At 45.5% G+C, this 72,089-nt stretch overlaps 1 protein-coding gene across 1 annotated transcript; it reads left to right on the top strand.

Annotated features, from left to right (window-relative positions):
- The first annotated feature begins 1,045 nt into the window (after nt 1-1,045).
- CTNNBIP1 (catenin beta interacting protein 1) lies at nt 1,046-27,113 on the top strand. The gene is made up of 4 exons (XM_056543547.1): nt 1,046-1,098; nt 4,480-4,592; nt 4,722-4,812; nt 25,683-27,113. Exons 2-4 carry the CDS (start codon nt 4,497-4,499, stop codon nt 25,739-25,741), a joined length of 246 nt encoding a protein of 81 aa, XP_056399522.1. The 5' UTR covers nt 1,046-1,098; nt 4,480-4,496; the 3' UTR covers nt 25,742-27,113.
- The last annotated feature ends 44,976 nt before the right edge of the window (nt 27,114-72,089 follow it).

Consider the following 72,089-nt stretch of genomic DNA (forward strand, 5'->3'; position numbering starts at 1 on the left):
ACGCCGGACGGAGGTCCCCTCTCCTTCCTCCGTGCGGCTCCCGGCGTCTCCTGCTCTGGTCTGTGATCGAGCAGACCAGAGCAGAAGATCGCCGATAACACTGATCTGTTCTATGTCCTATACATAGAACAGATAAGTATTAGCAATCATGGTATTGCTATGAATAGTCCCCTATGGGGACTATTCAAGTGTAAAAAAAAAAATGTAAAAAAATGTCAAAGTAAAAGTAAAAAAAAGTGAAAAATCCCCTCCCCCAATAAAAAGTAAAACGTCCGTTTTTTCCAATTTTACCCCCAAAAAGCGTAAAAACATTTTTTTATAGACATATTTGGTATCGCCGCGTGCGTAAATGTCCGAACTATTAAAATAAAATGTTAATGATCCCGTACGGTGAACGGCGTGAACGAAAAAAGTCCAAAATTCCTACTTTTTTAATACATTTTATTTAAAAAAAATTATAAAAAATGTATTAAAAGTTTTTCATATGCAAATGTGGTATCAAAAAAAAGTACAGATCATGGCGCAAAAAATGAGCCCCCATACCACCACTTATACGGAAAAATAAAAAAGTTAGAGGTCATCAAAATAAAGGGATTATAAACGTACTAATTTGGTTAAAAAGTTTGTGATTTTTTTTTAAGCGCAACAATAATATAAAAGTATATAATAATGGGTATCATTTTAATCGTATTGACCCTCAGAATAAAGAACACACGTCATTTTTACCATAAATTGTACGGCGTGAAAACAAAACCTTCCAAAATTAGCAAAATTGCGTTTTTCGTTTTAATTTCCCCACAAAAATAGTGTTTTTTGGTTGCGCCATACATTTTATGATATAATGAGTGATGTCATTACAAAGGACAACTGGTCGCGCAAAAAACAAGCCCTCATACTAGTCTGTGGATGAAAATATAAAAGAGTTATGATTTTTAGAAGGCGAGGAGGAAAAAATGAAAACGTAAAAATTAAATTGTCTGAGTCCTTAAGGCCAAAATAGGCTGAGTCCTTAAGGGGTTAACCCAATTTTTCTTGTTATTTGCAGGGTCCCCTCCATTCCATCCTACTGGCTGCACCTAGAAGATCCTACAGCAAGAGGTAAATGTGCACATCTACATCATACAAAGCAACTGACATTTAAAAAAAAAAATCAACTGGTGCCAGAAAGTTAAACAGATTTGTAAATTACTTCTATTTAAAAATTATAATCCTTCCAGTACTTATTAGCTTCTGTATGCTCCACAGGAAGTTCCTTTCTTTTTGAATTTATTTTCTGTCTGACCACAATACTCTCTGCTGAAACCTCATAGCAAACTTCTCCTGCTCTGGACAGTTCCTGACATGGACAGAGGTGTCAGCAGAGAGCACTGCGGTCAGGCAGGAAAGAAACTTCCTCTGGAGCATACAGCAGCTGATAAGTACTGAAAGGATTAAGATTTTTTTAATAGAAGTCATTTAATAATCTGTTTAACTTTCCCATTGAAGGTCAATAGGCAGCAAAATCAGCTGCAGAAAATAGGCAGCAAAATACGGCTTGTGTGACCCAACCCTCAGGGTGTATTCACACATACAGTATTTGGGCATATTTGAAGCTGCAGATGTTATGCTGAGGATTTCAATGTAATCAAATGACTGAACACAGCATCAAATCTGCAGCTACAAATCCTGTGCATCAAATATGGGCTGTATAATGTAAGTCTGAACAGAACCCTGTTTTTACACACACACACACACACACAGTATTCAAAATCTGATTTTAACCCTTTAACGACGCAGGACGTATATTTATGTCCTGCGCCGGCTCCCGCGATATGAAGCCCATCAAATCGCGTCGGTCCCGGCTCTCATCAACGGACGGGACCCGCGGCTAATACCACACATCGCCGATCGCGGCGATGTGTGGTATTAACCCTTTAGAAGCGGCGGTCAAAGCTGACCGCCGCTTCTAAAGCGAAAGTGAAAGTATCCCGGCTAGTCAGTCGGGCTGTTCGGGACCGCTGCGGTGAAATCGCGGCGTCCCGAACAGCTTGCAGGACACCGGGAGGGCCCTTACATGCCTCCTCAGTGTCCGATCGGCGAATGACTGCTCCGTGTCTGAGATTCAGGCAGGAGCAGTCAAGCGCCGATAACACTGATCACAGGCGTGTTAATACTCACCAGTGATCAGCATAGAAGATCAGTGTGTGCAATGTTATAGGTCCCTATGGGATAGCAATGATCAGTATAAGAGATCAGTGTGTGCAGTGTTATAGGTCCCTATGGAACCTATAACACTGCAAAAAAAGTGTTAATAAAGGTCATTTAACCCCTTCCCTAATAAAAGTTTGAATCACCCCCCTTTTCCCATAAAAAAAATAAAACCGTGTAAATAAAAATAAACATATGTGGTATCGCCGCGTGCGTAAATGTACGAACTCTAAAAATATATAATTAATTAAACCGCACGGTCAATGGCGTACGCGCAAAAAAATTCCAAAGTCCAAAAAAGCGTATTTTGGTCACTTTTTATACCATTAAAAAATGAATAAAAGTGATCAAAAAGTCCGATCAAAACAAAAATCATACCGATAAAAACTTCACATCACGGCTCAAAAAATTAGCCCTCATACCGCCCTGTATGGAAAAATTAAAAAGTTATAGGGGTCAGAAGATGACATTTTTAAACGTATACATTTTCCTGCATGTAGTTATGATTTTTTCCAGAATTGCGACAAAATCAAACCTATATAAGTAGGGGATAATTTTAACCGTATGGACCTACAGAATAATAAGGTGTCAATTTTACCAAAATATGCACTGCATAGAAACGGAAGCCCCCAAAAGTTACAAAATGGCGTTTTTTCTTCGATTTTATCGCACAATGATTTTTTTTCCGTTTCGTCGTGAATTTTTGGGTAAAATGACTAATGTCACTGCAAAGTAGAATTGGTGACGCAAAAAATAAGCCATAATATGGATTTTTTGGTGGAAAATTGAAAGGGTTATGATTTTTAAAAGGTAAGGAGGAAAAAACTAAAGTGGAAAAACCCTGAGTCCTTAAGGGGTTAAAAGGTAATTCTTATGTCATTTTTGACTGCTTTGTAAAATCCCCAACTGCGAATTTTACAACTGCAGATCCAATGTGCATGGGTGAATACACTCTTATTGTGCGTGATACAGAAAAGAAAAGTAATGTTCATTAAAGGCGTAATCCGGCCCCAAGACATCTTATCCCTTATCCAAAGGATAGGGGATAAGAGGTCTGTTCGCGGGGGTCCTGCCGCTGGGGACCCCCACAATCTTTCATTCCGCACCCACCTTTGTGAGCTCTCCGCAGCGCTGGAGGCTCAGAGTGTGAAGTGTTACGACCACGGGACAGTCACGCCCCCTCCCATAGACTTGCATTGAGGGGGCGGAGCGTGACTTCACACGGGGACGGAGGCATGAGACTGAGGGCCTCCGGCGCTTCCGGAAGTACTTACAGGTGGGTGCTGCATGCTAGATTGCGGGGGTCCCCAGCGGCGGTGCCCCTGTGATCAGACATCTTATCCCATATCCTTTGGATAGAAGATAAGATGTCTTGGGGCCGGAGTACCCCTTTAAAGTTTATTTAGCATTCTGAAGCCAATGTCTACTATTACAGTGGTTAGAGCACAACACTGCAGTGCAGTAGTGTTGCAGTGTATTGTTCAGGTCCGGTAGGGGGACTAAAAATATAAATATAAAAAAAATACCAAGCAATCAAAGTAAAAAAAAAAAAGTCCTGACTATCTCAAAATTGTTTGTGGAGTTTCCATTTAAAAAAACAACTCTGCCGCCCCCCCACAAAAAAAATGTAAAAAATTGTTTCAGTGGGAAGGACTTACAGGGGTACTCAGCTGCTCAGCGTTTGCAACAGTTCCGAACACTGGAGCCGGGAGCTCATTACGTCATAGCCACACCCACTCATGACCTCACACCCCGACCCCTCAATGCAAGTCTATGGGAGGGGGAGTGACGCCCCCTCCCATAGACTTGCATCGAGGGGGTGTGATGGGGAGGGGGCTATGACGTCACGAGCTCCCGGCGGCGGTCCCAGCGTTCGGAACTGTTTGTTCCAAACGCTGAGCAGCATTTACCCCTTTCAGGATATCTTCAGAGCAGAACCTGAAGATGTTAGGTCAGTGTTTGCCATCCAGGGTGCCTCAAGCTTTTGCAAAACTAAAACTCCCAGCATGCCCTGGCAGACTTTGGCTGTCGGGCATGCTGGGAGTTGTAGTTTTGCAACAGCTGGAGCCACACTGGTTGGGAAACACTATTCTTGTCTTTGCAGACCCATTTAGTGTGTGTGAGTATTAGACATAAGAACACTGCCACCTAGAGGTGATAGCAGGCTCTGTAACCGAAGAAATTCACAATTCTCCTTCTCTTGTCGTCACCATAGTTGGGACAATTACTCATAAATGTAATTTTGTTTGTCCTATCGTAATAGGTCACAGCTTTTATTTCTGGTTCTTTCAGGTAGCAGGGCAGGGGGTATGAACCGTGAGGGGGCCCCCGGGAAGAGTCCGGAAGAGATGTATGTTCAGCAGAAGGTGCGGGTCTTACTCATGCTGCGGAAGATGGGCTCTAATGTAAGTATTGTTTCCTACAATGGCAGTATCACTGTTGGCTATAGATAGTGTATTTACTTACAGATCTGTATTCAGATAAATGAGTTGTGTTTTGTTGATTTTATTTTAACCCTTAATTTCTTCACCTAGTTGACGCCCAGTGAAGAGGCATTCCTGCGGACATACGCCGGAGTGGTCAATAGCCAGCTTAGTCAGCTGCCTCAACATTCGATTGATCAAGGTACGTGCATTACAATATTTTGTGGTAGGAAGAGTTCTAGACTTGCATTATTTATTTTATGGAGTCTTATTCCATAGTAGTGTTTCCCAACCAGGGTGACTCCAGCTGTTGCAAAACTACAACTCCCAGCATGCCCGGACAGCCTTTGGCTGTCCGGGCATGCTGGGAGTTGTAGTTTTGCAACAGCTGGAGGCATCCTGGTTGGAAAGCACCGCTCCAGAAGATACCATTCAGGCCCCTCCATTCGTCTTTTTATTTTTGCAATCGTCAGGTATATGTAGGTATAAAAAAAAATTATTTTGCAGTATGGAAATGCAATACATTAGTCATCCAGTGGAGGTAAATAGGGAGATACTATGGATTATAGGGATGTAAGAAAAAATCGATTCTCGCTATAATCGCGATTTTTCATTTGCCGATACAGAATCGATTCAAAATATTTTTGAATCGATTCTTTTAGGGATGTGGAATTTTTATCTGCGGACGCCTGGAACAGCATGTCATGTCCCGGGCATCAGGAGATAAAAGTTCCACATTTGTGGAGCCGGGCAGGCCGGATCTGACACGGCTATGGAGCGGGCTCCGACTCGTGCCCACTCCGTACTATGCGACCCCCGGCTGATTTCAGTAGCCGGGGGCCGCCGCTAATAGCCAGCATGCGGCAATCGCCGCGGCTGGCTATTAAAGGAGTATCCGGTGCGCACTTTTCTCATTTTATCCTATCCAGGCTGCAAAATAAAACGCACTTTATCTTACCTGCCAACGAGCCCCCGGAGCTCCGGTACACTCCGGTACAGGTGTTCGGTCCCCGGGCTGTATTCTTCTTACTTCCTGTTAGTCCGGCACGTCACATGGAGCTTCAGCCTATCACCAGCCGCAGCGATGTCCCGCCTCCGCTGGTGATAGGCTGAAGCTCCATGTGACGTGCCGGACTAACAGGAAGTAAGAAGAATACAGCCCGGGGACCCAACACCTGTACCGGAGCTCCGCGGGCTCGTTGGCAGGTAAGATAAAGTGCGTTTTATTTTATTTTGCAGCCCGGACGGGATAACATGAGAAAAGTGTGCACCGGAGTACTAGATCGCCGCTGTCAAAGCTGACAGCGGCGTCTATTGGGATCTGTGAATGCTCCCAGGTGGGCAATGTATCGGGATATATCGCGATGTATCGTCACCTAGACGGTATCGCGATTCGAATCGAATCGCCAAATTCTTGGCGATTCACACCCCTAATGGATTATACCTCCATCGTAGGCTCCAAATGTAATGGGAACCGAGCCTAAAATTCTGCACGAAGATTCCGCAGCAGCAGAGTCCCATTGTATTCAGTGGGATTCTGCTGCGCTGTACACTTGGCGGAATTTCAGTGCCCGCAAAAAAATAAAAAATAAATTAACCTGTCCATTCTTTCTGCGGACTTCTTGCCAACTATGAGACAGCGCATTCAAGTGCGGTCCTAGTGCCGGCATATTGCGCCCGCGCCCACAGGCTGTGGAAGATTTTCCGTGCGGAAGTTGAGTTGTTCTTTTCTGTTTGACCACAGTGCTCTCTGCTGACACCTCTGTCTGTCTCAGGAACTGTCCAGAGCAGGAAAGGTTTGCTATGGGGGGGATTTGCTCCTACCCTGGACAGTTCCTGAGACAGACAGATTTGAACCATTCGATTTGAAAACATTTGTTATCCACCAGAGTACCCCTGGCTCCAGAAAGTTAAACAGATTTGTAAATTACCTATTAAAAAAAATCTTATTCCTTCCAGTACTTATCAGCTGCTGAGTTATTTTCTGTCTGACCACAGTGCTCTCTGACCACAGGTTTGCTATAGGGATTTGCTCCTACTCTGGACAGTTCCTGATACAGACAAACAAGGTGTCAGCAGAGAGCACTGTGGTCAGACAGAAAAGAACTCAGCAGCTGGTAAGTACTGGAAGGAATAAGATTTTTTTAATAGAAGTAATTTACAAATCTGTTTTCTTTCTGGAGCCAGTTGATATGAAAACATTGTTTTTCACTGGAATACCCCTTTAAGGGGGTAACCCTGTGTCTAAACTCCCAGATCTCCATGCGATCCATCTTCTGTAGGATCTGCTGGAGAACCAAATCTGATCCATGGAGGGAACTTCTCACAATTACAGGGTCTTCTGGTGATACCACAGGACACATCACTGATCTATGGAGTCTGGGCCTTGACTGTGCAGAACATGAGGTCACATGACACTTTAGGCAAGGGGTAACTGTCCAGGCTGACTGCTGTAGGTTCTAATAGATCATCAATAATTCAATAATCGACTCCGTGGAGTGATCTCCGCCATGCTTCCAGCACCGTTGTATGATGATCAGGAGTTAAAGGGGTTATCCAGGAAAAAAGGTTTTTATAGATCAACTGCCTCCAGAAAGTTAAACATATTCGTAAATTACTTCTATTAAAAAATCTTAATCCTTTCAGTACTTATGAGCTTCTGAAGTTAAGGTTGTTCTTCTCTGTCTAAGGCTAAGTTTCCACTTGGTTTTTTACTGGCAGTTTTTGGAAAGCGGTCACTGCATTTTTTGAGCCAAAGTCAGAAGTGGATCCATAAGGGAGGAGAAGTATAAGTTCTTCCTTTATATTTCCCACTCCTTTTGAATACACTTCTGTCTTTGGCTCAAAAACGGTAGTGGCAGTATTCCAAAAACTGCCAGAAAAGTGGAAACATAGCCTTAGTGCTCTCTGATGACACATGTCTCGAGAACCGCCCAGTTTAGAAGAGGTTTGCTATGGGGATTTGCGTCTAAACTGGGCATTTCCCGAGACACGTGTCATCAGAGAGGACTTAGACAGAAAAAAACAACCTTAACTTCAGAAGCTCATAAGTACTGAAAGGATTAAGATTTTTTAATAGAAGTAATTTACAAATCTGTTTAACTTTCTGGAGCCAGTTGATATATAAAAAAATTTTTTTTCCTGGATAACCCCTTTTAATCTAGAATTTTTTTTCCCCCTGCACTTGATCTTTACCCGGATCCAGTCTCATTTGAAAATCTTTTCAGTTCTTCAGATGCAAGAGATCAATTCTCCAGTCTCTTTGCAGTGAGGATCCCCCGTTGTGAAAATATCTGTATGAAACGGGTCATTTTATAGAGTCTTTTCATCCACTGTCTGGTTAAACTACATAAAAAGAAAACGTACATCAAATGGCTTTCCTTGAACTCTACCTTGTGTGCACTTCTACATAAGTAAAATTAGACACTGATTTAGGCTGCGTTCACACGGCCGTCTAAACCTGTCCCGTTCTTCTCCCTTCAAAAGTAAAAACGGACTTAAAAAAACAGTAACGGATGTAATCAGTTTGGATCAGTTATTGTTCAGTTAATAAACAAAAAAAATAATTTTTTTTGTTCTGAGCATGCTCAGAAGTAAACGGATTGAAAAAAACGGATGCAAACGGATGACGTTAAAGGCTAATCTGTTTTCCATAGACTTCAATGTTAAATTTACTGTATCAGTTATTTTCTTCTGTGTTTTTTTTTTTTTTTGACTGAAGAAAAAAATTCTGTATGTGCCGTTTTTTTTTTCTGCCGTCAAAAAAACGGAAATGAGTGCCGACGGATGAAAACGGATTGGTAAAGAAAATTTCCATTGACATGAATGGGATTTAAAAAAAAAAAAAAACGTTTATAATCCGTTTACAGCCTGCAAGAACGGAACCGAAACGGGGATTAAAAAAACGAGGACAGACGGCTGTGTGAACGCACCCTTAAATGGGCATAGAGTATTGTGGTTTGTGTTCTTGTTAGTGGCGCCGTCTGTCATTCTTATGGACATTTGCCATAAAGTGATGTCCGATATCCCGTAGAGGCTTCATTTTTAAAGCGTTAATGGGTTTCTATATTCTAGTATTCTAGACCTTAAAGGGGTACTCCGGTGGAAAACTTTTTTTTTTTTTTTTTTTAAATCAACTGGTGCCAGAAAGTTAAACAGATTTGTAAATTCTATAAAAAAATTGGTCTCCTTGCCTGATGGCTGGCGATGCAGGGGCCAAAGGATTGCGATGTCACAGTCACGCCCCGTCCCCTCAATGCAAGGTCATCATGCCCCTCCCATAGACTTGCATTGAGGGGACGGGGTGGGACGTCATGTGGGCCATGGCTGATGTCACGATCCTCCGGCCCCTGCATCGCCATTCATCAGGCACAGAGCTGATGACACCAGATGACAGGGGGTGCTGCAGGAGAGATTGTGGGGGTCCCCAGCGGCAGGACCCCCCAGACATCTTTTCCCCTATCCAAAGGATAAGATGTCTTGGGGCAGAGTACCCCTTTAAGTCTCCAAACTGTGGACATCCATATGTTGCAAAACTACAACTCCCAGCATGCCCGGACAGCTGGGAGTTGTAGTTTTGCAACACATGGATGTCCATAGTTTGGAGACCAATGTTCTAGAAAGAATATGGAGCGCCCCACCCTCCCTCTACTGTAATGAGCATCATCCAGTTCGTGAGCAGACGAAGGGAGAGAATTGCAGTCGTAATTTTGTCCATCTGTCCATTCAGTATGACCTTAGACGACCCCCGCCACCAATCCTCTTGGGGACACGGCATAAGACTTGTGGCAAATGACCCCAGTCGGTCACTGGCTGACCAGTGGAATTTCAAATTCAAAATCCAGGTGGAATTTGGTTTCTCATTGCTTTTATTGTTATTTTATTATTAATAATTTATTTATGATTTATTAATTGTATTTATTATTTATTAAATAATTTTATTTTATTATTTATTTTATTATTATTTATTTATTTTAATTATTATTATTTATTTTAATTATTATTTTATTTTTTAATTTTTTCCCCGCACAAGATGTGTTGCTATCGGGGATATATTCAAAACCTGTCCAGAGAAAAATTTGACCAGTTGCCCATAGCAACCAATCAGATCGCTTCTTTTATTTTTGAAAATGCCTGTGAAAAATGAAAGAAGCGATCTGATTGGTTGCTATGGGCAACTCAGCAACTTTTCCTCTGGGCAGGTTTTACTAAATCTCCCCCGTAGTCCTGTTATGAAGTGTATATAACATATATGTAGGATAATATCAGCATATGAGGCGATGTATCCTATGAATGGCACATAAATTAAGCCAGTGTTTCCTAACCTGCGTTCATTCAGATGTTGCAAAACTACATCTCCCAGCATGCCCGGACAGCCTTTATCTCTACAAAGTATCTTCAAAAAGTAGCATTATTTAAATGTGCACTCTCATTAAAACTAATTTTTGCTATTGCACTCCTTATGGTAAATAAAAAAAATCTTTCTAATGTTTTGTTTAAAAAAAAAAAAAATGAAGTTTTCTATGTTTTTGTGTTATAAAAAAGCTGCCACTAGGTGTCTCCCTACTTGTCCAGAACACCTTTTTCCTCATCTTTTGTGCAGACTTTGACTTTAAAGTCCAAAATCAATAAATGCAGTCTGGAGTGCTGTGAGATGGTGTTGTGCAGCCTTAGCCAATCATAGCTCTTCTCACACTGAACTGCTTTTCTGGGCTATGTGTAGCAGAGTGAGGGAGGAAATTCTCCCCTGTATGGCTTCAGATCATGTAAGTCTGTGAATATGACTAAAACTGAGCAGAAAATACAGAGCGATATTACGATAGAAAACTAAAATAATAAAAATTAAAGGCAGGGGGTGGTTTATCATGATGGGGGCAGTGACCTGGGAGGATTATAACATTTAACAAGATCATGACAGGTACTCTTGAAATCTGCAGAATGTCTGTTCATGTTGAAGATTTATTGCAGATTTTCCAGAATCTACAATAAATCTGCATCTGTTGTGGTATTTGAATCTGAATTGCTGTGGATCTACAGAAAAAGCCGCAGCTGAAGATTTCAAATGAATTGGTTTATTTATAAACATTAATACGTGTGTGTATATGTATGTATGTGTGTATATATATATATATATATATATATATATATATATATATATGTATTAGGGATCGACCGATTAGCGGTATGGCCGATATTACCGGCCGATAATCACGATTTTGGGCATTATCGGTATCGGCAATTACCTTGCCGATAATGCCCCGCCCGCACCGCGACCGCCCATCCCCCCCGCCGCACCGCGACCGCGTCGCACCCCCCACCGTAGTGCTGGGCGGTATACCGGTATGGATTTTTGCCCATACCGCTATACCGGTCTGGCACCTCCCCCACCCTCCGAGTCAATAAAAAAAATTAAACTTACCCGTAATGGGGGTGGTCCGGGCCATCCATCCTTCGTGTGGTGTCCGGCGGCATTCCGGGTGGAGGGTGAACCGGTCCGGGATGTCCTCCTTCTCCGGGGTCCTCTTCTCCGCTCCGGGAAGGCTCCGGCCTAGTACACTGCATAGACGCCGCTACACCGTGACGTCAGGTGCGTCGCTGCGCACGGGCGTCACTGCGCAGCGGCGTCTAGGCCGGAGCCTGCCCGGAGTGGAGAAGAGGACCCCGGAGAAGGACAGCCCGGACCGGTTCACCCTCCACCCGGAATGCCGCCGGACACTACAGGAAGGATGGATGGATGGCCCGGACCACCCTGAAAGGTAGGGGGAGAGAAGCGGCGGCGGCGGCCTATGGCACAGCAAAAGCCACTGCAGTGCATTGATTTAAAGCGCCCGCTTTAAATCAATGATCTGCAGCGGTGTCGCGAGGGGATAAATAGCCGATAACTTATACCGGAATATCGGTATAAGTTATCGGCTATCGGCCCTAACCTCCACAGATTATCGGTATCGGCCCAAAAAAAACTATCGGTCGATCCCTAATATGTGTGTGTGTGTATATATATATATAAATATGTGTATATATATATATATGTGTGTGTGTATATATATATATATATATGTGTATGTATATATGTGTGTGTGTATGTGTGTATATATATGTATGTATATATATATATATATATATATATATATATATATATATATATATATATATATATATATATATATGTGTGTGTTATATGACTCTTGCACAAACGTATCATAGATCACTTTGACACTTTCTTTGGGTCTCTAGCACTTTCTTTGGGTCTCTAACAACTGCACTTGGCCCATCCATAAAACGGACACAAACTTGCCTCTGTATTAAAGGGGTACTCCGGTGGAAAACTTTTGAACTGGTGCCAGAAAGTTAAACAGATTTGTAAATTACTTCTATTAAAAAAAAAATCTTTATCCTTCCAGTACTACTTAGCAGCTGTATGCTATAGAGGAAATTCTTTGCTTTTTGAATTTATTTATTTTTGTCTTGTCCACAGTGCTCTCTGCTGACACCTCTGTCCGTGTCAGGAACTGTCCAGAGCAGCATAGGTTTCCTATGGGGATTTTCTCCTCCTCTAGACAGTTCCTGATACGGGCATCAGGTGTCAGCAGAGAGCACTGTGGACAAGACAAAAAAGAAATTCAAAAAGAAAAGAATTTCCTCTGTAGCATACAGCTGCTGATAAGTACTGGAAGGGTAATGATTTTTTAATAGAAGTAATTTACAAATCTGTTTTACTTTCTGGCACCAGCTCATTTAAAAAATAAATAAATTCCATTGGAATACCCCTTTTAATCTTATGTAAAGTGCCTAATGCTGCAGTTATTTCTATATATATATATGTTGTGCCTCCCCATTCTGACCACTAGGTGTCACTACAACACCCTCCAGCCATCAGGCAGAAGATCACTCATCGTCTTTGTCATCTCGCTTTAGGGATGTTTCTTGTGTTTTCTGCTGACACCACTATGCAAGTTCCTGCAGGAAGATGAATTTTAATGTTTTATAGAGCGAAACTATAGACTGCCGACATACGTGACAGCCTCTGCAGCCTCATGATAGATCTCCTCGCCTGCTCTGCTGTGATCAGGTGACCGAGCGTCTCCGCAGAACGTGTGCAGTCGATGCTGATGTCTTATTGACTCTTGCGCTGAGCGCTTCCTATCCGAGGGGAGCAGATTGTGTTAATTATTTTTGGTTGTTATCATAGCCTTGAATTTAATATAAGACTGAGAGGGGCCGGACTGTACACAGTGAGATTAGCGGATGTCTGGGATTTGCATGACTGCGCCTGTGAAATCTGCTGTGAAGAGTTTAATTAAGACGCCACAATTATCCAGGAAAGGCTGATTCCTTCCGACACGTTGTAATTACCTGCAAATAGTGCCGTCCATGTAGTGTCCTGATGTAGTCACTTGTCATGTATGATAAAAAATAACCCTGGTCAATGTGCTTGTATAATCTCCATAGTCCAGTGGTCTCTAACTGTGGCCCTCCAGAGGTTTCAAAACTTCAACTCCCAGCATGCCCGGACAGCCGTTGGCTGTCCGGGCATGCTGGGAGTTGAAGTTTTGAAACCTCTGGAGGGCCACAGTTAGAGACCACTGCCATAGTGGCTTCAACATGTTCATGAATGGATAGATTATATGCACCATTTGTGTGTGTGTGTTTTCTACCAGACAGGCGTGTATATAAATGGATTACTGTGCTGACACAGTACAGTTTGGCGCAGTCCTGTCCCAGCTGCGGCAATAGTCTGATTTACAGCCTGTATTTCTATTGCTCGCTTCTTCCCAGCCAATGGTCAGGTAGGTTGTGTTCTTCACACATTATAGGGTATATAGTTTGTGCTGCATTTTCTCACAGAAATTGCCACTTGCACATAGAAAAACTAAGACTAGACAAGAATAGAGAGAGTGAGGGCAGCCTCGAGAAAACACCAACTTGGCTTTACAACCAGGATGTCTAAAAGGCGAATGCCAACAACATAGTGCAACCTGAAACTTCCTAAGTGCAAGACAAAAATGTGCAAGACAAAAATGTGCAAGACAAAAATGTGCAAGACAAAAATGTGCAAGACAAAAATGTGCAAGACAAAAACGAAAAATAAAATTGATAGATGTTCATGCACTATAATGTGGTTGTCTGGGCAGCAGAAAAGGCTCCCCGCAGCTTTACTTCTGCCCTATCCATTTCTCTGAACTATATTCGTAAGGTATCGTTTTGAGACAAGAAGAGGGTGGTAGTGGAGCGCTGGGGTGCAGAAGAGAGAGGACCATTTCTTATCCCCATATGACCCTATTAGATGCACATTTAGGAACAAACTCACTAAAGATATGGAAGGAGATTTATCATTCTATTTAAAGGGGTACTCCACCCCTAGACATCTTATCCCCTATCCAAAGGATAGGGGATAAGATGTCAGATCGCCGGGGTCCCGCTGCTGGGGCCCCTGGGGATCGCTGCTGCAGCACCCCGCTATCATTACTGCACAGAGCGAGATCGCTCTGCACGTAATGACGGGCAATACAGGGGCCGGATCATCGTTGCGTCACGGCTCCGCCCCTCGTGACCTCACAGCCCGCCCCCGTCAATACAAGTCTGTGGGAGAGGGGCGTTGCGGTCGTCACGCCCCCTGCCATAGACTTGCATTAAGGGGACGAGCCGTGATGTCATGAGGGGCGGAGCCATGACGTCACGCTGCTCCAGCCCCTGTATCGCCCGTCATTACACACAGAGCGAACTCGCTCTGTGCAGTAATGATGGCGGGGTGCCGCAACGGCGATCCCCTGGGTCCCCAGCAGTGGGACCGCGGCGATCTGACATCTTATCCCCCTATCCTTTGGATAGGGGATAAGATGCCAGGGGTGGAGTACTCCTTTAAACGTTTGGTTTTTATATGACCATTTTATTTTAACTTACTTTTGCTTACATGCGACCTATTTATCAAATAGTCGCACGACCTTGATAAATAAATCGCACGTAAGCAGAACCCGGGAAACCGGCTTACAAAAGCATTTTTTAAAGCAGAAAATATTTCCCTTATGTTAAAGGGGTATTCCAGGAAAAAACTTCTTATTTTTTTTTTTTTTTTTTTATATACCAACTGGCTCCAGAAAGCTAAACAGATTTTTAAATTACTTCTATTAAAAAAATCTTAACCCTTCCAATAATTATCAGCTACTGAAGTTGAGTTGTTCTTATCTGTCTGGAAACAGTGTTCTCTGCTGACATCTTTGTCTCGGAAACTGCACACAGTAGAAGAGGTTTGCTATGGGGATTTGCTTCTACTCTGGACAGTTCCCGAGACAGGTGTCATCAGAGAGCACTTAGACAGAAAAGAACAACTCAACTTCAGCAGTTCATAAGTACTGAAAGGATTAAGATGTTTTAATAGGAGTAATTTACAAATCTGTTTAACTTTCTAGAGCCAGTTGACTTATATATATATATATATATATATATATATATTAAAAAGTTTTTTTTCCTGGATTACCCCTTTAAAGAAGTCGCCCACCAGCCTGTCCTCTGTTACTAAGCAGCAGTATAAATGTTTAGACTGCAGCTTAGTCATATTGTCATTTCTGCTCTGTGTGACACATTACTAAGACCTATGTTCAGCAGGGAGTCAAAGTCCAGTTAACGGGGATTGTCTATTTGCATAATAGATAAGGAATATCTGATTGGAGGGGGGGGGGGGGAGCAGATCGTTGGGGCCCCATCGACCACAAGAACATAAGTCACATGTCCCCCTATTATAATAAAGCCGCTGTCAGGGATGTGCACTGCCACCCCTTATAACTCTTTCATGGACCTGATAAAAAGTAGTATGGTGCTTGGCTCTTTCCCATAGGGTACGTTCACACTACGGAATTCCACGAGCGGAACTCCCCGGTGTGAACTTAACATTAGTGTGAATGGGTCTCTGCGAGACCCGTTCACACTGCGGAATGTCAGCGGCGGATAATTCCGCCGTGGAAATGGTTCCGCGCAAAGAAAGAACATGTTCATTCTTTGCACGGATTCCGCATAGCTGTCAATGGTGACTGCTCAGTGTCCCGCGGCCCTAGCGCCGAAGCATCATCGGCGGCCGCCTCCAGGCAGAATCTCCGCTCGCGGAATTCAGCGAGCAGAGATTCCGCAGTGTGAACGCACCCTTAGGCCTATAGAATTGTAAGTGACTTGCATTGGATTATCTGGTGCCAGTCACGTGCAACCTACAACATAGATCTAACATTCACAATCCTTATAACAAAAGTCCCCATGTAGCCATCTCCTAATCAACTGGCTCCAGAAAGTTAAACAGATTTGTAAATTACTTCTATTAAAAAATCTTAATCCTTCCAGTACTTATTAGCTTCTGAATACTACAAAGGAAATTATTTTCTTTTTGAATTTCCTTTTCTTTCTGTCCACAATGCTCTCTGCTGACACCTCTGTCCATTTTAGGAACTGTCCGGAGCAGGATAGGTTTGCTATGGGGGTTTGCTTCTACTCTGGACAGTTCCTGAAATGGACAGAGGTGTCAGCTGAGAGCACTGTGGTCCAGCAGAAAGGAAATTCAAAAAGAAAACTTCCTGTGGAATATTCAGCAGCTGATAGGTACTGGAAGGATTAATCTTTTTTTTAATAGAAGTAATTTACAAATCTGTTTAACTTTCTGGCACCAGTTGATATAAAAAATACAAAGTTTTACAGTGGAGTACCCCTTTGGGCTTTGGAGTAACTGTATAAGTATCTCTCTCCCCCTACAGGACAGGAGGTATAATGTCACAGAATTGTAATTGGTTTTATCTGGTTTCCAATGTACAGTGTTTATAGAGCTCTGTGGGAGCCGCCTCCCTGGTTGGGATATATGTCCACTAAGGCAAAAGTAGCCTACACGGTACTGTCCTCCATCACAAGATATTCTGCTTACAGTCATCTCTTTGGCTGCTCTGGAACCACATGTCCCAGCATGCATCTGCCAGCCTGAGGATAAGACGTCACATAGTCACAGTATGCCCAAGGATGACCTATAAGTATATAATAGGATTAGATTGCTCGAAGGGATTTTTATGTCAGGCTTTACCCCTTATTCATAATCCTCCTTGATCTGATCACTGCCTCACGTCTATGTATTGGGCCTTGTCTACCACATCCAAACTCAAGGGGGCGCCAGTAGACATACGGTTATCAATTACATATTGCTGGCGTGTGCTATAGATCTATCTTTTTCCGTCTATTTTATTTCAGACCTGATATATTAACAAAGGTGATGGCATACAAAAATGATAAATAGTGGAAAAATAATGTTTTAAATTATATATATATGTGTGTGTGTGTGTGTATATGTATGTGTATATAGAGGCTTCTGTGTACTGCGTTATGCTGAAATAAAGTTCTGAGTTTTTACCTGCATACTACAGTTCTGTGCCGGACTATCTTCTTTGCTGCTAATTGTGTGAGCCGGAGGCGGTACCGGCGTGTCCGCAGCACGGACTTAGGAGCAGCTGCGGGTGTGGTGAGCGGCAATCCATTGTTGTACATATATATTTATATATATATATATATATATATATATATATATATATATATATATATATATATATAATATTTTTTTTTTTTTTTATATCAATACAACATACTAAAACCTGTATTAAAAACTTGGGAAAACACTGATCAGCTGATGTAGATATCATTTACCTACACAGATATCAGTCCTTTTTAATATTTGTATGTACTGAGATCATCGGGCCTAAGTGTCTGGCAGCCACTTTTCTCTTGCCTCCATAGAAGAGCCATGCTTATTCAGTCAAAACAAAATGCTTGGTTATTGTAGAGTTTGGGAAAACGTCAGCTTTGTGTCTATTACCAGCTTAAGTAGACACTACATGTTCAACAAAGTGGAGAAATCCATAATTCAAGCAAATGTAAGAAACTTTCACTCTGAAGGAACAAATGGATCCGCTCACTGAGAGATCAGATTACAGCTGCCCATAGAAGCCTTAAAAGAGGGGAAGGGGAGAGGTTAAAGGGGTACTCCGGTGGAAAACTTTATTATTTATTTTTTTAAGTCAACTGGTGCCAGAAAGCTAAACAGATTTGTAAATTACTTCTATTAAAAAATCTTAATCCTTCTAATACTTATTAGCTGCTGAATACTACAGAGGAAATTCTTTTCTTTTTGAAACACCGAGCTCTCTGGTGACATCATGAGCACAGTGCTCTCTGCTGACATCTCTGTCCATTTTAAGAACTGTCAGGAGTAGGAGAAAATCCCCATAAAAAACCTTTCCTACTCTGGACCGTGCTTAAAATAGACAGAGATGTCAGCAGAGAGCACTGTGGTCGTGATGTCAGCAGAGATCTCTGTGTTCCAAAAAGAAAATAATTTCTTCTGTAGTATTCAGCAGCTAATAAGTACTGGAAGGATTAAGATTTTTTTAATACCGGTAGAAGGAATTTACAGATCTGTTTAACTTTCTGGCACCAGTTGATTTAAAAAATTTTTTTTCCCACCGGAGTACCCCTTTAAGGCACTGAAAACAGAGAAAAGTTGATAAAAGCTCTAGTAAGAGTTTATATCTCACCACAGGGCATATACTGCCCTATCGTGTCTTCCATTCTGCTGCTGCTCCTGAGAGTATATTATGGAGATACAGGGCAGAAGGTTCACCTGTTGTGTGTGTGCAGTGTATGTAGACATCATAGCAGCTAGTCTACACCCACTAGCCCAGGAGCAACTGAAACGAAGTTCTAGAGCTGGTTGTCAGAGATGCTGGGAGTTGTGGTTTTGCAACTTCTAGAGGACAGTGCAGTAAATGCAGGTTGCTTCTGATTTGAGGCTTTACCCTATAGAGAGCCGAGCAGATGTGATGTCACGGTCCCACCCCGCTTGTGACGTCACGACCACGCCCCCTCAATGCAAGTCTATGGGAGGGGGCGTGGTATCATCACGCCTCCTCCCATTGACTTGCATTGAGGAGGCGTGGCCGTGACATCATGAGCCTCCGACACCCTATGAATAGGGGGATAGGCTTGATTCCAGCTCTACTGGCTCAGATTAGACATATATCCATATCCTTAAGTCTTATTTGTACCAAAACTGTCATTTGTAGAACTCTCTTCTTTTAGACAAAAACAAACCTGCTTCATGCATAGTAGTTTCCAGTGCAAAACAAGAAAATAAAAAACATTGGACCAGAAAAAACGTATATTTTTTTTCCTTGATCAAAAAGAACCCCATATCATTAGTTTGAAATCTTTTCTAGGTTCTGATCAGCTCAGATGTTATAAACAGTCACATTGGATAAAAATGTGTAAAATTTAAAATAAGCTAATTTTTTTTCCCCCTCCACCACCGAACGAGCAGATGACGGCACTGATGTAGGTGTCTGCTGTGTAGGAGGACCTATCACTCACATAGCCCTTCTCCAGTATCGGCATGGTCTCTGTATATACGGCACCTACACAGCTTTCTGTATTTTAGTAGTAATATATATCATGCATGTGTTTAATCCCACACGACTACTTTTACTACTACTGTCAAGCGCAGGATGGCTGCTGTTTAGGCCTTAAAATGTGTGTGTGACTGCTGCTGTATACTGCCAAGTGTCGACATAAACAAATATACAGTTGATAGAAGATCAAGGGAAAATCGGCACTCACCAGAACTTCATTTATTTGTGCTTTATTGCAGATAAAATACTCACATAAATAGGAAGGGAGACATACAGTGGGGGGATTCAGGGCGACAAAGCTCCGTTTCGTACAAGAAATGTACTTCCTCTGGTCGGAGGAAGTAAATTTCTTGTACAAAACGGAGCTTTGTCGCCCTGAATCCCCCCCACTGTATGTCTCCCTTCCTATTTATGTAAGTATTTTATCTGCAATAAAGCACAAAGAAATGAAGTTCTGGTGAGTGCCGATTTTTCCTTGATCTTCTATCAACTGTTTATATGGAAATATTTTGCTAACATCCAGTAGCACCCTGTTTTCACCGATCCAATATACCCGCAGTGCCGCTCGCACCTCTTCATATTCAGTATAAAGAAATATACACCGGACAAAATGTTGGTATAAAACTCTTTCTCTGCAAGAAAACTCAGAGTTCTCAGAGAGAGAGAGTTCTGTTTATTATACGGAAGCGCATTAGTTTTTACATTTGACAAAAAAGGGAGGTTAGTTATCACGTCAAAATCATCATGTTCTATTTTGATTGGTTATTGGAGCTTTGTGTCTGTGTATATTAGCATATTTAAGCATCTATTTCTTTCTTGGCCAAAGTTCACTTATGTGGCTCTCCCGCTCTCATACTGGAAAATCCCAGATCTTTGTCCTTCTATACAATCTGTATCATCTTCAAACATTTTGTCTTCTGACATCATCCCATGCCGTCATCCCATGGTCTCCATCTTAGTTGCAAGCAAATAGCAAGCTGATATATGGGTTATAAGGAAAATGGTTTTTCTACAGCATAGTAGCATATATGTCTATTTCATATATTTATATCTCAGTAATCAAAATAAGGGTCATCCCTGTCACTACCACTGCTACAACGCATGGGCTGTCGGTATTATAAAGTAGGGGCGGACAGGTTAGACTGCATTCACACGGGCAGCTTTGAAAGCCAAAGCAGAATTGTAACATAAAGCAAAAAAGAAAGGAATTCTTTCCCTTGGCAATCCCCAAATAGTGGCTTTCCACCTCTTGCAGAACTACAAGCCCCAGAATGCCCAGACGGCCATAGGCTATCCAGCAGTACTGGGAGTTGTAGTTTTGCAACAGCTGGAAAGCTTGAAGATCAATAATCTACTAAGGTTTTTAAGAAAAGGCAAATAACTGCAAATTACGACTTCCTTGTATCTCGCCACGGGCGTGTTGTATGAGAATTGCGCTGCAAATTACACTTCGTGTTACGGATTTAAAAACAAAAAAGAAATGATTTTCTGATTTATTTTTTATTTTTTTTCTACATTATTATGGGGGGCAGACATCTTGCCTGAGCTGTTTTTTAACAGCATTTAGTGACATGCTTTACAACAGGACCAGTGTTGAGGTCACTTTACAGGGGAGGGGGGAGGCTGAGTTCCTATTGTCTTTTATCTTCTGGTATCATCTTTTGCCGTAATCCTGTACTGATCACTTTCCAGCTGCCTCCTCCTTATCATTACAGGCAGGACAAGAAGTCAAAGCTTAGTTTTAAGCCTAGTGGCCAGAATAAAAACAAGATGTTATATTTTTTATTTTATAACATAGATCGGTGTTTCACAGTCAGTGTTTGGCTGTCCGGGCATGCTGGAAGTTGCAGTTTTGCAACAGCTGGAGGCACACTGGTCGGAAAACAATTTTATAGATAGTAAAATGGAAAATTTAAAAAAACAAATCGCCTGTAAATTCTTTAAAAATATGTTAAACTTGGTTTAAACATTAGGTCACTTTTTGATGATACAGAACCTTATAATTAGAAAATTACCTATTTCTTAAATCAAAAACAAATCTTTGAGTACGGTCACACATGGCGCATCTGCAGCGTATTTGATGCTGTGGAGGAGCTACTGCCCGTCCCTAGAATGTGCATCCAACTGTTCTGCCTCGGTGTCCTGCTAGCAGCAGCAATCCACCGCTATGAGCAGACACACAGGAAGCTGCAAGTAGTGCAGCTCCCCAGAAATTGCAGCCGCTCCCTCAGCTGCCACGATGCCTGGAGTACACTTACACTGCACATGTGTGCATGCGATTCGCAGCTTCCTCTGTGTCTGCTCGTAGCCACAAATTTCTGCTGCGAGCAGGACGCACAGGCACAGCAGGAGGCGCACTTGGACCGGCAGTAACGTTTTCTATACGCTGCAGATGCGCTATGTTTGACTCTACCCTTATACTGTTTGTTTTGTTTTTTTTCTTACAATATTGTTGCCTATGTCCATGGGGCTTGGTGATAAACAGATCACTAAATGATGTTAAAGGGGTACTCCGGTGGAAAACTTCAAATTTTTTTTTTTTTTAAATCAACTGGTGCCAGAAAGTTAAACAGATTTGTAAATTACTTCTATTAAAAAAAAAAATCTTAATCCTTCCAGTACTTATTAGCTGCTGAAAACTACAGTGGAAATTCTTTTCTTTTTGGAACACAGAGCTCTCTGCTGACATCACGAGCACAGTGCTCTCTGCTGACATCTCCTGTTCATTTTAGGAACTGTCCAGAGCAGGATATGTTTGCTATGGTGATTTTCTCCTATTCTGGACAGTTCCTAAAATGGACAGAGATGTCAGCAGAGAGCTCTGTGTTCCAAAAAGAAAAGAATTTCCTCTGTAGTATTCAGCAGCTAATAAGTACTGGAAGGATTAAGATTTTTTTTTTTAATAGAAGTAATTTCCAAATCTGTTTTAACTTTCTGAAATCAGTTGATTTAAAAAAAAAAAAAAAATAGTTTTCCACCGGAGTACCCTTTTAACAGTCAAACCAAGAATCTTTTATTGAAAAGAATAATGATAGCAGTACAAAAGGCAAAAGTTACATAGTAAAATGCCTCTTCAGGCATAAAATCACATAACAGATAAAACAGAGAACATCGGAGTACCCTTTTAAAAGGGATACTCCGGGTAATTGAACTTATCAGTCTGATTGCGAGTGACAGCCCGCTCAGCCAATTTCCAGCTATTACTGCTTCCCATCACTTGTGCTGGACTCTGAGGGTGAGGGCCGAGCGCACTGAAGGCGAGTAAGTAGCTGTGGCCTGTACAGGAGATCACTGGGGGTCCCAGCGGTCGGACCCACAATCCTGTGGATAGGTGATAATTGTCTGATGAAGTGTTTCCCAACCAGGGTGCCTCCAGCTGTTGCAAAACTACAACTACCAGCATGCCTGGACAGCCGTTGGCTGTCCAGGCATGCTGGGAGTTGTAGTTTTGCAACAGCTGGAGGCACCCTGGTTGGGAAACACTGGTCTGACGAGTACCCCTTTAAAACAGCTCAGCAAGATGGCAGCCCACATTTAATGTACAAAAATCAGGGGGGGGAAATGAATAAATTACAATTTTAAAATAGAAACCGATTAGAGGGGCGGAAAAACTGCTCTGATCTGGAAAAAATCTGCATAGTTAGGGACTATTCACAATACAGAATCTTCACCCGGAAAAACTCCGGATGGAGAATCCGTGAGCAGCAGGTGCTGGCAGAACAAGCTAGGGCTAGGACCGCTCGGAAATGTGCCTCTATAGATTGCAATTAATTTCCGTGCGGATTGTTCTGAAAGAATGAACATGTTGATTCTTTTGGCGGATTCTGAGATAAGGAACTTCTACGGCAGAACATCCTCAGAGGAAATTCCACAGTGTGAATACTGCAACAGAATTCTATTGAAAACAATGGGTGGCTGCTGCACTGGATTCCGCTTGGAAAACACATAGTGTGAAATGGCCCTTACGAGCTTAAAGCGGTACTCCAGTGGAAGACATTGTTTTTAAATCAACTAGTGCCAGAAAGAGGAAACAGATTTGTAAATTACTTCTATTTAAAAATCTTAATTCTTCCAGTACTTATCAGCTGCTGTATGCTTCACAGGAAGTTCTTTTCTGTTTAGATTTTTTTTTATGACCACAGTGCTCTCTGCTGACACCTCTGTCCGTGTCAGGAACTGTCCAGGGCAGCATATGATTGCTATGGGGATTTGCTCCTGCTCTGGACAGTTCCGGACACGGACAGAGGTGTCAGCAGAGAGCACTGTGGTCAGACTGTGGAAAGAACTACACAACTTCCTCTGGAGCATACAGCAGCTGATAAGTACTGGAAGGATTAAGATTTTGAAATAGAAGTAGTTTACAAATCTGTATAACTTTCTTGCACAAGTTGATATGAAAAAAATTTTTTTTCCACCGGAGTACCCCTTTAGGGTCTATTCACACGTACAGTATTCTGTGCAGGATTTCAAGTTGTGTTCGGTTTACACTGAAATCTTCAGCAGAAAATCCTGCGCATCAAATCTGCATCCGTACGTGTGAATAGACGACCCTTAAGGAGGTCCTACTTCACTGTCTGTGTCGGAACCATTCTGGCTTCATATTCATGAACAAGGAGGCTCTGGATGAGCTTGTGTATAGGCCACCCTCAGATTGGGGTTTACTGCACCACATGACCTTATAGAAGGACACCGAATGGTGGTAAGATGACGAGGCATCCTATAAGCGAGCGTGTTATGGGAAGGCAGTTCTTTTTCTTTTTTTTTCCCCCTTAGCTTTAATAGAAATACATAACAACATAAAAGGAAGGAATGCGTCAATCGTTGGCGGAGGTCACGGTAACGTTCCTGCAGACGTCCCACTCTTCGCTCCCCGATCCTCAGGGTCACTTTCTGCAGGAGACGCGTGGATCCTGGACGCCGCTCCGTACTGTGCCGTCCTCATTAGGTATCCGAACGTCAACCTGCAGCTTTTTCGTGCCCTTCGCGGCTTATCCGTCCCGTCGCCATGGTAACTGGAGAGCGGTCTCCTCGCTCTGCTGGTAAGGGAAGCAGCTCCCAGTAGGATTGTCATGATGGGGAGGGGGGGGGATTATTAAAGCGCAGGTTCTTGGCACTTCTCCATGGCTGTCAGTGCACACGTGGCCCCTGATTCGCGGCCGTGCCGCTCTTTTCGGTATGATGTGGGTTTAGCTTCACTGGCGCTGAAGGTGGTTGTGACCGGGCAGCTTAATTGGCGTATTGTGTGGGTGCCAGCTTACTGTGATGTCGCTCAGACATATGGACCGTGTCCTGCTGTGTGTATTACCCCAGCAGGTGGTGCAGATATCTACAATTCAAGTACAAGTCCCCCACGTTATGTGTTATCCGTATGGCGCCGACATAGTCTGCACCCACTGTGGCATAAATACTAATGTAGTGGATATCAGCGTGTCAAAAAATATCAACGTGTCATTCCATTTATCTGTTCTCTTTGTATTGTGAGGTGAAATAGGACACAAAGCCCTTGAGACTATTTAGAGCAGTGTTTCCCAACCAGGGTGCCTCCAGCTGTTGCAAAACTACAACTCCCAGCATGCCCGGACAGCCGAAGGCTGTCCGGGCATGCTGGGAGTTGTAGTTTTGCAACAGCTGGAGGTACCCTAGTTAGTAAACACTGCAGTAAAGTTTTATTTGTTGGACTTGTCTATAGAGCGGGATTAAAATAAAAGTCCATCTGTATTACATCTATTTTTCAGTATACAGTGGTCCCTCAAGTTACAATATTAATCATTTCCGGGACGACCATTGTATGTTGAGACCAGAACTCTATGGAAACCTGGTAATTGGTTCTAAAGGCACCAAAATGTCATCCAAAAATAGGAAAAAGTGAAAATTAAAAGAAAAATAAGTAGATAACGAATATAGATAAAGCAAATCCTTACATATAAAAGTAATAAAGATCTGCTGGGAGCTGTAATCACTGTCTATGTCAGTGTTTCCCAAGCAGGGAACCTCCAGCTGTTGCAAAACTACAACTACCAGCATGCCCGGACAGCCAAAGGCTGTCTGGGCATAATGGGAGTTGTAGTTTTGCAACAGCTGGGGGCACCCTGCTTGGGAAATGATGTTCTATGTAGAGGACAGGAGCTTCTTCAGGGTCCTGTACAGTACGCAGTGTCCTAAAAAAAGTAACATGGAGCCGTCCTCACCTGGTGTCCAAAGGAGCACAGGAGTACAGAACATGTAATACCTCCCTGTACTGTAGGGGGCGCTACCAGACACCAGTCAGTGCATGCACTTCAGTAATACAGGGGTTTTTACCAGTGAATGCCCATTCTGATTGGTCGGTTCTTCCGGCCATTGACAGGTTTCACACATCTGGACTGTCTGTACATTGTATGTTGAGTCTGGTTTCAAGTTACAATGGTCCAGAAAAAAAAAACATTGTATGTTGGGGCCATTGTAAGTTGAGGGATCACTGTAGTTTATTTCCCTGCATTAATATTTATTGTACAGTAATACAGATGTGATACAGATGATGCCGTTGCCTTCGTGTTACAGATATATAACAATATGTCAATCAATCCTCGCGCTCAGATAAGCGCCCAGATCTTGCCTATCCCTGAAGACACGTCTGCCTCCTGTTCTTACCTTTTTCTCCTCTTTCTTGCAGGCGCTGAAGATGTGGTGATGGCGTTCTCCAGGTCAGAGGCAGAAGATCGGCGGCAGTAACCGCAGCGCGGCCCTTACCAAATCCCAGAGCACAGATGGGAGAAGCGGAGGTGCCCGGAGATCCCTCGGATTCCTCCTCTTCCTCCTCCCTCTCTCCTCTTGTTTTTAGAGTCTCCCCAAATTTCTAATGTGATTTTTAATTTCATCCTTCCACTCTCGAGACTCTCCCCAATGGCTGCTGACTTCTGTATTTCCACAAACCGACCAAGACAACCCGGCGGCCTGTCTACCGGAGAGCGGACTCCTTTTTTGCCAGCAGAAGCGTGTTTTATTTTGCCCGTAACTTTTTTTATGTTGAGTTTTGTCATCACTCCTGTTTCCGAGATGAGACAAATTCAAGCCGCACTCCCCCCCCGACTGATATCCAGCAGTAGCGAGACCGGAAGCGCGGTTTTTGATGGCAGCCGGTGAGGTCTGTGCTCTCCATCGGATATGCTTTTTACAGACTTTTAGGTTCATATTGTAATTTTTTTTAATTTTTATTTTATTGATGATGTCAGCGCTTTGGCTGTTACACTGTGTTTTTCTTTTTTTTTTCTTTTTTGACTTGAAAGAAGTAAGCTTTTGCAGTATTTATTACCAGTGTGGGGGAGGGGAGGGCGTGATTTCGGGGCTTCTGTCTTGATTTATTTTTACTTTTAGAAGCACAAAAAAAATTGCAGAACGAGTTCATAGTTTTTAAAACCTTTTTTATTTGATCGGAAGCCAGAGATGTGCGGTCTGAAAAGAGGGGCGTTGGCTGCTTCATTTTATTGTTTTTGTTCTTTTTTTGTTTGTATATTGTAGTTTGTATATGAATATACATCATCTTGTGCCATACAGGTCGTGTTGCCCAGAGCAATCTGTCACCGGGAGCCTGCAGTAATCTCAAATGGAGTAAGCTGTCTGGCAAAATGTGCCTCCTCCATTCCTTACGGGGCTTATCACAAGCCATTCTAGAGTTATGGGGTCTTCTTATACCCGTCTAATTCCTGAAACCGGGCATGCATAATTATGATGCACTGGAGGCATGGGGGGCTTATCTGGGCCAGGGGGAGTGAATAACTTCCCTGCATTACACGCTCTTATGGCAGGATCTCGCGAGACTGTGTCTGTTAAAGGGGTACTCCGGTGGAAAAAGTTTTTTTTAATCAACTGGTGCCAGAAAGTTACAGATTTGTAAATTACTTCTATAAAAAAAAATGTTCATCCTTCCAGTACTTATTAGCTGCTGAATACTACAGAGGAAATCATTTTCTTTTTGGAACACAGAGCTCTCTGCTGACACCATGACCACAGTGCTCTTTGCTGCCATCTCTGTCCATTTTAGGAACTGTCCAGAGTAGGAGAAAATCCCCATAGCAAACATATGCTGCTCTGGACAGTTCCTAAAATTGACAGAGGTGTCAGCAGAGAGCACTGTGGTCATGATGTCAGCAGAGAGCTCTGTGTTCCAAAAATAAAACAATTTCTTCTGTAGTATTCAGCAGCTAATAAGTACTGGAAGGATTAAGATTTTTTTTTTTTTTAAATAGAAGTAATTTACAATTCTGTTTAACTTTCTGGCACCAGTTGATAAAAAAAAAATAAAAATAAAAATTGATGAATCAACTGGTGCAGATTTGTAAATTACTTCAATTTAAAAGCTGTATGCTCCACAGGAAGTGGTTTTCTTTTTGAATTTCCTTTCTGTCTGACTACAGTGCTCTCTGCTGACACCTCTGTCCATTTTAGGAACAGTCAGGAGCAGGATAGGTTTACAATGGGGATTTGTTCCTACTCTGAACAGTACTGCACTGCCCCAGCGTTTGGGGGGGGGGGGGGGGAAGCAAAATGTTCCGAACGCTGGGTGCGGGTTGTGGGGGGTCGTGACGTCACACCACGCCCCCTCAATGCAAGTCTAAGGGAGGGGGAGGGGCGACAGCCACGCCCCCTCCCATAGACTTGTATTGAGGGGGGGCGTGGTGTGACGTCACGACCCCCCCCGCAGCATGCACCCAGTGTTCGGGACAAAATGTTCTTAATGCTGGGGCAGTGGAGTACCCCTTTAATGTGGGATAGACAAATCGTAAAAAGGTTTGTGATCAGCCCCCCATCCTAAGAAAACTATACTTACCAGTACATAGCGATTCTAGAATTGACCACGGGTTCTCTTTTAGAGAAGTCTTCATTGGTGAATTGAACCTGTTCCACAAAAGTTTACCCTATATTGTAGAAGTGGCAAGTAAAGCTTCCTGTAGCCTTATAAGAGAAGCTGCCGGGACTATAAATGCCCTACAACCACCCCTAACACTGCCTGGTGCCAAACAAAAAAAAATCACCCTTTCCAAATCCCATTTTAGGATAACCAATCACATACCCAGAGGACTAGGGCCATTAGACAACAAAGGGACAATTACTCATTTGGCTAATGGAAAAGGGGCGTCATTCAACTGGTGCGCCTCCTGCTGTTGCAAAACTACAACTCCCAGCATGCCTGGACAGCCAAAGGCTGTCCAGGCATGCTGGGAGATGTAGTTTTGCAACAGCAGGAGACACACCAGTTGGGAAACCCTGGTCTAATAGGTGAGGGTTCTATGGGACTGCTGAAAATTAGAGATGAGCGAATTTACAGTCAATTTGATTCGTCACGAACTTCTCGGCTCGGCAGTTGATGACTTTTCCTGCATAAATTAGTTCAGCTTTCAGGTGCTCCGGTGGGCTGGAAAAGGTGGATACAGTCCTAGGAGACTCTTTCCTAGGAATGTATCCACCTTTTCCAGCCCACCGGAGCACCTGAAGGCTGAACTAATTTACGCAGGATAAGTCATCAACTGCCGAGCCGAGAAGTTCGTGGCGAATCGAATTTACTGTAAGTTCGCTCATCTCTACTGAAAATAGCTAAATACAGTGGTTAGACCTACACTGATCGGACACATTGGCATAATACTTAAAGGGGTATTCCTGGAAAAACATTTATTTTTATATATTAACTGATATATATCCAGAAAATTAAACAGATTTGTATATTACTTCTATTAAAAAAAATCTTAATCCTTCTAATAATTATCAGCTGCTGAAGTTGTTGTTCTTTTCTGTCTGGCAACAGTGCTCTCTGCTGACATCTCTGTCTGTCTTGGGAACTGCACAGAGTAGGAGAGGTTTGCTATGGGGATTTGCTTCTACTTTGGACAGTTCTCGAGACAGGTGTCATCAGAGAGCACTTAGACAGAAAAGAACAACTCAACTTCAGCAGCTCATAAGCACTGAAAGGATTAAGATTTTTTTAATCAAAGAAATTTACAAATCTGTTTAACTTTCTGGAGTTGATATATAATTTTTTTTTTTTTTCCTGATAACCCCTTTAAGAATGAAGTGTGCGGCAGCTTAAAAGGGCTGTTTAGTTGTACGTAAATATTAATTTTTCTGTCTTGGATATTTTTTGTGTTTCAATTTGTTGTCATTTTCAAGATCTCGGCTTACTGTCAGCGAATGAACATTCTTCTTTTACGCTCAATGACTGAAAATCAGTCCAGATTGTGCGCAGCTTCAGTTAACTACGGCGCTCTAATGGGACGGTCACGCACAGCGGTAATACAACAGCGATCTAGTGACCTTATGTCCATTGGATCTAATCAATAGAATAGTAGTTCCACCCGCCATATAGGTCGTGCGCGTCATCTGGTCCTGGTAGACTAGAGTTACAGCGCCCCCATCTACACTAGTTATGAACATGTCCTGGATGTGTGATTTGCACCTCCCCCGCCCTCGGTGCTACTTTCTCTTGTCGCAGCCGTGTTATCGGAGATGACCATTTTATACAATGTGATCAGATGAGGATTTACCTTCTGGTACTTGATGTAACTGGATTTCTTGTTTACAGGTTCCCTAATGGGATGTTACTGCTGTGGGGCTTCTGCCTCGTCGCCCTGTTGAGATGGAGGGAACATAACCGCTTTTAAATGCAGGATGGTCTGTGAGCCCAACATTCTAGTAATTTCTTTTAGAAGGACTGAATTTTCCAATTCTGTTACTGGTTTGATTGAACTTAAAGGGGTTATCCATGAAAAAAAAATTGTTTTTTAAAATATATATATCAACTGGCTCCAGAAAGTTAAACAGATTTGTAAATTACTTCTATTAAAAAAATCTTAATCCTTTCAGTACTTATGAGCTTCTGAAGTTGAGTTGTTCTTTTCTGTCTAAGTGCTCTCTGATGACACCTGTCTCAGGAACTGTCCAGAGTAGAAGCAAATCCCAAGAGCAAACCTCTTCTACTCTGTGCAGTTCCCGAGACAAGCAGAGATGTCAGCAGAGAGCACTGTTGCCAGACAGAAAAGAACAACTCAACTTCAGCAGCTCATAATTATTGCATGGAAAAAGATTTTTAATATAAGTAATGTACAAATCTGTTAAACTTTTTGGAACCAATTGATAGATAAAAAAAAAAATTCCCTGGAATACCCCTTTAAAGGGTAAGTCCGGTGGGGGGGAAAAAATTCAAATGAACTTGGGCCATAAAATTAAAAGGATTTCTAAATTACTTCTATTAAAAAATCCTAACTCGTCTAGTACTTATAAACTGCTGTATGCTACAGAGAAATTTGTGAAGTTCTTTCTATTCTGACCTCAGTGCTCTCTGCTGACACCTTTGTCCGTGTCAGGAACTGTCCAGAGCAGGAGAGGTCATTCTATGGGGATTTGCTTCTGCTCTGGACAGTTCCTGACACGGACAGAGGAGTCAGCAGAGAGCACTGTGTGGTCAGACTAGAAAGAACTTGACAAATTTCTCTGTAGCATACAGCAGCTGATAAGTACGGGAAGGATTAAGATTTTGAAATAGAAGTAATTTACAAATCTGTTTTAAACTTTCTGGCACCAGTTGATTTGAAAACATTTGTTTTTTTACTTGTTCCCACCGGAGTCCCCCCTCTATAGGACCTCCAAACCGGTTTACAATAATAAATTTATATAGCGCACACAGATTCTGCAGCGCTGTACACGGTTTACTCAAATTGGCCCCTGTCCTCCCTGGAGCTTACAATCTAATTTCACTTATCGATATGTTTGGCTTTGTGTTCATCAATACCATAGACATTGAATTGGAGACAGAACAGGGACCGATCTCTGTTCTCGTGATTTGGGGTAACCCCCTTTACAATTCCCTGTCCTGTGAGAGAGCCTTTTAATCTTGGTCAAGGCCTAATGTTTCTCATTTGTCTTTATTTCAAAAATATTACCTTGAAGGGGACCTGTGGCCAACCAAAAAATGGGTTTTACTGTCCTTATATATAGCTATGGCTGCTTTTGATCACATGCCTTTTTATAGTTTCTTGATACGCCCTTCCGTTCCGGAGATTTGAGGGATTATAGTTTGACAAATCAGGAAATCAGTCAGAGGGGCGTGGTCATAATTTTAATAATGGGAGTGACTATCTGATGATGGGTGGGATTATACAGTCCTGGGGGTGTATATTAGACACGCACCTCATTGTACAACCTTCACACCCCTGACTTGATAATCCCTCCCATCACCTGATCATAATCACTCCCATTATTAAAATTAAATGGGCACTGTCACCAACTTTTTTTTTTTTGAGATGTTGTAGTACTAATGTACTACAACATATTTCTAATATAGTTTTCATTATTTAATTTTTTTCATTAATATGGTGTAATTTACGTTTGAAAACCGGCCACTAGGGGTCTCACTCCTAGTGGCCGGCTGCAGCCTGGCGTGACGTCACGGCTGAAAAAGGACTGATGCGGCCGGGCATCGGTCCTTTTCATTCAGTCTGCGCTCGCTCCCTGCCTGTCAGACAGGCAGGGAGCGAGCACTGAGAGCGCATTGGCTCCCTGGCCTCACACGCCTGCCCCGCCTCCCGGCATACGCCGCTGCTGCTGCCTCAGGAAGGTTTCAGCACAGTACTTGGGTATGTCTGCTTGGGGTGGGGGAGGATTTTAGCGCCCGGGGTGGGGGGGGGGGGGGTTTGCATAGTGCCGCGGCCATAACAAATGTATTGCTGTCAGCGGGGCGGGTGGGGGTTAGCACTGCATGTATTGCTGTCAGCGGGGGGGGGGGGGGGGGGGCGCGGGTTAGTGGATGCCCCCAGTTGTTTCACCACTACAACTCCCAGCATGCCCTGACAGCCGATAGATGTCAGTTCAAGCTGGTAGTTGTAGTGGTAAAACAGTTGGAGGCACCCTGTATAGGTGAACTAAGGGCGGAAGTGCCGGCCCCAGCAGGCATCAGTGACGTGGTGCCGGCTGGGGAAGTCTGCCTGGTAAGTGAGCACACTACCAGGCAGACAAAAAGGCATTTCTAAAATAGTTTAAAAAAAAAAATTTAAGGCAGGGAGGGGGTTAGGGAAAGATGGGCAATACGCAGGGAAAGCAAAAAAAAAATAAAAAAAAAAAATGGTGGGAGCTACCCTTTAAGTTCACGCCCATCTGACTGATTCCTGAATTGTCAGACAAACTCTAAACCCTCATATCTTGGGAACAGAAGGGCGTATCAAGAAACTGTAAAAAGGCGTGTGATCGGGACAGCCTAAGCTATTTGGTAATGAAATCTTATTTTTAGGTCATTGGCCACAGGTTCTCTTTAATTTTTGCACATGAACTGTTCGGTCAGCTTCAGCAGAGCGGCGGCATTTACGATCTGTTTTTAAACAAAAGAAGATACCATAAAATTTTAGATTTTTATTTTATTTTGGGGAACACAATAGATCATTAGTGCAGGCTGCCTTTAGATCGAGCTCCCTCTATGGCGGTGTTTCCCAACCAGGGTGCCTCCAGCTGTTGCAAAACTACAACTCCCAGCAAGCTCAGAAAGCCTTTGACCCCCAAAATCGTGAATGTCCCGCCAGATCCGGGATGGTTGAGAGGTATGGTATCTATGGTGGGGGGGTAGGGCAAGTGTTTTCCAACTGGGGGTGCCTCCAGCTGTTGCAAAACTACAACTCCCAGCATGCCCGGACAGCCGAAGGCTGTCCGGGCATGCTGGGAGTTGTAGTTTTGCAACAGCTGGAGGCACCCTAGTTGGAAAACACTGCTTCAAGTCAGGCGCTGTGTGTGACTTTCCATTGTCAGAGGAGGAGGATTCCCTCTAGAATATTCTTGATCTCGTTCCTGTATTGATCGATTTGATTGACGCGAGCCTCCCCTCCCCCCCTCGCTCTGATGGAGTATCCACGTCTCCTCTCAGTTCTAACGTCTCGTATTATTAGCTCGGTTCCTCCTCGTCTCTTCTCCAACCTAATGTTTTTGCACAATAAGAAACAGAAGTGAGTGTGTTCTGTCTTACTGATCAATGTTATTCTCAACAAGACAACATGAATCTTACTTTTAAGTTTCCCGTGTCCATTGGTCTTATTTACTGTTACTGTCTGTGTGTCCTGTGCAGCCATATTGGGCAACCTCTTAATTTTAGGATATATTTCTGAAGGTTCTGATTGGAGGGGGGAGATTCATTAAAACCTGACCAGTTGCCCCTAGCAACCAATCAAATTGCTTATTTAATTTTTAAAAAGGCCTCTGAAAAATAAAATAAGCAATCTGCTTGGTTGCTATGGGCAACTGGTCAGGTTTTTTCCCAGGTTTTGAAAAATCTCCCCCAATGCCACCTAAAAATTCAGCAAATTTTGGATTCACCAACATTTATTGATAGATAGATAGATATCTATCTCTATTTTTTTTCTAATTTTTTATTTTATTTATATTTTAAAAGAATTCTGAAATCTCTCCCGCTTTTACTATGGCTACCGACCCCTCTTGTTCTGTAGCCATCACCTTTCAGCAGTCATCTTGTCATTATCGGCAAAGGCAGGATCACAGTGATAGGTAACACCAAATCGAGCATTTGGTGTTACATATCGCTTCGTCTTTCCTGCACAGGTCACAAAGCATGCCCACAACACTCATTGAAGTCAGATGGTAGTCACAGCTCCCCTCCTCCCCCTTCCTACGCAGTGCAATAAGCATTCTCTGTGCAGATATTACCGTGTATGAAGGGGAAAGAGGTGAGCTGTGATCATCACTTCTTGTATGGGAGAATATCTGCACAGATCACAGAGCATGCGCACAACACTCATGATAGTATTGTGAGCATGCTCTGTGACCTGTGCAGATATCACTGTTTGGGGAGGGGAGGATGTGAGCTGTGACTATCACCTATTGACATCTATGGGAGAAAATCTGCACAGGTCACAGGGCATGCTCACACCACTCTCATAAGAGTGTTGGGAGCATGCTCTGTGATGTCTGCAGACATAATTTTCCTACAGAAGTCAATTGGGGATGGTCACAGCTCACATCCCCCCTTCCCTACACAGTGATATCTGCACAGGTCACAGAGCATGCTCACATAGCTCTCTTAAAGGGGTACTCTGCTGCCCAGCATTTGCAACAAACTTCTGAAAGCTGGAGACAGTGCCAGGAGCTCGTGACGACATAGCCCTGCCCCCTCAATGCAAGTCTATAGGAGGGGGCGTGACGGCTGTCACGCCCCCTCCCATAGACTTGCATTGAGAGGGCGGAGCAATATGTCATGAGGGGGGGAGCTATGACGTCATGAGCTCCCGTCTCCAGCGTTCGGAACAGTTTGTTCCAAACGCTGAGCAGCAGAGTACCCTTTTAAGCAACCAAGCATGCTCTGTGATGCTTGCAGATATTCTTCTCCCATAGAAGTCAGTAGGTGATAGTGGCTGCTCAACTCCTACTGAATGCACAGTCACCTATGCAAAGGTCAATCATGCATCTGAAACCACGACCTCTGGCGCTCCCCAATGGCTGTGCAGTGTTGTCGATAATCCTAGACCCATCTTATAACCATTAAAGGGGTACTCCGCTGGAAAACATTTATTTTTAAATCAACTGGTGCCAGAAAGTTACAGATTTTTAAATTACTTCTATTAAAAACATCTTAATCCTTACAGTACTTATCAGCTGCTGTATGCTCCACAGGAAGTTATTTTCTTTCTGATTTTCCGTTCTGTCTGACCACAGTGCTCTCTGCTGTTTTAGGAACTGTCCAGAGCAGGAGGAAATCCCCATAGCAAACCTCTCCTGCTCTGGACAGTTCCTGACATGGACAGAGGTGTCAGCAGAGCACTGTAGTCAGACATTAAGGAAATTCAAAAAGAAAAGAACTTCCTGTGGAGCAAACAGCAGCTAAGTACTGGAAGGATTAAGATTTTTTAATCAAAGTAATTTACAAATCTGTATAACTTTCTGGCACCAGTTGATTTAAAAGCAAATGATTTCCAGCGGATTTCCAGCGGAGTACCCCTTTAAAATAGGCAAGGAGCTGTGGTTTCAGATGCATGCATTTGTCCATACACTATAATTGTCCTAAAACACTTAAAGATGTGAATGATTTATTCAGTTTTCAAGCAAATACAGGTAAAGCAACCAGGGTGCCTCCAGCTGTGTAAAAACTATAACTCCTCACCATGCTGGAAGTTGTAGTTTTGCAACAGCTGGAGGCACCCTGGTTTGAAAACATTGCATTAGTATTAATTTTTCAACCACAAGGGGGGGGGGGAAATCTATCAAAACCTGTGCAGAGGCAAAGTTGCCCATAACAACCAATCAGATCGCTTCTTTCATACTTAAAGGGGTGCTCCCGTGGAAAGCTTTTTTTCTTTTTTTTTATATCAACTGGTGCCAGAAAGTTAAACAGATTTGTAAATTACTTCTATTAAAAATCTTAATCCTTCCAGTACTTTATAGGGGCTATATACTACAGAAGACCACGGTGCTCTTTGCTGACCATTTTTGGAACTGTCCAGAGCAGGAGAAAATCCCCATAGCAAACATATGCTGCTCTGGACAGTTCCTAAAATGGACAGCAGAGGTCAGCAGAGAGCACTGTGGTCATGACATCAGAGAAATCCAAGAAGAAAAGCATTTCTTCTGTAGTATATAGCCCCTATAAAGTACTGGAAGGATTAGGATTTTTAATAGAAGTAATTTACAAATCTGTTTAACTTTCTGGCACCAGTTTATTTAAAAAAAAAATAAAAAAGTTTTCCATGGGAGTACCCCTTTAACAAGGCCTCTGAAAACTGAAAGTGATCTGAATGGTTGCTATTAGAGATGAGCGAACTTACAGTAAATTCGATTCGTCACGAACTTCTCAGCTCGGTGGTTTCTGACTTTTCCTACATAAATTAGTTCAGCTTTCCGGTGCTCCTGTGGGCTGGAAAAGGTGGATACAGTCCTAGGAGACTCTTTCCTAGGAATGTATCCACCTTTTCCAGCCCACTGGAGCACTGGAAAGCTGAACTAATTTATGTAGGAAAAGTCAGCAACCGCCGAGCTGAGAAGTTCGTGACGAATCGAATTTACTGTAAATTCGCTCATCTCTAGTTGCTATGGGCAACTGGGCAACTTTGCCTCTGCACAGGTTTAGATCAATCTCCCCCAAGGTGTTTAGATACCAATGCATATGAGATAAGATTGGGAGGGCCTGTGCCTGATCTGTGTACATTGCCACTCTACATGTTAGTGCTATATAAAAACAATGGGTGCGGTGCCCTGAATTCTCGGTGTTGCAGGTTGACTGTACGTTTGTATTCTGATTCACCATCAATCCCATTCACAGCAGACGCCTGTTTTTCTGTCCTCGCCATTCGTACACAGTGGGGGGGGATTTAGATTGCAGGCACAAGAATTATCTCAGTGCTGGCAGTGACTAATCCAGCGCTCACCTGCTCCCCCCGGGCGGCTTCTTATTAGTCTGGTGATGCAGTCAGGTTATTTCCCTGTTGCTGAAAGGCAAAATTCAAGGAGAGAGAGAAAGAAGAAACCTGGAGCCTGAATGTAAAATATCTTCTCCGCAGCCTCCACGCGGCTTTCTCTGTCTTTTTTTCGGTAATGGTATTTCGAAAAAGAACAAAAAAAATGTAAAAAATAAAAAATTTATGCCCAGAATTTCCGGCTTCTACTTTCCCCATGAATAGAAAGGGCGACAATGTGAGTATTTTACAGCACCTTCTGACTAGTTCACGTATGCGAAAAAAATGTATAAAAAAGTAGGGTTTTAGTAAAACCCCAACAAAAAAAAAAAATACTATTATTTTCAATGGGGAATGTTAAAGGGTGCCTCTAAACGAGCTCCCAGCCACAGCATATGTCCTTAAAGGGGTTCTTCAGTGGAAAACTAATTTTTAATTTTTTTTTTATTTTTATTATCTGGAGCCAGAAAGTTTAAATAGGTTTGTTAATTACTTCTATTTAAAAATCTTAATCCTTCCAGTACTTATCAGCTGCTGTATACTACAGAGGAAGTTCTTTTCTTTTTGAATTTCTTTTCTGTCTGACCACAGTGCTCTCTGCTGACATTTTAGGAACTGTCCAGAGCAGGAGAGGTTTGCTTATGGGGATTTGCTCCTGCTCTGGACAGTTCCTAACATGGACAGAGGTGTCAGCAGAGAGCACTGTGGTCAGACAGAAAAGAAATTCAAAAAGAAAACTTCCTCTGGAGCATATAGCAGTTGATAAGTACTGGAAGGATTAAGATTTTTAAATAAAAGTAATTTACATATTTGTTTAACTTTATGGCACCAGTTGATTAAAAATAAATAAGTTAAAAATAAGAATAATTAAATATATATTTATAAATATATATATATATATATTTTTTTTTTTTTAAATATCACCTCCACTTCTGATCATTTGACTTACCCCAAGACTATCGTGATCTGGAGACAGATTTGCGTAGGACTTCCGGCAAAACGTCTCTTGGTAACCATGTTCGCGTGGGCAAGTCACGTGATTAGAAATGGGTGTGAAATTTAAGAAGGTATCTTGTGGCCGGGAGCTCGCTTAGATGTACCCATTAAAAAAAAAAAAAAAATGCGCTGAAAATAACCTGCACTGGCAAAGGAAGTGATTTCAAGTAGTGATGGCGCATGTCAGAGCGGTCTGCGACCGCTGCGCACAGAATGTCCATGCGGAATTCCTCCAGGGCGACATTCTCTAGTGCAGTGTTTCCCAACCAGGGTGCCTTCAGCTGTTGCAAAACTACAAAGGGTGCCTCCAGCTGTTGCAAAACTACAATTCCCAGGATGCCCGGACAGCCGGTGGCTGTCCGGGCATCCTGGGAGTTGTAGTTTTGCAACAGCTGGTGGCACCTTGGTTGGAAATCCCTGCCGTGACTCTGTCTGATGACGTCCACCAAACAAGTCGACAGCTCTCGCCTCCTCCACCACCTGTACCTGTGCACGGACTGGCCAGCAGCGCCTCCGGCCCAGCAAGGAAGTCCAAGTGAAAAGTCCAGTAAGTTTACAGTATAAATGGGAACACTTCATTGTATCATCTTATGGAATACAGCAACCAGAACAAAAACACCAACGCGTTTCAAACCCCCCAAAACTGTTCTCATGGCATAATGCCACGAGTAAGGGTCCTGGAGGGTACAAAACACATTGGCGTACATATAAAAAATAAAAAAAAAAATGAGGCCCCATAGTAAATATCGAAATGGGCCTCTTAATATGATGTCTGATTTTGCCTCTAGGACAGAAAGGTTTGGAGCGACATTTATCAAGGGACTTAGGGAGAGATTTATCAAAGCCTGTGCAGAGGGGAAAGTTTCCCAGTTGCCCATAGCAACCAATCAGATCACTGCTTTCATTTTTCAGAGGTCTTGTTAAAAATGAAAGCAGCGACCTGATTGGTTGCTATGGGCAACTCAGCAACTTCTCCTCTGGACGGGTTTTGATAAATCTCCCCCTTAGAGCTCACAAGAGTCGCATTTGCACCTAAGCAATTTTTTGTGCGACTTTTGGCTTTAAGCAAAAATCTACAAAAGAGCGTACCAAAGCAAATTTTAGTTTTCACTTTGCAGTGATCATGGATTTATCAAGTGCGACAGTCGCAAAAAAAAAAAAGTCGTAACCCCGTCCAAAGCAGCGTAAATGAAAGCCAGCCCGGACCTGGCTTACAAAACTGGCTTTGGAGAGCGGAATTTTAGATTTCCCGCCGGGAGCCGAAATATGAAATCACAGCTGCATATAGGAGCCCGGGCCCCTGCTCATATCTCCCCTCCCACAACCCCCCTGTAAATAACATATGTGTCCCCCAACCCACCCACACTCATATTCCCCGTAATCTTAACCCAGGTTATAGATCACGGGGGTCCAACTGTTGGGACCCCTGTGATTTCCTGAATGGGGCCCCGGCAGTCTGCTGGAAGAGTGCGTGCCGACCCCGCACAGAACAACGGCTGACACCCCCCTCCATGTATCCCATAGAGATATATAGAGGGGGCGTGTCAGCTGCGGCTTCCTGCGGGGGTTGGAACGGCAGACTGCTAGGTCCCTGTTCGGGAGATCTTGGGGGGTCTGACTGCTGGGATAGGGGATAAGTTAACTTTCACTGCACTACTCCTTTAATTTGCTGACAATGCATTTCCCTGAAGGGATGAGTTTTGCACAGTCTCTTACCAATAGAAAAATGAACCTGACCAACCAGGATGGGGCCCCCTTCTCTCCAAGTGCCCCATAGCAGTGGCCTGGTCTGTCACTATGGCATGTCCGCTCCTATCCCTATAGTGACACATAGTCACGGCTCTCCTCATGACATGTGCACTTGCTCTCTTCTCATGGTTTTCATGGCCCCGGGCCCCAAGCAGTGATGTTCTAAGGTGTGTTCTCCAAGAAGCCGTGTAATGTGTGGCTGACACGTCCCGGCCTGTCCATACAGGTGGAGCTGTGGTGTCACTGTCTGGGGATATATCCTCACATTCTGTACAGCCAGGCCAATGTTTCCATCCTGTGATGGGATATGAGTCAGGCTGAGCAGGGTTTTGTTACCGGACAGTCACATAGAAAGGGCTTCAGTTCCCATACATGACCCAACCATGTCTGTACCCCACCGTACTCACCACCACCATGTCTGTACCCCACTGTACTCACCTCCGCTGCCCAACCATGTCTGTACCCCACCGTACTCACCACCACTGCCCAACCATGTCTGTACCCCACCGTACTCACCTCCGCTGCCCAACCATGTCTGTACCCCACCGTACTCACCTCCGCTGCCCAACCATGTCTGTACACCACCGTCCTCACCACCGCTCCCCAACCATGTCTGTACCCCATTGTACTCACCTCCTCTGCCCAACCATGTCTGTACCCCACCGTACTCACCTCCGATGCCCAACCATGTCTGTACCCCACTGTACTCACCTCCGCTGCCCAACCATGTCTGTACCCCACCGTACTCACCACCACTGCCCAACCATGTCTGTACCCCACCGTACTCCCCTCCGCTGCCCAACCATGTCTGTACCCCACTGTACTCACCTCCGCTCCCCAACCATGTCTGTACCCCACCGTACTCACCTCCGCTGCCCAACCATGTCTGTACCCCACCGTACTCACCTCCGCTGCCCAACCATGTCTGTACCCCACCGTACTCACCTCCGCTGCCCAACCATGTCTGTACACCACCGTCCTCACCACCGCTCCCCAACCATGTCTGTACCCCATCGTACTCACCTCCGATGCCCAACCATGTCTGTACCCCACCGTACTCACCACCACTGCCCAACCATGTCTGTACCCCACCGTACTCACCTCCGCTGCCCAACCATGTCTGTACCCCACCGTACTCACCTCCGCTCCCCAACCATGTCTGTACCCCACCGTACTCACCTCCGCTGCCCAACCATGTCTGTACCCCACTGTACTCACCTCCGCTGCCCAACCATGTCTGTACCCCACCGTACTCACCTCCGCTGCCCAACCATGTTATACCCCTACCGTCCTCACCACCGCTCCCCAACCATGTCTGTACCCCACCGTACTCGCCTCCGCTGCCCAACCATGTCTGTACCCCACCGTACTCACCTCCGCTGCCCAACCATGTCTGTACACCACCGTACTCACCTCCGCTGCCCAACCATGTCTGTACCCCACCGTACTCACCTCCGCTGCCAAACCATGTCTGTACACCACCGTACTCACCTCCGCTGCCCAACCATGTCTGTACCCCACCGTACTCACCTCCGCTGCCCAACCATGTCTGTACACCACCGTCCTCACCACCGCTCCCCAACCATGTCTGTACCCCACCGTACTCACCTCCGCTGCCCAACCATGTCTGTACCCCACCGTACTCACCTCCGCTACCCAACCATGTCTGTACCGCACCGTATTCACCTCCGCTACCCAACCATGTCTGTACCCCACCGTACTCACCACTGCTCCCCAACCATGTCTGTACCGCACCGTATTCACCACCGCTGCTCAATCATGTCTGTACCCCACCGTACTCACCTCCACTGCCCAACCATGTCTGTACCCCACCGTACTCACCACCGCTCCCCAACCATGTCTGTACCCCACCGTACTCACCTCCGCTGCCCAACCATATCTGTACCCCACTGTACTCACCACGGCTGCCCAACCATGTCTGTACCCCACCATACTCACCACCGCTCCCCAGCCATGTCTGTACCCCACCGTACTCACCACCACTGCCCAACCATGTCTGTACCCCACCGTACTCACCTCCGCTGCCCAACCATGTCTGTACCCCACCGTACTCACCTCCGCTGCCCAACCATCTCTGTACCCCACCTCCGCTGCCCAACCATGTCTGTACCCCACCGTACTCACCTCCGCTGCCCAACCATCTCTGTACCCCACCTCCGCTGCCCAACCATGTCTGTACCCCACCTCCGCTGCCCAACCATGTCTGTACCCCACCGTACTCACCACCACCGCCCAACCATGTCTGTACCCCACCATACTCACCTCCGCTCCCCAACCATGTCTGTACCCCACCGTACTCACCACCACTGCCCAACCATGTCTGTACCCCACCGTACTCACCTCCGCTGCCCAACCATGTCTGTACCCCACCGTACTCACCTCCGCTGCCCAACCATGTCTGTACCCCACCGTACTCACCTCCGCTGCCCAACCATGTCTGTACCCCACCGTACTCACCTCCGCTGCCCAACCATGTCTGTACCCCACCGTACTCGCCACCACCGCCCAACCATGTCTGTACCCCACCGTACTCACCTCCGCTGCCCAACCATGTCTGTACCCCACCGTACTCGCCACCACCGCCCAACCATGTCTGTACCCCACCTTACTCACCTCCGCTGCCCAACCATGTCTGTACACCACCGTACTCACCTCCGCTGCCCAACCATGTCTGTACACCACCGTCCTCACCACCGCTCCCCAACCATGTCTGTACCCCACCGTACTCACCTCCGCTGCCCAACCATGTCTGTACCCCACCGTACTTACCTCCGCTGCCCAACCATGTCTGTACTCCACCGTACTCACCACCACTGCCCAACCATGTCTGTACCCCACCGTACTCACCTCCGCTGCCCAACCATGTCTGTACCCCACCGTACTCACCACCGCTGCCCCCTGCTGGAACATTTACCTTCAACAGGATCTGGTGACACCACTGCGTCTGTACAGTACGTTTAACGTATATGTTACAGTGCTCTCCAAACTGTGGACCTCCAGCTGTTGCAAAACTACAACTCCTAGCATGCCCGGACAGCTGTGAGTTGTAGTTTTGAAACAGCTGGAGGTCCACAGTATACTAATGTATATGTTACAGTTAATGGCTGTCCGGCCATGCTGAGAGTTGTAGTTTTGCAACAGCTGCAGGTCCACAGTACGTTTAACATATATGTTACCGTGGTTTCCATTATATATTACAGCCTTTGGCTGTTCAGGCATGCTGGGAGTTGTAGTGTCGCAACAGCCGAAGTTCCAAAGTATGTTTAACATATATGTGTGGTAGCTTGGGGGATGTAGGGTATGGGGAGTGTAGATGTGCGGGTATTAAAGGGTGCTTGTTAACCCTTGCTATTCATGACGCCAGGGTGAGGGCTCCTCAATAAAGCTTTTCCTACCGCTGCCCTTCTCAGGAACGTTAGGGAGGTAGATGATAATAGATTTGAGGTAGTAAGTAATAATGGATTGTTCACAATCGGAAAACTTCTGTAAACAGCGTTAACTTTACTGAAGATTTTCTCTCATGAATACAGCTTCCTTTTGGAGATTGACAATGGTTGGGACTTTAGCTTTAAGAGTCTCTAGACTATTGCGCTGTTCCGCTGGATTTAGAGAATTAGTTGCGGTCCAGTAGTCACGCTAGTATTAGCAGGAATTAGTATAAGACTCACGATTTTTGGTTCTGCTGAGGCCGTAGATTTTGAGGCCTAGTGTGTCTTTGAAAGTTGCGTAGCACTGTCCTGTTAGTGCGGCATCCACCAGAGCAGCAACCCAAGAGAGCGATAATTGGACGCAGCTCCCTTATATGGGCAGGGGCTGGACTAACGCTAATTGGTCCGAACGGATGTCAATCACCTTTACAGAGATTTGTGGGTAACACGTGACCCAAGGACCTCCTAAGGTCCTGCAACATACCATAGAGGTTACTAGCATGGTCACATGACTGAAGGTCCTGCGACACTGAACAAGGTAAGTACTATACATTCTTATATAATATAGATATAATTATTATTATATACATATATTAGCATTAGATAATTAGACTTAAGGAGAGGCGACTAGGGGCTGTCCCACCTGAGGAACCCTACCTGAACCCAGTTACTCTGAATTTGGGGACCTCTACACTAGGTACTGGATGCAATACGGTACCTGGACATCACATATGTTACTGTGGTCTCCGTTAAATGTTACTGCCCTCGGCTGTCCAGGCATGCTGGACATTGTAGTTTTGCAACAGCTGGAGGCACACTGTTTGGGAAACATTGCCCTAATAAATGTGCCCACTGCCGTTGATTAACAGTTTAAAAAGACATGTCCTATGAGAGATGTATGGAAATCAAAGAGGGGGTCCATCTTAAGACCCCACATGACCCCCCCTTTGAGTCAGAGCAGAAAGTGCAGACAATCAGCAGCTCTCATGCTGGTCGCCATTCACCACCAGGGAAATGCAGAGCCGGATGAATCTTCCGCCAACAAAACCAGCTGTTTGTCAGGGGTCTCGGGAGTCGAACTCTCAGCGATTAGAGGGGCTTGTCTCATCGCTCACAGCTTTATTCACATAGAACAGGAAAACCCTTTAAATCCCGGGCCAGATGGTGACACCAGACACGTGCCGGCTCTGCAGTCCTGCCCATAGGAATGCATGGAGTCACACATGGCGCTTGTATTGTGCGACAAGTGCAACTGAAGTGCTGCCGGTTAGGAGACTGTAGTGCCTAATGACCTACCTCTAATTACCTACCTCTCCTTCTACAACTATACAGCTCGTAGCCCCTTTAGTAATAAACCTTTAACCCCTTAAGGACCCGGGGTTTTTCCGTTTTTGCATTTTCGTTTTTTCCTCCTTACTTTTAAAAAAACATAACTCTTTCAATCTTTCACCTAAAAATCCATATGATGGCTTATTTTTTGCGCAACCAATTCTACTTTGTAATGACGTCAGTCATTTTACCCAAAAATCTACGGCGAAACGGAAAAAAAATCAATGTGAGACAAAATTGAAAAAAAAAACGCCATTTTGTAACTTTTTGGGGCTTCCGTTTCTGCACAGTACATTTTTTGGTAAAAATGACACCTTCTTTTTATTCTGTAGGTCCATACGGTTAAAATGATACCCTACTTATGTAGGTTTGATTTTGTCGTACGTTTAAAATTGTCATCTTCTGACCCATATAACTTTTTTATTTTTCCGCGTATGGGACGGTATGAGGACTAATTTTTTGCGCCGTAATCTGAAGTTTTTAGCGGTACCATTTTTGCATTGATAGGACTTATTGATCTTTTTATTCATTTTTTTCCTGATATAAAAAGTGACCAAAAATGCACTATTTTGGACTTTGGAATTTTTTTGCGCGCACGCCATTGACCATGCGGTTTAATTAATTATATATTTTTATAATTCGGACTTTTCGCACGCGGCGATACTATATAAGTTTATTTTTATTTACACAGTTTTTTTTTTTATGGGAAAAGGGGGGTGATTCAAACTTTTAATAGGGGAGGGGTTAAATGATCTTTATTCACTTTTTATTTGCGCTTTTTTTTGCAGTGTTATAGCTCCCATAGGGACCTATAACACTTCACACACTGATCTCTTATACTGATCATTGTTATCCCATAGGGACCTATAACACTGCACACACTGATCTCTTATACTGATCATTGTTATCCCATAGGGACCTATAACACTGCACACACTGATCTTTCACATTGATCACTGGTTTCTCATAAGAAACCAGTGATCGATGATTCTGCCGCTGGATCTCAGGCACTGAGCAGTCATTCGGCAATCGGACAGCGAGGAGGCAGGTAGGGATCCTCTGGCTGTCCTGTAAGCTGTTCGGGATGCCGCAATTTCACCGCGGCTATCCCGAACAGCTCCCTAAGCTAACCGGCATGGTTTCACTTTCATTTTAGAATCGACGTTCAACTTTGAACGGCGCGTCTAAAGGGTTAATAGCGTGCGGCAGCGCGATCAATGCCGCGCGCTATTAGCCACGGGTCCCGGCCGTTGTTAGAGGCCGGGCCCGACCCGTGGCCCCGCGTTATAGATCGGGAGCGGACTCAGGGCATACAGGTACGCCCTGGGTCCTTAACAGGTTAAAGAAATAACTACACCGACAACTAGTAACCTATGACGGACGTGGGGGTCGGCCACAGCTTTATTTTTCTATAATGATCTTAAAGGGGTATTCCAGGATTTTTTTATTATTTGACTATGCTACAGGGGCTGTAAAGTTAGTGTAATACATAATATAGTATTACTCTCAATAGGTGGCCTTGACGTGGCGAGTGGGCTTGTACTTTTTGATCAACAACCTGTTAGTTTTTGATATTATGCTGAGAAGCAATTAGATCATTATACAAGATTGTAGATGTGCACCATGTCTGTTTTTCTACCCGAATTCACACTGTGATTTCTATCCCCTCTTTTTTTTGTTTGAACATGTTGTCTGCACTCTTCCCCACCCCCTCAGCCCAACCCTATATAAGTAGTAGTTAGCTACACATGGGTCATTTCTTTCCTAGCAGCCTCCCAGTCTGACTGGGAGAGCATGGTAAGTGAGCCATTACACCTTGTTCACACTGGTGTGGTGCTGTGCGGTGTCCGTTACTGCCGTGGCGCCGTGTCTGCGGGGGGGGGGTGCGGCCCATAGACTGGTTTGAGTGGCATTGGGGCCGCTCTGCCGGTGGGTCGTCCCCCCTGTGGGCATTGGTGTCGCGGCGGTGGTGGTCGCCGCTCGGTGCTGCGCCATTTTATGCTAGGGACGTTAGGGACCCACTCTGGATAGGTGGCCTTGACGTGGCGAGTGGGCTTGTACTTTTTGATCAAAAATGTATACTAACAACCTGTTAGTTTTTGATATTATGCTGAGAAGCAATCAGATCATTATACAAGATTGTAGATGTGCACCATGTCTGTTTTTCTACCCGAATTCATACATAATATAGTGTCTGTACCTGTGTGTGACGGTTTTCTCACAATTCTTCTGTGATTTTCACCCCAATATTTATTTTTAACAGCATACAAAATGACTGTTGTCTCAGATTTTTCCCAGGTTGCAATGTGGCGGAGACCACAGGTCTATTGAATGGATGCAGCTCATTTATGTTTCAATGGGTGGGATGGCTGATGTGTGGGAGGGAGGAAAATGGAATTATGGGATTTGTAGTCAAAAAAAGAAAAGTCAAACAGGAAACACAAGTTCATAAAAAGCCAGCCACAGTGTTATGGTAATCTCACAACATAGCCATTTAGCCCCAAGACAAGCGCAGATCCTTCCTAAGCATGTCCATTACTGTCTGCCAGGTACGTACTAAAATCACTTTATGGTGGAGAACCCCTTTAACAATGTAGTAAACACTTGAACTGGTTCAACCTCCCATGGGTTGACAACCAGGGGAAGCACACAGCCAGCCGCCGGCAGCAACCGATGGGTATATCAGCCTTCCATCTCCTGTACCGCCAGATGTGACTTGAAAAACACAAAAGCAAGAAAGCCATCCAAACAAAACGGAAACACCACTTCCACAGAATAAAAAAAATATCAAAGCACGAATTGTTTCTTCATTTGTTTTTTTTACACATTTTTTTTAAATACATTTTTTTTATTTTTTTTTTATAAATTTTATTTATTTTATAAATTTTATTTATTTATTTATTTTTTATGCAGGGGGTTACAATACACCACAGAAAACAAAAATGGGTGGGAGGGCGGGGAGTTGTCTCTGCTGGCAGCTGCCCAGGTAAGCTGAAAATGAAGTGGGAGGGGGGATTCTCGTCTTATAGGGAAGGGCCGTCCTGCCCCTTGTATCACATGACCTCCTGTTGTCTCATGCCGACTGGCTGCCTAAGATGCAAGAAAGGAGGGGGGGGGGCCTCACTGTAACCCTTAATTGTCTGACTTGTACCCCATTCCCACAGTCCGTGGCCCCTAATCCTAATCGGCTCGGTGCCACCCAGAAAACCTTAAGGCTTCATTCACACGACGGAATTTCAGAAATTCAGTTGCAGCAGGCTCCCATTGTTTCCGTGCACATGGTGGAATTTCCGCTGCGGAAATTCTGTGAAAATTCCAATTCCGGACTCCGCAGAAAGAATGAACGTGTCAGTTCTTTATGCAGAATTCACTCGGAAATGCGTTGCTGTCTATGGAGATGGTGCATTTCCTAGTGGTCCTCGCCATGCCACCGTGTGAATTGGGCTTTAGGCAATGTTTCCCAACCAGTGTGTCTCCAGTTGTTGCAAACCTACAACTCCCAGCATGCCCAGACAGCCGTTGGCTGTCGTTGAGGGGGCGGGCGTGACGTCACGAGGGGCGGCCCTGAACGCAGAAACCCAAAACCCCCCCAACGCCCCCCGCTGGGAACCCCCCGCCCCCTCCCTGTGATCTTCTGTACAGGGCCCTGGCAGTCGGCAGGAAGGGGGAATGTACGTCCCCAGCATGATGCGGCGGCCGACTTGCCCCCCAAAGTATCCCATAGAGATACATGGAGGGGGCGTGTCAGCCGCTGCGTGATGCGGGGACGAAATGCTCCCTTTTTGCAGACTGCCAGGCCCCGTACAGGAGATTGGAGGGGTCCCAGTGGTCGGAACCCCCAACCCCCCCCCCCCCCCAGAGGTCTATAACTTATCCCCTGTCCTTCGGATAGTGGATAAGTTATTTTACACTACAGTATTCCTTTAAGTAACATAAAATTGAATACAAATATTCTTTAAAATAATACGGATAAAGGCATGCGAAAACGTACCACCAACCACCATACGTCTGAGAGATATGATTTTTAGACACATTTTATTCGATTTCTTAGTAAATGATTTTAGGCCGTATACATTTGACGGATGCAAAAATAGTGATGTGAACGCGGCCTTACATGTGTGACTATGGTGTGCGTTATGTGGTACGTTGTGTTCCTGACAGGTTTGACTCCTGCAGGCTGTGTGTGTGCGCGTCCGGGGTGGCAGCGCTCGCCATTTTTTTTTTTTTTGCTGAAGTTCGGAGACAAAAGGGACATTCCAGGAGTGTAATGAGGGAGAAGGAGCCGGCCTGAGCTTTTGACTGGTGTGGGAAAGAGCAGGTGGGGGGTCAGGGCTGGTTCCCATAAATCAGGCCTTTACTGAGCGATCCCTGGGAAAACAAAACTTACTGGGCCTGGATATTATTTGTGGCCCTGGCATATGGGAATGACAATAATTCCAGTACTGGGCTGTGTGTAAATGTGACCGCAGCAGCTGCCCACTTGTGGAGTTATGACAAGAAGTCACTTCTGCTCTGGAAACTCGGACGACCCACACATATACATTCCCTGCTGCACGTCAGGCATTACTAATACATCAGACATTACTAATACATCAGCCTTTACTAATACACAGCTACTACGCATTGTATAGATCGGTGTTTCCCAACCAGGGTGCCTCCAGCTGTTGCAAAACTACAACTCCCAGCATGCCCAGACAGCCTTCGGCTGTCTGGGCATGCTGGAAGTTGTAGTTTTGCAACAGCTGGGGGCACCTTGGTTGGGAAACCTTGGTATAGATTGCCGCCGGTCCGTTTCTCTCCATCCATACAATACAAATTCAATAAATGCCACCTGTAAGTAGCTTTACTTCTACCCTACAGTGCTAGAATAAGGTCTGTCGAAAGGTATATACAGTGGGGATCAAAAGTTTCTGCACCCCAGGTAAAAATGTATTAATGTGCATAAAGAAGCCAAGGAAAGAAGGAAAAATCTCCAAAAGGCATCAAATTACAGATTAGACATTCTTCTAATATGTCAACAAAAGTTAGATTTTATTTCCATCAAAATAACAGAAAACAAAAAAAAAAATGGCGTCTGTAAAAGTTTGGGCACCCTGCAGAATTTATGGCATGCACTGCCCCCTTTGCAAAGCGGAGACCTGCCAGTGTCATGGATTGTTCTCAATCATCATCTGGGAAGACCAGGTGATGTCAATCTCAAAGGTTTTAAATGCCCAGACTCATCTGACCGTGCCCCAACAATCAGCACCATGGGTTCTTCTAAGCAGTCGTCTAGAAATCTGAAACTGAAAATAGTTGACGCTCACAAAGCTGGAGAAGGCTATAAGAAGATAGCAAAATGTTTTCAGATGTCAATACTCTCTGTTTGGAATGTAATTAAGAAATGGCAGTCATCAGGAACAGTGGAAGTTAAAGCAAGATCTGGAAGACCAAGAAAAATATCAGAACAGCTCGCAGGATTGTGAGAAAAACAATTCAAAACCCACGTTTGACTGCACAATCCCTCCAGAAAGATCTGGCAGACACTGGTACACTGGTGGTACACTATTCCACTATAAAGAGATACTTGTACAAATATGGTATTCATGGAAGAGTCATCAGAAGAAAACCTCTTCTACGTCTTCACCACAAACATCAGCGGTTGAACTTTGTAAATGAACATATAGACAAGCCTGATGCATTTTGGAAACAAGTTCTGTGGACCGATGAGGTTAAAATTTAAATTTTTGGCCGGGAAAAAGCAAAGGTACATTTGGAGAAGAAGAGGAACAGAATTTAATGAAAAGAACCTCTGTCCAACTGTTAAGCATGGGGGTGGATCAATCATGCTTTGGGGTTGTATTGCAGCCAATGGCACAGGGAACATCTCACGAGTAGAAGGAAAAATGGATTCAATAAAATTTCAGCAAATTTTGGATGCTAACTTGATGCCATCTGTGAAAAAGCTGAAGTTAAAGAGAGGATGGCTTCTACAAATGGATAATGATCCTAAACACAACTCGAAATCCACGGGGGGATTACATCGAGGCGTAAACTGAAGGTTTTGCCATGGCCTTCACAATCTCCTGACCTCAACATAATTGAAAATCTATGGATAGACCTTAAAAGAGCAGTGCGTGACAGACAGCCCAGAAATCTCAAAGAACTGGAAGACTTTTGTAAGGAAGAATGGGCAAAGATACCTCAAACAAGAATAGAAAGACTCTTGGCTGGCTACAAAAAGCGTTTACAAGCTGTGATACTTGCCTAAGGGGGCAGTACAAGATATTAACTCTGCAGGGTGCACAAACTTTTGCAGATGCCATTTTTTTGTTTTCTGTTATTTTGAAAGTGTAAATGATGGAAATAAAATGTAACTTTTGTTGACATATTATAAGAATGTCTAATCTGTAATTTGATGCCTTTTGGAGATTTTTCCATCTTTCCTTGGCTTCTTTATGCACATTAATACACATTTTTACCTGGGGTTCCCAAACTTTTGAACCCCACTGTACATCACTGTGTTGGCTTATATATATATATATATATATATATATATATATATATATATATATACATACTGCCCTCTGTGGCTCTCCAGCTGTTGCAAAACCACAACCCCCCATCATACCCTGACAGACTAGTTTCTGCAGTGCATAGACTTGTTAGGATCCTATTGGCTGCCTAGATCCAATTGACCCTTGTTTCTAAATTTGGGATGCTCCAGGTGTTGCTAAACTACAACTTCCGTCACATTTTGGTAGAGGCATGCTGTCACCGCGCAATGGGAGTTGTAGTGTTGCAACAGCTGGAGTACCACAGGTTGGGGAGCACTGCTTTAGGTCATATTCACACAGAGGAATATCCGCAATTCTGCACTAAGTCCTTTCAGCAAAGCTTGGGGGAGATTTATCAAAACCTGTCCAGAGGAAAAGTTGCTGAGTTGCCCATAGCAACCAATCAGATCGCTTCTTTCATTTTTCAGAGGCCTTTTCAAAAATGAAAGAAGTGATCTGATTGGTTGCTATGGGCAACTCAGCAACTTTTCATCAGGACAGATTTTACTAAATCTACCCCAGAGAATTCTGCCGCAATGTAAAGCCCCATAGAGTTCGATGGGATTCCGCCCGCAATTTCGTAAAATTGTATATTATCCCCTATGTTATGTATATAAGAATGTTGTATCTTTAACCCCTTAATGACGCAGGACGTATATTTACGTCCTGCGCCGGCTCCCGCGATATGAAGCGGGATCGCGCCGCGATCCCGCATCATATCGCGTCGGCCCCGGCGCTCATCAACGGCCGGGACCCGCGGCTAATACCACACATCGCCGATCGCGGCGATGTGCGGTATTAACCCTTTAGAAGCGGCGGTCAAAGCTGACCGCCGCTTCTAAAGTGAAAGTGAAAGTGACCCGGCTGCTCAGTCGGGCTGTTCGGGACCGCCGCGGTGAAATTGCGGCGTCCCGAACAGCTTGCAGGACACCGGGAAGGCCCTTACCTGCCTCCTCGGTGTCCGATCGACGAATGACTGCTCCATGCCTGAGATCCAGGCAGGAGCAGTCAAGCGCCGATAACACTGATCACAGGCGTGTTAATACACGCCTGTGATCTGTGTAAAAGATCAGTGTGTGCAGTGTTATAGGTCCCTATGGGACCTATAACACTGCAAAAAAAAAGTAAAAAAAAGTGTTAATAAAGGTCATTTAACCCCTTCCCTAATAAAAGTTTGAATCACCCCCCTTTTCCCATAAAAAAAATAACAGTGTAAAAAAAAAAAAAAATAAACATATGTGGTATCGTCGCATGCGTAAATGTCCAAACTATAAAAATATATCATTAATTAAACCGCACGGTCAATGGCGTATGCGCAAAAAATTCCAAAGTTAAAAAAGCGCATTTTTGGTCACTTTTTATACCATTAAAAAATTTATAAAAAGTGATCAAAAAGTCCGATCAAAACAAAAATCATACCAATAAAAACTTCTCATCACGGCGCAAAAAATGAGTCCTCATACCGCCCCATACGTGGAAAAATGAAAATGTTATAGGGGTCAGAAGATGACATTTTTAAACGTATAAATTTTCCTGCATGTAGTTATGATTTTTTCCAGAAGTGCGACAAAATCAAACCTATATAAGTAGGGTATCATTTTAACCGTATGGACCTACAGAATAATGATAAGGTGTAATTTTTACCGAAATATGCACTGCGTAGAAACGGAAGCCCCCAAAAGTTACAAAATGGCGTTTTTTCTTCGATTTTGTCACACAATGATTTTTTTTCTGCTTCGTCGTGCATTTTTGGGTAAAATGACTGATGTCACTGCAAAGTAGAATTGGCGACTCAAAAAATAAGCCATAATATGGATTTTTAGGTGGAAAATTGAAAGGGTTATGATTTTTAAAAGGCAAGGAGGAAAAAACGAAAGTGCAAAAACGGAAAAACCCTGAGTCCTTAAGGGGTTAAGAAAGGTTAACATGTGATCACCAGTTGTCATGTGATTGTTACCCAGGAGGTATCAGTGACCAGGTGACTTAAGGGTGACCAATGGGACCCCACCAGAGTCTCCCTCATAAAAGTTCTGGGAGGAGTCTCCTCGCTCTCTTAGTCCCTGAGTCTTTGCTGAGGTGCAGTCGAGCCTAAGAGTCTGGAATCATAGGAGCCTCAAGTCCAGTCTGCAGACACAAGATACAAGTCTACAAGTAACTACAGTCACAGCTTATTCTGTCTCCAGTCAAGTCAAGTCAGTCAAGCCAACATGGCCTGCACTAAATTGTTCAAAACCACTGCAAGTCCCAGCAAGCCCTTAAGGTCTCTGAAGTCACTGGTCACCTCCGTGGGCCCGGCTACACTGTATAGACTGTACCATCTGTCACTCAGTAAAGCTACCGTTGTCCGTAACTTGGCGTCAGAGTCATTATTGCCCCCGTGCCTAGCCCAGGATCCAGCGGTATACCTTGGTGGTATTGTGGATAAACCACGCCCTGGCGTCACGAATACAAGGGGCTAATGCCATCTGCCCCCAGGGTAATAACATCTGCCCTGCATCACACCCCATACCACAAATGAAAGAAACCATCTGATTGGTTGCTATGGGCAACTTAGCAACATTTCCTCTACACAGGTTTTGATAAATCTCCCCCCTTGTCCTGTTGCTTGGCTTTCATAATAATTATAAATGCCCCATATTATAAAATATTATTTAGTTCCCATAGGCCAGTAATTCTCCAACCTGTGGCTCTCCAACTGTTGCAAAACTACAACTCCCAGCATGTCTGGACACCCAATGGCTACCTCTAGGCCAGCGATTTTCAACCTGTGTTACGCTACAGCTGTTGCAAAACTACAACTCCCAGCATGCCCAAGCAGCCATTGGCTACCCCTAGCCCAGTTCTTTCCATCCTGTGACTCTCCAGCTGTTGCAAAACTACAACTCTAAGCATTCTGGGAGTTGTAGTTTTGCAACAGCTGGAGTGCTACAGGTCTGAAAACCCCTTTTCTGGGCTGTATATATTTTAGCATCCAGCAGACAGTGTGTGAAGCCATCTTTTGGAAACTTTAATTTTCCACATGAAGAATTTCGCCATTTCAGTACAGAACGTATCTCTTCCACCGTATGCGAGGGAACAAAATTTAGCAAACATTCCCGGCCGTGTGCCACATACAGAAACAGTCCATACGCAGCTCCGGAGCCATCAATATTGTTTGCTTTCTCCCCAGTTATATACATCACTGACTTAAAGGGGTATTCCGGGAAAAAACTTTTTTATATATATACATATATATATATATATATATATATATATATATATATATATATATAAATCAACTGGCTCCAGAAAGTTAAACAGATTTGTAAATTACTTCTATTAAAAAAATCTTAATCCTTCCAATAATTATCAGCTGCTGAAGTTGAGTTGTTGTTTTCTGTCTGGCAACAGTGCTCTCTGCTGACATCTCTGCTTGTCTCTGGAACTGCACAGAGTAGAAGAGGTTTGCTATGGGGATTTGCTTCTAAACAGGGCTGTTCCCGAGACACGTGTCATCAGAGAGCACTAAGACAGAAAAGAACAACTCAACTTCAGCAGCTCATAAGTACTGAAAGGATTAAGATTTTTTAATAGAAGTCATTTACAAATCTGTTTAACTTTCTGGAGCCAGTTGGTAAAAAAAAAAAAAGTTTTTTCCTGGAATATCCCTTTAATACTTCAGCTCTGAGAAACATTCACATCCATATGTCTCAGTGATATCATCGGCTTCCATAATGCGGATGCACGTTTATAAGCTGCCCATTCGCATTGACTGATAGCTATTTCTCCAAATCTCATACGTTTGCACACTCGGCCCGGCTGAGCGTGCATGTGTTCTGAACAGGCAATTATGATGCGTTATGGGACAGGAAAGAAAGCCACTGCCAGACACCTTTGTCCCCTCTAGATACATAGGGGAGATTTATCAAAAACGGTGTAGAGGAAGAGTGGTGCAGTTGCCCATAGCAACCAATCAGATCGCTTCTTTCATTTTTCAGAGGCCTCTTTAAAAATGAAAGCAGCGATCTGATTGGTTGCTATGGGCAACTGCACCACTCTTCCTCTGCACAGGTTTTGATAAATCTCCCCCCATGATGGGGCAGTTGAAATCTTACATGACTGATCCTTCTCTTTCTCCTTCTCCGACATCCGCCTTTAACCCGGGAGGCCCCTTTAGCTACGTATCAACCAATATGGCCACAAAAACATCTCTTACGGGTTCGGCCACCCAGCTTTCAATGACTCCCGAAAGGCAACACAGTGGTATGAGTGTAGGTAGTCAATGTATCTCCAGACCTGTACAAATAGGGTGTGTGGGGATGCTGAACAGTTACCCCAGTACAGTGTTTCACAGCCAGAGTCCCCCCCAGCTGTTGCAAAACTACAACTCCCAGCATGCCCGGACAGCCTTTGGCTGTCCGGGCATGCTGGGAGTTATAGTTTTGCAACAGTTGGGGGGACCCTGGCTGGGAAACACTGCGCTGGGAAAACTGTTCAGCTTCCCGATACTCCCCATTTGTATAGCCTTTGGCTGTCTGGGCATGCTGGGAGTTGTAGTTTTTCAACAGAAGAGGACAGGTTAAAGGGGTACTCCGCCCCTAGACATCTTATCCCCTATCCAAAGGATAGGGGATAAGATGCCAGATCGCCGCAGTCCCGCTGCTGGGGATCCCGGGGATCCCCGCGATATCATTACAGCACAGAGCGAGTTCGCTCTGCACGTAATGACGCGCCATACAGGGGCCGGAACGTCGTTACGTCACGGCCCCGCCCCTCGTGACATCACGGCCCGCCCCTTTCAATACAAGTCTATGGGAGGGGGCGCAACGGTCGTCACGCCCCCTGCCATAGACTTGCATTAAGGGGACGGGCCGTGATGTTACGAGGGGCGGAGCCATGACATCACGCGGCTCAGTCCCCTGTATCGCCCGTCATTACGCACAGAGTGAACTCGCTCTGTGCTGTAATGATAGCGGGGTGCCTCAGCGGGGATCCCGGGGTTCCCCAGCAGCGGGACCGCGGCGATCTGACATCTTATCCCCTATCCTTTGGATAGGGGATAAGATGTCTAGGGGTGGAGTACCACTTTAAGGAATAATTATAATATACAATATTTTAGGTGGTTTCTCTGTACACTGAGCCTCTATACATGATCACAAGCGAATGCATTAAAACAGATCTTCCCCTGTGAGCTCATGTCTGGCCCATCCCCGGCCCTCACCATCAGCGGATGGAAAGTGAGCTCCTATTACTCACATATGACGCCTTGGTTGAGCCTTTATTTGTGAATATATATAGGTAGTTACATACAGAGAAGGACCATGACACATGCAGGACGTGAATCATTCGATGTCAGGACCCTGGACTGTCCATTAGGTCATTCATAGTCCACAGATCCATGACTGGGTCCTTATGTCCTTTGGATTTCCCTGTGATCTTGTGGTTAAAACAGAGTTTCACAACCAGGGTGCCTCCAGCTATTACAAATCTACAACTCCCAGCATGCCCAGACAGTCGTTGGCTACCTCTAGGCCAGTGATTTCCAATCTTTGGCTCTTCAGCTCTTGCAATACTACAACTCCCAGCATGCCTGGACAACCATCGACTACCACTGAGCCAGTGATTTCTAACGTGTTGCTCTACAGCTGTTGCAAAACTACAACTCCCAGAAAGCTTGGGCAGTCATTGGCTATCGGAGCCAATGGTCTATCGCCCGCCGGAGCGCTTGTCTCCTGATGCCTCCCTTTGTTCCCGGTGCCGGCTGGTTAGTCCCTCTCTGGCCGCCACTGGTCGCCGGTTCGTCAGGTCTGGTGGAGGGCCGTCTGGGGGGGGCCCCGTCGGTGGCTATGCAGCTGTGGCACGGGATGACGTCCCAGGGCCGTCAGGAGGAGCCTAGAACTAATGAGGCCATGGTGTGGGGCCATGCCCGGTGAAGATCATCTGGAGTGCTCCGGCAGGCGGGTTCCTGCAGGCCTAGTTGTGACCTGGGCCATGGTTCATGCTGTCCCTGCAGCCTCCTCCTCTCTGGGTTAGCCCTTCCCCTAGCGACGGCAGCGAGGATGAGCTGCTCCTGGCTGATGATCCTGATGCGCCCCTGGACCCGCTGCCTGTTCCCCAGCTCCCCCCTGGAGGGTGATGCGGGTGCGGACGGTGGCGGGGTCCGGCTTTCTTCCTCTGCTTAACCCTTCTTCTCCTGGGACCTCGGCTGGAGTTGCTGCTGTGCACACGGGCAGGGTTCCCCTGGCCCCTCCTTCTTCCGGCAAGAGTCAAGTACTGGATGTCTGGAGTCGCCCTGCTGCAGGAGATATGGCCGCTGGTTCGGGGCTGGTGAGGTCGGGTGAGTGTACCACTGTCTCCTGTTTTGCGGGCTCAGGGGGAGATCCGGGTGGGTTGGCGGGTTGCAAATTTTTCTTAATGGTATGCAGGCCCGGATGGCGGGCTGGGGGCGGGGCGTCCCCGGTTCTGGTGTGGGGTGGCAGTGGCAGTGGATGGGCAGCGTGCGGCAGGAGTGTCAGCAGGGGCGGCTCCCCTTGGCATGGTTGGTGCGGGCAGGTGGTGTCTCCGCCTGTGGTGGCGGCGGCCTTGGGCGCAGGCAGTGGTGTGCGCTTAATGGACCTCACTAGGGGTGAGGTGTACGTGTGCTTTGAGGGCCCCTTGGGGGCTCACCTTAAGGCAGAGCTGCGGGAAAAATTTTGGAAGCGGGAGTACATTGATATTTTCTCTCTGCTGCCACTTGAGAAATTCACTCTGGATAAGGTCTGGCTGGATGAGTCTAAACGGATGGAGAAGGTGGAGGAGGAGGAGCGTCGGCGGTACCGGTTATTACCATGGACTTTCTCCAATTGGCTTCAAGCCCTTGCGATTCTGGCCAGCGTTGTGGGGGGGTAAGTTGCCAGACCACTGCTCCGGTCCCTTTTGCTACATGGACGCGGTAGGGGAGGCTTACCGGTTTACGGGGGGGAACAGTGTGGCTGAGGTACGACTAACAATTCCCACTGCGGATGGCGGTGCGCCCTGATTTGTGGTGGGACCATAAGGATATAGGTTTGTGGATTCGGCTTATGGCGGCTCCACGTACGGTAGGAGGTCTGCAGTCCTTTCGGGATGATGCCGGCGGCTTGGGGACCGGGGCTGGCAGTTTAATGAAGGGAGGGAAAAGGTAGGCAGGGAGATGCTGACGAGAAGAGGGGAGACACCAGTGCAGGTGGAAAGGATGGAGCCTTTTCTCGCCCTTTATCCAAATAGGGCGGCTGCGGAGCTGTTGCGGAGTGGTTTTACGGAAGGGTTTCTTATACCGTTTTCGGAATCGGCGTTGGCTCTCCCGGAGGGGGGAGAAAATACTTAAAGAGGTGTCTCTGGGCAGGATGGCTTGGCCTTTTCAGTCTCCTCCATTAGTGGGGTTGCGAGTCTCTCCGTTGGGCTTCGAAGGAGCCTAATAAATTTTTCCTTATTCACCACCTCTCCCATCCGGTGGGGGGGTGTGGGGGTGTGGGGGTCGGTGAATGATGACATTGACCCGGCCCTTTGTGCCGTGTCTTACACCTCGTTTGACGCTGCGTTGGTGTGGGTACGGCGGTACGGACAGGGTTTTTGCGAAGACGGATATTGAGACGGCCTTCCGTTTGTTGCTGGTTCATCCGGACAGTTTTGCGTTGTTGTTTGGGTGATGGTTTTTTCATGGACCTCTGTTTGCCTATGGGGTGCTCCATCTCTTGTGCGTATTTTGAACAATTCAGTACTTTTTTGGAGTGGGTTGTGCGGCGGGAGTCTCTGTTAGACCCTGTGTTGCCCTACCTTCATAATTTCCTCTTCCTGGGCCCGGAGGGTCCGTCCACGTCGCTAACATTTTTGGGCATAGTTATTGACACCCTGGCCATGGAGTGCCGGATGCCCGAGGACAAGCTGGGTAAGCTGAGGGAGGAGGTTGCGAGGGCATGTCGGGTTTGCAAATTGCGGGAGGTTCAGTATTTACTGGGCTGTCTCAATTTTGCTTGCCAGATTATGTAATGGGGAGGGTTTTTTGCCATTGCCTCGCTGCAGCTACATCGGGTGTCACCAGGCCTAATCACTATGTGCAGTTGTCTGCGAGCTTGTATGCAGATTTGGGTGTTTGGCAGGATTTTTTGGGCCGGTACAACGGACGGTCGGTGGTGATGGAATGGACGGTCTCTAGTAGGGACTTGGAGCTGTTCACCGATGCGGCTGGGGGCTGCGGCTTTGGGGCGTATTTGCAGGGTCAGTGGTGTGTTGTGCAATGGCCATTGGCTTGGCGGGAGGCGGAGTTTACCCAAAATCTGTTTCTGCTGGAGTTGTTCCCGAATGTGGAGGTGTGGGGGATCTGTTTCGCAATTGGAAGGTTTGCTTCCATTGCGATAACATGGGGGTGGTTTTGGCCATTAATAATCAGATGTGAACTCCCCGCCGGTAGTAAGTTTGCTTCGTCACCTGGTGCTTCGGGGCTTGGAACTTAATTCTCATTTAGAGATAGGGGATAAGATGTCTGATCGCCGGGGTCCTGCCCCTGGGGACCCCCGCAATCTTGCATGCAGCACCCACCTGTGGGAGCTGCACGCAGCTCTGCAGCCTCTGCGTCTGCCGGGTTGCGACTATGTGGCCGCAGTATCACGACTCCGCCCCCGTGTGTCGGAGTACCCCTTTAAGTGCCTATGTTATATAGTGTAATATACATACAGTGGTCCCTCAAGGACCAAAGGAGCAGCTAACCCTGGCACAGGTAGTAGTAGTAGTACAGAACATGTAATACCTTCCTGTACTGTAGGGGGGCGCTACCAGACAGCCAGTCAGTGCATGCACTTCAGTAATACAGAACATGTAGTACCTCCCTGTACTGTAGGGGGCGCTACCAGACACCAGTCAGTGCATGCACTTCAGTAATACAGGTGTTTTACCAGTAAAATGCCCATTCTGATTGGTCAGTTCTTGCGGCCATTGACATTTTTTGCAGATCTGGACTGTCTGTAGCATTGTATGTTGAGTCTGGTTTCCAGTTGCAATGGTCCAGGAAAAACCATTGTATGGTGAAAGTATTGTATGTAGAGGCCATTGAGGGATCACTGTATATTGTTCTATGCCTTTAAGTATTATTGTCATGTGATTGTAACCAGGGAAGGTTCCAGTGACCACGTGACCTACAGGGTGACCTATGGGCCTCCTCCAGAGTCTCCCCCATATAAACCCTGGGTGGAGCTTCCTCTTTCTCTTTGAGTCTTTGCTGAGCTACAGTGAGGTCAAGTCCTGAGAGAGTGTCTGGTGTCCTAAGAAGGCCCAAAGTCTACCACAGCCACAAATCCACAAGCCTACTACTCCACAGGTCAAAACCGTGTTAGCTACAAACGGGGGTAAAGTCTGTCATAGTCAGTCTCAATCAAGTAAGTCCAAGTCAATCTGTCTCAAGTCAGCGTGGCCCTGCATCAAATGGTCCAAGTCCACTATAAGTCCCAGCAAGCCCAGTGGTCTCTGAAGTCACTGGTCACCTCCTCAGGCCTAGCCAAGCTGTATAGACTGTTACATCTGTCTGACTCAGTAAAGCTGCAGATGTTCTGTAACTTGGCGTCGGAGTATTATTTGCCCCCGTGCCTAGCCCAGGATCCAGCGGTAAACCTTCGGGTGGTGTTGAGGATAAACCACGCCCTGGCATCACGAACACAAGGGGTTAATGCCATTTGCCCGTAGGGTAATTCTATCTGCCCTGATCACACCCTCACCACACCCCTATGGATAACAGGGGAACATTGCTGGTATCTGCCCCTCAACTCTATTGATGTGACATATATTGGGGCCTCCAGGCCCAGGGACTGATTGGAAGATTCTCGGGGTTAAACAGAAGCAAAAATATTTCTGGAACTGGAAAATGTTTCTAATCAGTTCTTATCTTTTACCAGGAGAACACGGACATGAATAATGCAGCAGAACAGACTTAAATCCTTCTGACCTTCATTGCAGCAAGGAAAAATATTGTGAGAAAATCTAAACGGTAAAATTCCCTATATCTTCTATTTAGGTATTAAACGGCGGATTAGATTCCAGATAAATGGATTTTTATATGTCAGTCTTTCGAAACCAGAGTGCCTCCTGCTGTTGCAAAACTACAACTCCCAGCATGCCCGGACAGCCGAAGGCTGTCCGAGCATGCTGGGAATTGTAGTGTGATAGCCTGGGGAAGTAGGGTATATGGGGTGTAGCTGTGTGGTAATTAAAGGGTGTCTGATTAACCCTTTCTATTCGTAACACCAGGGTGAGGGCTCCTCTGCAATGCTGGTCCTACCGCCACCCTTCCCAAGAGCGATAGGGAGGTATGGAATAATTGAATGTCCACAACCGGAGAGTTTGCTAAAAACAGTTGGAATTTTATGCAAGCTTCATAAATGAAACAGTCTCTATACAGGCAAAGTCTCTTAGAGATTGACAGTGGTTGGGACCTAAAGCAATTTAGAGTCCGGAGACTGATATGCGCTGTTCCACTGGATTTAGGGGATTTAGTTGAGGTCCAGCAGTCACGCTAGCTTTAGCAGGGATTTAGTTCAGGACTCATGGTTTAGTTTAGGCCGGCAGGTTTTCTGGCCTAGCGTGTCTTTGAAAGTTGCGCAGATCCATCCTGCTAGTCCGGCATCCACGAGAGCAGCAACCCAAGAGAGCGATAATTGGCTACAGCTCCCTTATATGGGCAGGGGCTGGACTAAAGATGATTGGTCCAATACTTCTGTCAATCATCCTTACACAGAGTTATGGGTAATCAGATGACCAAAGGACCTCCAAAGGTCCTCCAACATACCATAGAGGAATTAACATAGTCACATGACCGAAGGTCCTGCGACGCTATCAAGGTAAGTACTAATATGCATTATATTAAATATATACATTACTAAATATGGACACATAAACATTATAAAATTAGAGTAGAAGGAGGCGACTAGGGGCTGTCCCACCTGGGGGACCCTACCTGAGCGTAGTAACTCTGACTTTGGGGACCACCATACAAAGTACGGTATGCAATACGGTACCGGGACACCACAGTAGTTTTGCAAAAGCTGGAGCCACCCTGGTTGGAAAACACTGTTCTATCCTATCATAGTTACCATACCTTCCAACCATCCCGGATACAGCAGTACATTCTCCTGACATGCTGGGAGTTTTGCAACAGCTGGAGGCACCCTGGTTGGAAAACACTGTTCTATCCCATCATAATTACCATACCTCCCAACCATCCCGGATACAGCGGTACATTCACCTGACATGCTGGGAGTTGTAGTTGTTCAACAGCTGGAGGCACCCTGTTTAGAAAACACTGTTCTATCCCATTATAATTACCATACCTTCCAACCATCCCGGATCCAGCAGTACATTCTCCTGACATGCTGGGAATTGTAGTTTTGCAAAAGCTGGAGGCACCCTGGTTGCGAAACACGGGGACATATTCAAACACTAGCTCAGCTCACTTGTGTTGCTTTTAAATATATGTGACGTTTCTGTTCCATTTTGCACCTGAAATTAATTCATTTTTTGTGCCAATTAAAAATCCTAAAAAAAAAAATCTGGCAGGAAAATGCAAATCTTGCATTTTTAAGATGTGAACACGAGTAAGAGACTTTGAAAATGTCCTGTAATATGCTCTAAATCCGACACTGCGCCGACTTCTGCAAAACTGGAGTGCATTATGTTAACATTTGCACTTTTGATGCAAACTCCTTTGAAAATGTAGTTTGATTTTCGCGCCACTTTTTACTACATTTCGCGGCATTCGGCAAAATATTAGGATATTAGGCGGGATCTAATGATTCACAGGAATTTTTTTATTTGCAAAGTGCCTATATAACATAGCATGTATAAAGGTGTACAAGCTACCTCTTGCTCAGATGTCTAGTGGCCATAGGACATCTGAGGAAGAGGTAGTGTGTACACCTCAAAACGCGTCGGACTCAGACTCTCAGGGGCTGTGCTGCTGGATGTTGCATTGTAAGCGGATTGAGTTGTTGTGTCTTTCATACAAAACCACCCAAGGTGAGCAATATACTTAAAGACACATGATCTCATCTAACCCTACATAATGTACCATGAGAAGCTCTGCTTATTTTAATATAGATCAGTGAAGGATCAAGTTTCTGCTTCTTCCATTGTATCAATGAATATTAGGTAATTCCCACTTAAAGTGTAATTGTCGTTAACAAAAACTTTTGACATAATGTAGATAATACTATTATATGTATATTTGTAATTTACATTGGATAAAAAACTGTATATTTTTGGGTAAAAAATGCTGTCCCTGCAGCTATTGCCTGTGTGTCTCTGTGAGGAGACCAAATACAGGGCAGAACAAGCAGGGCTCTGTGCAGACTCCTGGCTTGTTAACCATCCTGCTGTGTGAGCCAGGAGGGTGTCACAGAGCCCCGCTTGTCCTCAGCCTACAGAGCCCTGCTTGTCCTCAGCCTACAGAGCCCGGCTTGTCCTCAGTGTACAGAGCCCTGCTTGTCCTCAGTGTACAGAGCCCCGCTTGTCCTCAGTGTACAGAGCCCCGCTTGTCCTCAGTGTACAGAGCCCCGCTTGTCCTCAGTGTACAGAGCCCCGCTTGTCCTCAGTGTACAGAGCCCCGCTTGTCCTCAGTGTACAGAGCCCCGCTTGTCCTCAGTGTACAGAGCCCCGCTTGTCCTCAGTGTACAGAGCCCCGCTTGTCCTCAGTGTACAGAGCCCCGCTTGTCCTCAGTGTACAGAGCCCCGCTTGTCCTCAGTGTACAGAGCCCCGCTTGTCCTCATTGTACAGAGCCCCGCTTGTCCTCAGTGTACAGAGCCCCGCTTGTCCTCAGTGTACAGAGCCCTGCTTGTCCTCAGTGTACAGTGTACAGAGCCCCGCTTGTCCTCAGTGTACAGAGCCCTGACTGTCCTCAGTGTACAGAGCCCCGCTTGTCCTCAGTGTACAGAGCCCTGCTTGTCCTCAGTGTACAGTGTACAGAGCCCCGCTTGTCCTCAGTGTACAGAGCCCCGCTTGTCCTCAGTGTACAGAGCCCTGCTTGTCCTCAGTGTACAGTGTACAGAGCCCCGCTTGTCCTCAGTGTACAAAGCCCTGACTGTCCTCAGTGTACAGAGCCCCGCTTGTCGTCAGTGTACAGAGCCCCGCTTGTCCTCAGTGTACAGTGTACAGAGCCCCGCTTGTCCTCAGTGTACAGAGCCCCGCTTGTCCTCAGTGTACAGAGCCCCGCTTGTCCTCAGTGTACAGAGCCCCGCTTGTCCTCGGTGTACAGAGCCCCGCTTGTCCTCGGTGTACAGAGCCCCGCTTGTCCTCAGTGTACAGAGCCCCGCTTGTCCTTAGTGTACAGAGCCCCGCTTGTCCTTAGTGTACAGAGCCCCGCTTGTCCTTAGTGTACAGAGCCCCGCTTGTCCTCAGTGTACAGAGCCCCGCTTGTCCTCAGTGTACAGAGCCCCGCTTGTCCTCAGTGTACAGAGCCCCGCTTGTCCTCAGTGTACAGAGCCCCGCTTGTCCTCGGTGTACAGAGCCCCGCTTGTCCTCAGTGTACAGAGCCCCGCTTGTCCTCAGTGTACAGAGCCCCGCTTGTCCTTAGTGTACAGAGCCCCGCTTGTCCTTAGTGTACAGAGCCCCGCTTGTCCTTAGTGTACAGAGCCCCGCTTGTCCTCAGTGTACAGAGCCCCGCTTGTCCTCAGTGTACAGAGCCCCGCTTGTCCTCAGTGTACAGAGCCCCGCTTGTCCTCAGTGTACAGAGCCCTGCTTGTCCACCCACACTTCCTGTATTTGGACTCCTCACATAGACACACAGACAATACCTGTAGGAACAAAAATATACAAATTTTTTAACCAATGTATTTTACAAATATACATATAATGGCATTATCTACATTATATAGAAAGTTTTTGCTAATGACAGGTACACTTTAAAATGATCTTGGATCCTATTTTCCATGCTAATATGTGAAGGGATAAAGAATGTTACTCCCTATAGAATAGTCCAGTTATAGACAATAAACTGGCTGTATTTCTGCTTCTGTATTATGGCCACATGTTTGAACCTTTCTGCAGGTCTAATGACCCAGACTAGAGACATCACAGGGATTTATGCCGCTTTTATGTCGTCTCAGAAGACCTGCGGACAGGCCGAGACTTGCAGCTGTAATACAGACGCAGAAATGTGAAGAGTGAAATTTCAGAAAATGTATCAAATGCCCTGCGACCATTTCATAACGTCACGTTAGTCACGCAAAAAAAAAAACACGCAAAAAATATTAAAGTAATAAAAACTAAAAAATGAACTAAATCACACACAGTAAATGCCCCCAATGTCCATACTCGGCCTCACACAGCAGAAAAGCTTTAGGTTTTTAACATTGATCCTTATGAAATCAAGGGTTTGCTGTGGTTTAGGGGAATAAGTGTCGGCACCCCAAATCAGTGACTGATGGCCAGAAAAGCCTATGAAGATGTGCGCACCAAAAATGCTCCATGCTGGTGCAGCTTAATCCAACGAATAGTTGGTGTTAACTTAAACTAGGCAGTCTAAGGCAGTGGTCTTCAACCTGTGGACCTCCAGATGTTGCAAAACTACAACTCCCAGCATGCCCGGACAGCCGTTGGCTGTCCGGCCATGCTGGGAGTTGTAGTTTTGCAACATCTGGAGGTCCGCAGGTTGAAGACCATGTTTACACGTTAGGAATATTTGCACAATCCGGCGGGCACTAGGACTGCTCGGAAATGTGCCGTAGATGGCAAAGAATCTCTGAGTGAAATGCACAATAAAATAGCCAATTCTATTCTTTTTTGCGGACTCAGAACTCTGGATTTCTGTGGTGAAAAAATCTGTCATGGAAATTCTGCTATGTGCACAGTGTAGAAAAATCCCAAAGGGACTGCTGCAGCGAAAGGTCCGTGTGGAATTTTATTGCAGACATTTCACCGTGTGAACGCACCCTAAGGGTACGTTCCCACACAGCGTATTTGCTGCGTATTTGCTGCTGCGTATTTTATTTTCCCTGTTGAAGTCAATGGGTAGGAAAATACGCAGCACCAAATACGCAGCAAATACGCAGCAAAATACGCCACCTGGGAATGCACCCTAAGAATGCATCAGATTTATCAACCAGCCTGGCCCTCTGTAATAAATTTAGAGCATTCTTAGGCTAGGTTCCCACTACGGAATTTCCACCTGCAATTCCGCTTTGAAATTGCAGGCGGAAATTCCGCTTACTAAAATGTATAGTGTAGTGAATGTATAGTGTAGTTTCCATTCACAAATTCACACTTCGGAATTGGTGAAGCGGAATTTGTGAATGGAAAATCTGCTTGAAAATTTCCACCTGAAAAATGGCGATGCTCATTCTTCAGGCGGAAATACTCGCGGAACACATTGCAGTCTTTTGGAGACTGCAGTGTCCGCGTGATTCAGTCGGCGTTGGCCGCACGCGGAATCTCCAGGTGGATATTTTTTGCCCCGGAGATTCTGCAGTGTGAACCTGGCCTTAGGGTCTATTCACACAGCATAATTTCCTCTTACAGAATTCCAGCTCAAATGAAATCCTATAGACTTCTATGGGATTCCGCACTCCCATTCACACTTCTGAATTTCCGCTTGCGGAATTCTGCAAGTGGAAATTCAGAAGTGTAAATGGAAGTGCGGAATCCCATAGAAGTCTATAGGCTTTAATTTGAGGTGGAATCCTGCAAGTGGAAATTCTGCCGTGTGAATAGACCCATAGACTGTCTAGTCTAAGTTTTTACTTTGTCTTAGGCCATGTTCACATACAATGCGTAATTTACTTTTGCCCGATCTGGAGGGCACTAGCACTGCTCAGAAATGTGCCGTCTTTAGACTTGCATGTGCATTTCTGAGTGAAGTCTGAAAAAAGAATGGAAAAGTCTATTCTTTCTGCGGATGCCAGAATAGGGAAATTCCACTGTGTGAACAGTGCAGCAGAATCTCATTGAAATCAATTGGACTCTGCTGCAGCGTAATGTCCATGCTGAATATTACTGTGGCATTCCCCCATGTGAACATACTGTGGTGTGCCATGGGGTGCAATGAGGTGTATGGGGCAGATGTTGTAGCCCAGGGGCAGATGGTATTAACCCCTAATTTTTTGTGACGCCAGGGCGTGGTTTTCCTAAGTAACCACCCAAAGGTATCTCCGCTATCCCTAGGTTGGGCAGGGTAATAGGAGTCCAAGGCCAGGTTAGGGTTAAAGGACAACTGCAGCGCAATATACCCTATCTACAAGATAGGGGATAAGTGTTTGATCGCGGGGGTCCGACCGCTGGGACCCCCCGCGCTCTCCCTAACGGGGCGCCGCCATTGGCGCTCATAGTGAGCGCTAAGGTGTGTAGCGTCGACCTAGAGGTCGACGGTGACGCCCCATCTCCTCCCCGTCCCAATACAGTTCTACTGGGGGAGACGGGGAGGCATAGAGATGTATGGAGGAGGCATGCCGGCCGCAACGTCATGCTGCGGCTGGCACGGGACAGCCGCGGCCCCGTACAGGAGATCACAGGGGGTCCCAGCGGTCGGACCCCCCGTGATCAAACACTTATCCCCTATTCTGTGGATAGGGGATAAGTGTTAATCACGCTGCAGATGTCCTTTAACTGTAGCTTTACTGAGGTAGACAGAGGGTATAGTCTACAGTCTATACAATTTGGCCAGGATCCCAGAGAAGTGACCAGTAACACAGGGGACCTCGCAGCTTGCTGGGACTTGCAGTGACTTTGACAGACTTTAGCACAGCAATGCTGACTATAATAGACTTGACTTGACTGAGGATAGTGACAGCAGACAGAGATGACTTGACTTACTGACTTGTAGCTGTAGGTTAGGCTTGAGGCCTCGAGATGTGCTGGACACTGACCCTGAGACGTCTGGACTGAACTTGACCTCAGCAGAGAATGAATCACAAGAGAGAGATTGTAGTACCTCCCCCTCTTATAAAGGAGGGCGGAGAAAGGAGCCCATAGGTCAAGCTGCAGGTCACCTGATTAGCTGGTGCTCTCTGGGTAACAAACATGTGAATTGAACATGTGACCACATTATCATGTGACTAACTCAAAGATCCTCAAAGGTCCTTTATGCATAATACATATAACATTATGGGGGAGACGCTGCAGGAGAGCCACTAGGGCACAGAGGGACTCAACCTGTCAGGGCCTAAGTACTGTACGGGACTATATCCTGTACTGGGACATCACAATACCCTTAGGCAACTTGGCCAATGACCTGCACATGCAAGTTTTTCTGCAGATCTGAAGTGTTTCTGCAGCCGAAACTGCAACATAGCGGACATAACAACGGGGATACGAAAAGCAGCGTAGCTTGCAGGACTACGCCATTTGCAGGACTCTAATTAAAGTCAACACAACTCAAGTTTCGCCTGAATTCGGCTTCCTGACCACCTCCACTGCAAACAGTCTGGAGGGAGTCGGGAAAACTAGAGGATCCTGCAGATATTTAGGGGACTTGTCATCAGCAAATTGCACATTGATGGTGATGTCCTGTTCTTGGCCTTTTATTCACAAACTTTTTAAGCTGGTTCGGAGAGGCTTCTTATTTCTATTGTACTGAGATTAATGAAATCTTGTAATCCTGTAATTATGTAAATTGTGATAATCAGGCTGTATGTAAAGATGACTGTGGAGCGCAGCGGGGTGTATATAAATCATTAACATTTCTCCATATCTCTGTATAGCTCATTTAGAAATGTTTTTTTCTGCCCTGTCTATTGCTTTTAGTCATGAAGTTCTGCGCCAATGCTATAGTTCAGTGTTTCTCACCCAGGGAGCCTCCAGCTGTTGCAAGACTACAACTCCCAGCATGCCCGGACTCCTGTATAGATCACTCAGAACTGGTTTTCTCTGCCCCGTCTATTGTTTTCAGTCATGCAGTTCTGCACCTATCCTATAGTTCAGTGTTTCCCAACCAGGGTTCCTCCAGCTGTTTCAAAACTACAACTCCCAGCATGCCCGGACAGGCATATAGATCACTCAGAACTGGTTTTCTCTGCCCCGTCTATTGCTTTCGGTCATGCAGTTCTGCGCAAATGCCATAGTTCAGTGTTTCCCAACCAGGGTTCCTCCAGCTGTTTCAAAACTACAACTCCCAGCATGCCCGGACTCCTGTATAGGTCACTCAGAACTGGTTTTCTCTGCCCCGTCTATTGTTTTCAATCATGCAGTTCTGCACCTATCCTATAGTTCAGTGTTTCTCAACCAGGGTTCCTCCAGCTGTTTCAAAACTACAACTCCCAGCATTCCCGGACTCCTGTATAGATCACTCAGAACTGGTTTTCTCTGCCCCGTCTATTGCTTTCGGCCATGCAGTTCTGCGCAAATGCCATAGTTCAGTGTTTCCCAACCAGGGTTCCTCCAGCTGTTTCAAAACTACAACTCCCAGCATGCCCGGACAGCCATATAGATCACTCAGAACTGGTCATGCAGTTCTGCGCCAATCCTATAGTTCAGTGTTTCCCAACCAGGGTTCCTCCAGCTGTTTCAAAACTACAACTCCCAGCATGCCCGGACAGCTGTTGGCTGTCCGGGCATGCTGGGAGTTGTAGTTTTGCAACAGCTGGAGGCACCCTGGTTGGGAAACATGCCATAGTTTCTGGATTATTAGATGCAAGTTTAAAAGAGTTTTCATGATTCAAGTAAGTTGAACAGGTAACGATGATGCTGATCGACTGATCGAAAGTCACTAGCGTCCTGCTCCCCCACAGAGTGGGTTTTTTCTTATTTTCAGGAATCCCAGGGGGCCTGCGGAGTTGCTGAGACTAAATTAGGATGAAGCGGCTGCCTCCGTTACTATAATTGTAATAATTGCCAAAGTCTCGGCAGTGCGATCAATATGACAGAAGAACAAAGAGACGAGGGCCTAAAAGCAAACTCCCCTCCTACTGTGTGAGCCGACATTAAGCAGCGCTGTTTATATGGCATTAACAATTAGAGCAAACATGTAATTCCAGGCACCGCTGATTACCAGTCATCTGGAGACTCCGCACTTACAGGTGTCCTATGGAAGAGAAGGGAACGGCTGCTAAATGTCACCACTGATTTTCTCTGCGCTGTTGTTCCGGAAAGAAATAACGTTAAAAAGTCATCTATAAGATTATTATGTTTTACTCCCTGTACTAAAATACAAGCCAGGGTATTGTGAAAAGGGGTATTCTGGTGTTCTAAATTAATTCATACATTGCTGGGACTAGTGAAAAAAGATACTTACCTGGAGGAGGAAAGAGCGGTCTGGAGGGGGTCAAAGGAGTTTGGAGCGGGATCGAAGAGTGTGGAGGGGACAGGGGGATTGACAGAGGAGTCTGGAGGGGGGCAGAGGACTCTGGGGGGACAGAAGAGTCTCGGGGGTCAGGAGTCTGGGGGGGACAGAGGAGTCTGGAGGGGGACAGAGGAGTCTGGGGGGGCAGAGGAGTCTGGGGGGGGGACAGAGCAGTCTGGAGGGGGTCAAAGGAGTTTGGAGCGGGATCGAAGAGGGTGGAGGGGACAGGGGGATCGACAGAGGAGTCTGGAGGGGGGCAGAGGACTCTGGGGGGACAGAAGAGTCTCGAGGGGGTCAGAGGAGTCTGGGGGGACAGAGGAGTCTGGAGGGGGATAGAGGAGTCTGGAGGGGGACAGAGGAGTCTCGAGGGGGTCAGAGCAGTCTGGAGGGGGCAGAGGAGTCTGGAGGGGGCAGAGGAGTCTGGAGGGGGCAGAGGAGTCTGGAGGGGGCAAAGGATTCTGGGGGGACAGAAGAGTCTCAAGGGGGTCAGAGGAGTCTGGGGGGGACAGAGGAGTCTGGAGGGGGACAGAGGAGTCTGGAGGGGGGAAGAGGAGTCTGGAGGGGGGAAGAGGAGTCTGGAGGGGGACAGCAGAGTCTGGGGGGTAGAGGAGTCTGGAGAAAGGGACAAAGGAGTCTGGAGCGGGATAGAAGAGTCTGGAGGGGACAGGAGGATCGACAGTGGAGTCTTGAGGGGGGCAGAAGAGTCTGGGGGGGGGCAGTGGAGTCTGGAGGGGGTCAAAGCAGTCTGGAGGGGGCAGAGAAAACTGGGGGGGGGGAGAGTGGAGTCTGGAGAGAGGGGCAGAAGAGTCTGTAGGGGGGTAGAGGAGTCTGGAGGAGGGGACAGAGGAGTCTGGAGCGGGATAGGAGAGTCTAGAGGGGACAGGAGGATCGTCAGTGGAGTCTGGAGGGGGGCAGTGGAGTCTGAAGAAGGAGACAAAGGAGTCTGGAGGAGGACAGAGAAATCTGGAATGGGTCAAAGAAGTCTGGAGCGGGAAAGAAGATTCTGGAGGGGACATAAGAATCTGCAGTGGAGTCTAGAGGGGGACATGGTTTTGCAAGATAAAAAAATGATAAATTTTTGCAAAAATTTCTGCAACTGTCCAATCAAACAAAAATGTTTTGGTGCACACTAAGTCCGATCGCTGGGACCCCTCGTGATCTCCTGCATGGGGCCCCGGATCTCCCTGGGAATGGACCGTGATGACACACCCTGCTCCTGGAGAGAGTCGGGGCCCCGTGCAAGAGATCGTGGGTGGGTGGGGGGTCTCAGTGGTGGGACCCTGTGTGCACTAACACATATCCCCTATTCTTTGGATACGGGATACGTTTTTCAGCGTGATATTTCCCCTTTAAGAAAAAAAATTATCAAAAAAGGATTCTTCACAAAGTTTTGTTATTGTAGAGTATTTGTTTCTGCCGTCTGATCTTGTTTGTTTCTCTGGAAGTCCCTGCTGTGACCTACATGCTGCAGACCCGACAGGGAATGATTTTTGTTTTCAGTCTTTTGTGACTAATACTTGCTGCACTCCTCGGGTTTTTCTATTCTTTCCGCTTCATAGTGAAGCTTCTGGGCTTCACCTATAGCAGTCGCCTTTCCCGGGTGCTAATATTGGCTCCAAGTACTCAGATACCCCCAGGACTTAAAGTAGAGCTAACTTATGTAACACCTACACCTGTGTTTTCCTGTTTTCCTAACAGTATGTTTCCAGCTGTTGCGAAACTACAACTCCCAGCATGCCCGGACAGTAAAAAGCTGTCGGGGCATGCTAATGTGGTGACCCAGTACAGAATCACGTGTTCTTCTGAACTCCTGCCCATCCTGTGTGGCAGATGCTGCTTCTATGTCCATCTTGGGAACACTCTCATTAGAACTCTCCATAATGCATTAAGCAATGTAATGTTACATAAGGGTTAATGTATTGTATTTTCTATGCACTTGTTGCCATAAATATCCTGTTGTCAAGGACCTTGTTGTTAAGGGGATTATGCTGAGGAGAACATGTGACTTATCTACCCAATGGGATCTCTCTAAAATGTCCCCTTATATTGCCAGGGAAGTCTTCAAGGGGACTTCAATGCGATCTCACAGAGTTGTAACTTTATTCTCTCACAATATACTGTAGCTAGAGTTCAGGGTTCAGTCTAGGAGACAGTTCTGGTACAGTTTGGTGAGGAGTGAAGTCTGTGAGGTGGATCTAAAAGGAGGCCTGAGGCCTAGTCCAGCGACCACGAATCTACTACCAATTAACCCCACTACTACCCAGGGGAAAGTCAAAGCCTTGCGTTAAGCCTTACTGTCCAGGGAAGCAAGTTAGTCAAGTCCAAGTCCCTAAAGTATAGCGTGG

Source organism: Hyla sarda, chromosome 10, assembly GCF_029499605.1.
Source record: "Hyla sarda isolate aHylSar1 chromosome 10, aHylSar1.hap1, whole genome shotgun sequence".
NCBI classification, from domain to species: domain Eukaryota; kingdom Metazoa; phylum Chordata; class Amphibia; order Anura; family Hylidae; genus Hyla; species Hyla sarda.

Coding starts and splice junctions, on each gene's coding strand:
- CTNNBIP1 (XM_056543547.1), top strand. CDS start 4,497: ATGAACCGTGAGGGGGCCCCCGGGAAGAGTCCGGAAGAGATGTATGTT. Junction 4,593..4,721: donor TGCGGAAGATGGGCTCTAAT/GTAAGTATTGTT, acceptor TTCTTCACCTAG/TTGACGCCCAGTGAAGAGGC. Junction 4,813..25,682: donor TCAACATTCGATTGATCAAG/GTACGTGCATTA, acceptor TCTTTCTTGCAG/GCGCTGAAGATGTGGTGATG.